This window comes from Sminthopsis crassicaudata, chromosome 6, assembly GCF_048593235.1.
Source record: "Sminthopsis crassicaudata isolate SCR6 chromosome 6, ASM4859323v1, whole genome shotgun sequence".
Taxonomy (NCBI): Eukaryota; Metazoa; Chordata; class Mammalia; order Dasyuromorphia; family Dasyuridae; genus Sminthopsis; species Sminthopsis crassicaudata.
In genome coordinates this window covers 257281367-257350138 of record NC_133622.1, presented here as the reverse complement: position 1 = coordinate 257350138, position 68772 = coordinate 257281367, and the positions used below count along the sequence as shown (strand labels likewise).

The 68772-nt window shown below is 52.4% G+C and overlaps 3 protein-coding genes and 1 pseudogene across 3 annotated transcripts; 2 read left to right on the top strand and 2 right to left on the bottom strand.

Annotated features, from left to right (window-relative positions):
- Positions 1 to 5460: 5460 nt before the first annotated feature.
- LOC141545743 (interferon-induced transmembrane protein 1-like) lies at positions 5461 to 6511 on the bottom strand. The gene is made up of 2 exons (XM_074272987.1): positions 6213 to 6511; positions 5461 to 6091 (listed from the first exon to the last, which is right to left on the bottom strand). Exons 1-2 carry the CDS (start codon positions 6435 to 6437, stop codon positions 5945 to 5947), a joined length of 372 nt encoding a protein of 123 aa, XP_074129088.1. The 5' UTR covers positions 6438 to 6511; the 3' UTR covers positions 5461 to 5944.
- Positions 6512 to 25067: 18556 nt separating this feature from the next.
- Positions 25068 to 26324, bottom strand: LOC141545835 (interferon-induced transmembrane protein 1-like). The gene is made up of 2 exons (XM_074273126.1): positions 25820 to 26324; positions 25068 to 25698 (listed from the first exon to the last, which is right to left on the bottom strand). The coding sequence occupies exons 1-2, from the start codon at positions 26057 to 26059 to the stop codon at positions 25552 to 25554; spliced, it is 387 nt and encodes a 128-aa protein (XP_074129227.1). The 5' UTR covers positions 26060 to 26324; the 3' UTR covers positions 25068 to 25551.
- A 16393-nt stretch (positions 26325 to 42717) lies between these two features.
- Positions 42718 to 43286, top strand: LOC141547613 (dnaJ homolog subfamily A member 1 pseudogene; annotated as a pseudogene).
- A 9866-nt stretch (positions 43287 to 53152) lies between these two features.
- Positions 53153 to 67655, top strand: B4GALNT4 (beta-1,4-N-acetyl-galactosaminyltransferase 4). Its single transcript, XM_074275032.1, has 20 exons — positions 53153 to 53721; positions 57015 to 57130; positions 57210 to 57302; positions 57392 to 57487; positions 57781 to 57871; positions 57979 to 58079; positions 58793 to 58860; positions 59548 to 59626; positions 59721 to 59787; positions 59867 to 60004; positions 60087 to 60196; positions 60286 to 60386; positions 60799 to 60893; positions 60971 to 61946; positions 64639 to 64973; positions 65078 to 65231; positions 65821 to 65893; positions 65994 to 66147; positions 66322 to 66448; positions 66848 to 67655. The coding sequence occupies exons 1-20, from the start codon at positions 53565 to 53567 to the stop codon at positions 66960 to 66962; spliced, it is 3246 nt and encodes a 1081-aa protein (XP_074131133.1). The 5' UTR covers positions 53153 to 53564; the 3' UTR covers positions 66963 to 67655.
- The last annotated feature ends 1117 nt before the right edge of the window (positions 67656 to 68772 follow it).

The following is a 68772-nucleotide window of genomic DNA, read 5'->3' as shown; positions in this document are numbered from 1 at the left end:
ACGGATCCCTGAGTGGGGAAAACAAGAGACAGAAACACGCAGAAAGAAATAGTCACAAGGAGATGGAGACAGAGAGAGGGTGGAAAAAATGCAGGGAGGGAAGGGGAGAGGGAGAGAGAAAGGAAGGAGATAAACAGAAAAAAGACATACGGAGGAAGAGAGACACAGATGGAAAGGGACAGAGAAGGTGAAAGGGGGGAGAGAAAGACAGGGGAGAGTGCCAGAGAGAAAGGAAGAGAGACAGGGAGAGATTCAGAAACAGACAGATCCAAAGGGACACGGGGAGGCAGAAGGGGACAGAGAAGAGACAGGGAGACATAGAGGTGTAATACCAGAGAAACTGATGCAAGAAGGGGTTGTCTTTAATCTTTAATGGCGAGAGGTTAAGCCAGCTGACCGAAAAAGCATCAGCTCAGAGCAACTGAGGTACACTGTTTATATAAGGGTTTTCAGTTAGCAAAATAGAGAAGTGAGAGTGCAGTTAGTCTTGCAGCTGTTAGCTTTACTTCAAAGAGAGGGCAGGGACAGAGGAGAGAACTTGGCATTGACAGCTTGGAGACGGTGGCTCAGGCCGTCAGCCAGGGGAGGAGGCCGGTCTTGGCTGGGCAGGGGCTATAACGAGGGCACGACTGCAGGACGGGAGACGTCCTTGGCAACAATTCTATTCCCAGGGTAGTTTTCGGACAGGGATGAAGTCAGAGAGAGGAGCCCTGGGAGACTTTCTTTTCTATCCTTTATTGTACTGCAATGGTATACGAAGGGGAGTCAAAGCCGCAAAATGTATAGTTTCCTTTAAAAATTCAATTTCCAAGTCTAACTGCACAAATGAAAAAGGGGAGGGGAATGTGCCTGCTCTCCAGGGCCTAACAGATGGAGAGAGAGGAGAGAGCGGGGAAGGAAGAAGGAAAAAATGAGAGCCTGAAAGGAAGAGCAGGGAAGTGCTGAGGTTGGGAAGGGGACCCAAAGGGCTGGGGTCACAGACCGGGGTCATGAGGTGTCTCAAAAGAATCTGTAGCCTTGTTCTAGAGAGCAGTTTGGAACGATGCCCAAAGGACGATCAAACTGTCCATACCCTTTGACCCAGCAGTGTTCACAGTGGGAAGGAGAGCACAGAGCACTAGGAATGGGGAATGGTCAGAGACGATGCTCCAGGCCAAGAGACGGAGGGTCTTGTTTAAGGAGCAGCCAAGAGGCTGGTGGTGTGGGATTCAAGCGGCCACGCTGGGCAGGAAGGTGTAACAAGACTGGGAAGGTGGGGGAGCAGGGGATGAAGGCTTGGAGACCAACCAGAGCTCCTTGGATTCTCTGCTCTGGAAGACAGGGAGCCAGAGGAGTTTCCTGAGTAAGCAGTGACAGGGTCAAACCTAGGCTTTAGGGAAATCACCTTGCTGACTAACTGGACTGACTGGGGTGGGGAAGCTGAGGCAGACAGAGCCCCTGGCAGCTGCTGCAGTCATCCAGGAGTGAGGGGTGGGGGCCTGCAACAGAGTGGGGGACATGCGTGAGAGGGCCAGCAAAGTCAACTCAACAAGCTTGGGCCCCAGATTGGATGCGAGGGGCGGGAGAGTGAAGCGTGCAGGACGACTCCTAGGCGGGGAGCCTGGAACACTGACAGCAGGGGAGCCCTGGGGGGGTTGAAAGGGCAGGGGAGTTGTAGGGAGGTCATGAGTTCAGTTCGGGGTTTGCTGAGCTAACACACGATGTATGAGACACCCCATCTCTATTGGAGATGTGAGAATGGAGCTCAACAGAGAGGGGAGAGCAGAGCACGTGAAACGGAGAATTTTCAGCTGAGATGATAAGTCAGGGGGAGCTGATGGCTTCATGGCATCAGGGAGAATAGAAAGAGAAAAGAGGAAGGAGTTATCCTAGTGGGACACCTACAGTTAGTGTGACCAGGATGAGGAGCCAGGAGGCAAAAAAGACTGAGCAATAAACAGAAAGGGAGGAGGAGAACCAGGACTGAAACCCTAGAGAGAAGAGTGTGCAGGAGGAGAGAGAGACTCCAGCCACAAAGACTACAGAGAGGCAGAAGGAGGCCGGAGATGGGCCACGGACTTGGTAACTGTGGAGACAGCACTGTGGAATGATGAGGATCTGAAGCTGGCTTGGGGAGACGGACAGATGGACACAGAGTCAGAGAAAAAGAGAGACAGAGACAAAGGCAGCTGCAGAAAAGAGATTGGGAAAACAATACTCAATACTCCAAAAAACCAGCAAAATGGCCCCAAATCACAAAAGTTCACCTTGGGGGGGGGGGCATGTGAGGTTCTTACTGAGTGCTAATGAGATAACGAGATATTAGGTTCTTACTGAGTGCTAAGTCGGTACTTGACAATTCTCTAGTTCCGGCCTTTCCTGGGAGTTTGACTTGTGAACTCCTGGGGAGGAGCAAGGAGGGTTAGGCTCAGGAAACCGGGGCTCAGGGAGCCTGGAACAGACGGGGAACCGGGGCTCAGGGAGCCTGGAACAGACGGGGAACCGGGGCTCAGGGAGCCTGGAACAGATGGGGAACCGGGGCTCAGGGAACCGGGGCTCAGGGAGCCTGGAACAGACGGGGAACTGGGGCTCAGGGAGCCTGGAACAGACGGGGAACCGGGGCTCAGGGAGCCTGGAACAGATGGGGAACCGGGGCTCAGGGAACCGGGGCTCAGGGAGCCTGGAACAGACGGGGAACCGGGGCTCAGGGAGCCTGGAACAGACGGGGAATTGGGGCTCAGGGAACCGGGGCTCAGGGAGCCTGGAACAGACGGGGAATTGGGGCTCAGGGAACCGGGGCTCAGGGAACCGGGGCTCAGGGAGCCTGGAACAGACGGGGAATTGGGGCTCAGGGAACCGGGGCTCAGGGAACCGGGGCTCAGGGAACCGGGGCTCAGGGAGCTGAGTTTACTCAGCCTGAAGCTGCAGTCGGACGAGAGAACTGGTAGGAGGAGCCCCAAGTGGGCTGCCCCTCCTCTCCTCCGCTCACCCCTCTCCCGTTATTCTGAGCCAACTTTCTATTTCCCGAGATTCAAACTCTGTAGAAAAACAGAAACCTTCCAGGCCGGGCGGGCAGCCTCCCCGCGGTCTAAGCCGGAGTCCGGACCTCCCTCCCTCCCTCCCCTTCTGACCCAGGAGGAGGGAGGCGGAGACTCCGCTCTGTCGGAACTGGCTGGGAAGGGAGCTTGGCCCATTGCCTCCTGGTCCTCCCTCAGCCAGCCGTGGGCAGGGGTCCTCAGGGCTCCCCCCATTTCCTCGGTCACACGTGCCTTCTACCCCCCACAAGAGTCTGAATTGCACTTGCGAATTCCTTCATCCAGTCAGGCTTTTCATTGTCTCAGGCCAGCCTTAGGCCTCCCGCCTTCACGCCGACCTCCAGTCCCTCGATCCTCTGCTGCTTCCCGGCCTGTCTACACTCGTCCCCCCTTCCCCTTGTCCCCTCGATAGCCCCCCTGGTTCTCTTTCTCCGCCTCCCTTGGATTCCATCCCGTTTCCATCCACGTGAGTCCCGCCTTGAAATACCCCCTGCCAAATTCTCTCCTGGCCTCCAGTCCCGCCCCCAGCTCTTCCTTACAAGGGTGGACCTAGATGTCCGGTCAACGTTTCAAGCCCAACTGGTCCAACACAGAACTCGAGTCCCCCTCAAATTCTCCCCCTCCCAGGATCCGGAAGCCCAGTCCCCCAAGCGCCCAACCTGTAGCTGCCCTCAAATTCTAGCTCATGCTCCATCTGTTGCCAAACCACAGCAACCTTCCCCCAGGCCCTTTCTCTCCACTCCCGTTGGCCACTCCCCTGGTGCCAACCCAACCCTCACCAGCTGGTGCCTGGGGGAAGTAGGGTCTGCCTGCTGCCAGTCTAAGCTCCACCCAGCCTCCAAAGTCATTTTCCCACGTCACCCCTTCAGGGAACACCAATGGCTCCCCGTTGCCCCCAAGATCCATCAAACGTAAAAGCTTCTGTAGAGCATAAAAAGGTCAAACCCGGCCCCTTCCTACGGCCCCTTTCCTCCATGGTCTGGGGGCGGCCCACGCTCCCACTCCTGGAGCCCCGAGGCTCTCCATCCTCAGCTTGTTAAGAGCTTCTGCCAGAGGCTCGCCCTCTCAGTTACTCTGACGTTTGTCTCTCCCACTAGGTGAGATTCTGCAAGCCTGGCACTGCCCTCGCCTTTCTTGATCTCCCCAGGGCTTAGCCCGGCGTCTGGCACCCAGGGAGAGTTCCCACAGCTGACTGACTAACGGGTGAGCCTGTTTTGGCAGAGGCTACGGTTGGGATCGTACAGATGTGATGTCCGAGGGAAACGGCCCAGTCCGCGTCCCACGAATGGCTGCATGGTCAAGTGGTTTGGAGCAGCTGCCTCCTGGCCGCGAGAACTTGGCTATTCAAAGTGTGTTTTGCTCTTGGGAGGGTCTTTTGTGTGCACGAGGAAACAAATAGCTATCAGTCCCATCCCTTTTCATGGTGTAGTCTGTAGGAAAGTTTCCTATCTGTTCTTTCTTTGGGGAAAGCCTTAGATAGCAACCACAGCCTTGGTCCTCATCAGGGGTGCAGGTGAGCTGCAGGGCAGAAGCCGTAGTGCAGACCACAGCCTGAATCCAGAGCAGAGGGGCCCCTGAGCCAGCACAGCCCTCCCAACAAAGAGACAGGGAGAGGCAGAGACAGGAAGAAACAGAGAGCCGGATGCAGAAAAGAGAAAACAATTCTCGGATTTCTTCCCGAGTCGGGCAGCCCCTGTCCTTCCCTGGCCGCCACTACAACCCCTCGGACACCTCCGGATTACTTCCGTTAGATACTCGGTCGCCCCCCCCAGGAAAGTGTCCATGTCTTCATGAGAATCACGTCTCTCTCTTCCTTCCCTGTCCCTGCTTCTATCCCCTTTTCCCTGTTGCCCCTTGTCGTGCACTGGCAGCAGTGCCGCCATCGGAGGGGAGTGCTTCCCCATGTTTGGCAGGTACTGACTACACGACACTGCGTGTTTCTGGACCACCTTATGCTTTGGTGGTTGTCTTTGACAGCAGAATTCATGCCCAGGGCGGCTCTGGGAGCCTCCGGTACGCACTGTTTCCAGGCAACGCTCAAAGGCCAGGTTGGGGTTTTGCGAAGGACAGAAAGATAATCTGCCCTACCCTTATATGTTTATAGTAACCAGAGCATAGTTAAGTGTAACCAACGAACAGTAACCAAAAACTCGGGCAGAAGGACCCCAAATCACAAAGCTCCTCTCAGATCCTCTCCCAGGAGCGCACAGAGCCCAGACCCAACAAAAAGCCCAAGCAGAAAGGGGGAAAGAGCAAACAGAAAAAGAATCTCACGTTGTGGAATTTTGTGGTGAATTTACACACACACACACACACACACACACATACACACACACACACACGCCAATAGGGTGACAAAGAACACAAAACCAGAGCAAGAGAAGGATTCCAAAGTACCTGTGGACTACAACTGTCCAACCTGCAATAAAAGAGACAGAGGCAGAGCCCTGAGTCAATGGCTCTTTATTAAAGGAGCCACGGTGCCCTCACTCCAGACCTTCTTCCAGGACCTCTTATGGAAAGGATTTGATCCCCACCGAGGCGGGGCCCAGCTGCCGGCCGGGGAACGACCACCTTGTGCCATGGGTGGGGGCTCTGTGGAGCTCGAGCATGCTGGGACCATTTCCGGGACAAAGTGGAGCCACATAAGATAAAAGGGACACTTTTGATCACATGGAATGAAAGTGATTTTTGTCAAACCCCTCTGATTACCATGGGCGGAAATAGATAAGGGGGGCGGCTTTGCAGCCAGGGTCTCTGACAGAGATCTCACTCCCCGAGGCCCCTCTTCTCTTTCCAGATGCTCCAAACTGATAGTTAAGTGTAACCAACGAACAGTAACCAAGAACTCCTGCAGAAGGACCCCAAATCGCATCCCTCAGTCACCCAGAGCTCTAAGAGCCGAGCCAGGAGTTCGGGAAAGATGCCTTTCAGGCTGCCAAGATGATGCTAGTGGTCACCACGGTGACGACCACCAGCAGAAGCGAGAAGGTCAGAGCGCAGATGTTGAGACACTTGGCTGTGGCCCCGTAGCTCTGGGCTGCGTGCAGGTCACCCACCAACTTCCGGTCCCTGGCCTGGGGGGAGAAGAGGGAGCCGGGGTTAGTGCTGGGGGGGGGCGGAAGGCGCAGCTCACACCAGCACCCGCTGGCGACCCCCGAGCTGGCCGCGCCCAGAGGCCCCAGCGCCCCTACCCACCTTTACGGAGAACACCAGGGCCATGAAGCCCAGGCAGCAGAAGTTCATGTACAACGTGTTGAACACAGACCAGACAAAGAAGTCTTTCGGGGGAGGCTCGTAGGAGTGGACGCTGATGGTGGTGGAGGCCGGGTCCTGCCCCGGAGGCCGCAGTCCTGGCTCACAGTTAGGGGGAGCAAAAGCTTGGTTGAGCTGCCCCAGGGGGACTGCCTGGTTCGTGTTCATGGTGCCTGCAGAAAGTCTAGAGCTCAGCGAGCTTAATACACTGAGCCTGAAGCTGAGGTCCGGACTAAAGAATTTGGTGGGAGGGGCCCCAAGGCGGCTGCTCCTCCTTTCCTCCCCTCACTCCTTTCTGGTTACTGTGCATCAACTTTCTATTTCCTGTAATTGTAGAGTCTAAAGAATAACAGAAACCTTCTAGGCTGGGCCCCACAGGTGTCTTGGGAAGCCCCCTGCTGAGCTGTAAGCTGGAGTCCAAGACCTACCTCTGCCCTTTCTGGCCCAGGAGGAAGGGAGTCTGCCGTGAGTCCAGCTGTCCGAACCCGAGCTGGGAGGGAGATTGACCCAGCATCCATTAGCCTCAGCCTCCCAGGGAACCCGGGTCAGGCGGAGCTGACCAGCTGCGCCTCGATCCGACATCTTCCCACATCTGATCACTTTTCTGGGTGCAAAGGGGAGATGAGAATTATTTGCAGTTTGTTCCAAGGGCCATCAAAGACACCAAAGCCCCTTGCTGCATCCCGGGCTACGACCAGCCCTCCTGACTTTTGTCTGGCCCCTGCGCTTGGATGAGTCTGGAATAGAGAATGAAGCCCTCGTAAGTCAAGTCATCAGCTAATGATGTTCATGGAATATACCTTCTAGGGGAGAAAGCAGCAGGGAGGTCCCCCTGACCTCGGGGTGCTTCTGTTCTCACAATCCGTCAAAGACTCTATAATCTCCTGGCCTTAGGAGAGTCCTAGGCCTTCGGGCAGTGATGACCAGATTCCTGAGACCACTCTTCAGTTCTCCCTCTAGGCCATAGCATTAGCTCATCAATGACATGAAGAACTGGATAATGGGGCTCCTGGCTCCTGGCTCTTTGCTAAACTCTTTTGGAACTTAGCCCGCTTCAATTGGCCTCACAATGACAACAATCCTTGTCCCTTGACTTGAATTGCAAGCCGCCAAATTCTTTTGCGACACCTTGTGGCACCAGTCTTCAATGCTAACCTTTTGGTCCCTTTCCAACCTCAATATTTGGTGGCCCATACGGGGGGAGTCTGGCCTCCCCGGCTCCATTCCCTCCTTGTCAAGGTAAGCCCCCCATGTTTTTCTCCCTCAATCCTAGAGCTGGGACATCCCAAGCCACTGGGAGAAGGCTTTGCCATCTTTCCACCTTCTCCGAGACATCAGAGGAAATGAAGTGCCATAGGGTGGCTTCCAGCGAGACATTTTATGGCTTTGATGGGACACGTCCTTTTTGTCTGTGTCTCTGTCACAATGTCTGCGTCGTTTTTGTTCTGTGAGGTAGACTTTGTTACACGGAAAGATTTAAAATGCAACCAGAAAAAAAAAAAAAGTCTCTGCTGTAGTTAGAATGCTTGGCTTCCACCTTAAAAAGGGGGAAAACCTGACTTTTTCCTGGCCAAGCTGGGCTCTACAGAAATAAAGTTATCTAATTAAAATTAAAATAACATCTTAGCAGATTCTCAAAGTTTTGAGAGCAATGATTAAGAAGTTTGACAAGTAGTCATTTTTAAATCACAAGAAAAATTCCTGAAACATTGGGGATAATTCCAAGAATTTACCACATTCTGAAAGAAAAGAGAAAAAAAACCTCCATTGCTCCTCCATGATTCCTATCTTGTCCATAGTTCCCTTCTGCTCCTTTGGGAAAACACCCCAGAAGGTATTAAGGGACCCTCTCTACTCCACTCTCCAGAGTCTTGCGTGTGTCTCAGTTGTGGAGACTGCTAAGAAGATTCAGCATAGCCCAAGTCCCTCTGTTTGCTCACCCCTCTCATCTCAGACCACATTAAGAAAAGAGAATGCTAAAGAATTTAAGGGAACTCAAATTCTGCTCCACCTATGGAAATGGGAAGCAGCCACAGCCATGCGGCTGCCACTCAGACTTACCCAACATCTCCCCAACCCAGCTTGGGGGAATGGAGATGGAGTGGGGTAAGGGCAATGGTCAGCATTCCCTGAGCCCTGGCACCTGAAACTACCATCAAAGGGAGATTCTGATGCGAGTCACCCCCAGTCTTCAGCAGGTTCTGTCCAGCAAGTGCCTGGGAAGAATCTGGGTGTCCCTGGCACCCCCAGCATGGCAGTGTGAGGTGAGCAAGCCAGTCAGCCTCTGCCCTTGGTAAGCCCACCGTTCTCTGTTTCAGCTGTGGATGTGTGTTAGCTATGTAATTTATGGCAAATTATTTTATCTCTGCTCAGTTTTCTGATATGTAAAGAGAAATAATGACGATTGTTGTGAAGATCGCATGATTGCAAAGGTGCTTAGCACAAACATGCTACATGAATGTTAACTGCTTTATTGGATATAATGGCTTCATACTTGATAACTTTATGGGTTTTTAGATGTGCCCAACATACCATGTCAATGTTGAAATAAATGATTTCTACATGTGTCTAAAGTGATTTGGAAATTTGTTGTTTGAGATATGGCAGTAAAAGAATTTTAAAGGAGTTCTCATTAAAACCCATTAAAGGGATATGTGAATTGTAATCTATTTGCACTGATAACTTTAACAGAAGATTTAAGAGTTGGAAACTTTAGTAAAACAGAAAAGCAATTTGCTGCACTTCCAAGCCTACTTTTGAGTTATCTAGAATCCGATTTCTGAGGGCCCTATCAGTAAAAATTGACACCTTAACCCTTTTCCTGGCTCACAAAAGAGAAATGCTTTGTGTGAACTGGAAAATAACCAAATGGCAATTCAATTTGTCTGGAGCATTTAATTAGGATTTAGGCCATCACATTAACTAAAGTTAAATCAATTTTTAAATCTGTTCTATTTCAATTTTAAGAATTATCTTGTTTTCTCCCCAAATCAAAAGGGAGACTTATTTAAGGGAAGACGATTTGGCTACTAGGAAAGTTGTTATTTGGAGTTAATTGGAGTTATAATAGTTATGTTAATCCTAGAATTGGTCATTACTGTGTGTGGAACAAGAGGGATGAGATGAAAGCCTTCTCAGTTCACCTCCAAGTATGCGGTATGGGACACTTTTCCCCCTTCATAGAGTGAGGAGACGTGTCAAACAGCACAGCCAATGAAAATACTAAGAATAGTTGGGGTGGGCAACAGCAAGCTCAGGTTTTTCTCTGGGGTCTCTGTCAACTCTCCTTAATTTATAAGCTTGCCGGTTTTCTTGAAACCATCAGGGTAAGACAGGTCATCAGCCCTGGATCTGAACCTGTTTAAGATATACAGTTCCTAAAAAAGGAATGTATTTACTAAGAATCTATCAGCTGGTTCAATGACTGATCCTTCACACCAGGCTAAGTTTAAGCATATAAAACATGTTAAGCAACATCTCCTATGGGTGTAAGTCCTGGCAAACTTTTAAAAATAATGGATCTGCCCTAAGCTGCGGTTAGTAGAATTAGAGGTATCATCTCCTGGGACTGTAACTGATATTCTTTTGAGTTTTGAATTTGATCACCTGATCATTAAGTCAGTAACCCACCATTTATAGTAATGCCCAAAGTTACTCAGCCTGTCTGGGCAAGAATTGGGAGGACAACCTTAGCCTCTGCTTAAGGTGGGATTCTTCTGACTCAGTTTCCCAGTTCTGTTTCTTTGTTTCCCGAGTCTGGCTATGAGATGGACTTATTACCGTATGATCACTTGTCAAACAGAGCTAAAGATGCTTTATCCTGTCGTGTAGTGCTCTCGGGCTGAAGCCTGAAGCACCTGTTGTGATGCTATTAAAATCATGTCCTGTTATGGGCCAGAACTTGAAACAAGGTACTAATGCTTATGTACTTAGTTCACACCTTTAGAGCAGTTTACATCTTTAGAGAGCGTGTATAACAAGGAGATTCACAAGTCGGGCAGAAATAGAAGCAAGAAGCTCTCAGGGCCAAGCCCACAGAAGCCCACAATCCCCCTCTCGGAGGTGGAGAAGAGTCATTCCAACTTCCAGCTCTGTGCTGACTGGAGCCATTAGGAGAGAGCTCTCGGAACCAAGGGGAGAAATCGCCCTCTATTAAAGCTAACCAGGCCCAGGAAAAGATTCAAGACTTTGAAGGAGAAAGTAAAGGATCTGGACTTTACCTCCTGGCTGCATTTGGGATTATTGAACTGAACTGAGACTCAGGCTGCCTCCAGAAGCTCCCCAAGAAACCTGCTCCCAGAGAACGTTACACTTTAGAGAAGAGAACATTACAATGTCCCTGCTTTTTCATCTTATAACAAATCTCTATAGATCAGAGCCAATGGTCAGTAGCAGCCATGAGCAAAGTACAAGTACCCCAGATCTACCTTAGATCTTAAAGATGCTTTCTTCTGCATACGATTGCTTAAAGACTCACAATTTCTTTTGTGAATTTGCATGCACCCCCATGAATTAACATGGGCAGTCAGGTCCATAGCATGGAGGTAACTCAAGGCTTCCATGACAGCCCCCACATATTTGGACAGGCCCCGGCTATCCCATGGGTAGATGATATGTTGATCTTCAGCCCTACCCAAGACACTTCTCTGGCTGCAGCACACAACCCCCTAACTTCCTGCCCCCGACCCAGGGCTCTGAAGTTGCTCTGTCTAAAGGCCCACATTGCCAATCAATCTGCTAAGTTTTTGAGCCATGAATTGACTCCCACCCCCCTTTTACTCAGATCAGAGAGGAAGCAATCTTATCACTCCCTGAACCTTCTTCAAAGAAACAGCTTTGTACTTTCCTGGGCACGGCGGGATTTTATACCAACTTTGGTATTGCCAAACCCCTCTGTGATTCCACTCAAGGCCCGGACACAATTCCTCTCCATTGGGGCCATGCTCAGGCCAGGGCTTTTAAGATCCTGAAAGCTAAACTAATCTCTGCCCCAGCATTAGCCCTACCTAAAGTCTTTTATGCTGTACATTGATGAAGCGGGGGGTCAAATCCTAGGGGTCTTGATTCAGTCTCTGGAACCTGACCCCAGACCCCTTGATTACGGCTCTCTTTTTTTTTTTTTTTCCCTGAGGCTGGGGTTAAGTGACTTGCCCAGGGTCACCCAGCTAGGAAGTGTTAAGTGTCTGAGACCAGGTTTGAACTAGGATCCTCCTGAATTCAGGGCTGGTGCTCCATCCACTGCACCCCCTAGCTGCCCCTGCCCTTGCTTACTTCTCAAAGAGACTTGGTGACTTGGGGGTGACTCTCCTGCCTTGGAACTAGCTTCTAATTGAGAAAGCCTCTAAACTCACCCTAAGCCAACCACCGGAGGTTCTAATCCCCCATTGTGTAGAGAGTATTTTTGCCCTCCTAGAGTTCTAGAATTGGGAAAGGAGTGAGAGTGAATATTTATACTGACTCCAAATATCTTCCAAGTTTTGTACACTCATAGGGCCATATGGGGAAAAAAGGGACTTTTGACAGCATAAATAAGTAAATAAATGAACAAACAAACAAATAAATAAGTGAATGAATGAAAAAATAAATAAAGCAATTAAATGAAGGAATGAATGAAAAATAGATAAATAAATAAATAAACAAATGGAATCCCTATTACGTATGGAGGGGAAATTCTACAATTATTGCAAACTGTGCCTGGACCCAGAGAGCTTTCTGTTCTGTTCCGCAGACACCAGAAAGGGGATTCACTTCAGGCCAAGGGAACAGGCTTGCAGATTCAGCTGCCTGGGCTGCTGCCACTTGGCCTCTGACCATGGCACTTTTAAGTCCCCAAGTCCTACACTCTCATATAGCTCCCAGGAACAGGTCCTTTGCTAAAGAAAGGGGATATACCCTTTCTCCTTCTGGTTTCAAATACCCTCAGACCAACTTCTAATCCCAGAGACCAGCAGATGGAACCTCTGTTTGACCTAAACCAAGCTACTCACTTGGGGAAAAAATGCTCTCCAATCCCTTGCGAAACCTATTGTTATTGCTCACAAGGTAGAAGAAACAATTAAGCAGATCTGTCAGGTCTGCTGTGCCCAAGTAAATTCTGAAAGGACTGGTAAACCCTCTCCCCCCTGCCCCCCCATCTTGCAGCCTATTGGGAGGAGGTGCATATTTAGGGAAGGACTGGCAGATGGATTTTCCACTTGTGCCCCTCTGGTTTTAGTGTTTGTTGACTGTACTAATCGGGTAAAGGACTTCCCTTTTAAGACTGAAAAGGCTCAGAGGTTTTTGCTAAAGGAAATCAAAGCCATTTAAGATTATCATCTGCACTCTGCTTGTCACCCTCTCCACCCAAAGCTTCATACCTTTTAAACTTTAGGTGCTTGCACTCTAGGCCACCTGTGCATTCCTTTCACTGTGTATGATGCTACAAGTCTACCCATAATCCCCTATTCCTTTGAAGAGAAAAAAGCAGAAATTTGGGGGAAATGTTCTTTGGTATTTACCCTAGGAAAAGCTGTCTGGATGGGAGACATTCATGATAGCCTCATTTGCATCCCCTCTCAGGCTTCCTCTTGGTGGGGTTCTGGGGGTTACTGTCTTTTCTACCCCCATACTAACTCCCCTTTTAATTTTTCTTTTTTTGCTCATATTTAACCTACTTGTGAGATCTGTTCCCCCACCTTCTGCAACCCCCTTTTTATAGTTCCCAGGTCACATGAGTGAGAGTGCACGAGTTTGAGCTGTGATCAGTAAGAGGAGGAGGCTTTTCCTCGTTAATGAAGCTTACTCCAAACCTCAACGTCCCGTTATCAGGCTCAGGCAGAATAAGCTTCCCAGTGCCTCTTATACTCTGCCCTTGAGAGCTGCCCCTGACCTAACACTAAACTATTGTGGAACTTAGCCTGCTTCAATTGGCCTTACAACGGCACTAAACTTTGCCCCTTGGCTTAGAGGTGGGTTCAAGCAAATTCTTTTCAGACACCTCAGAACACCAGTGACAGAAAGGGAGTGACAGAGAAAAGGAGGCAGGGAGAGACAAAGAGAGACCGGAAGAGATAGATGCAAAACAAGAGAAAACGCTCAATAACCCCCAAAACCTGCAGAAGGACCCCAAATCACAAAGCTCCTCTCAGATCCTCTGCCAGGAACGCACAGAGCCCAGACCCAACAAAAAGCCCAAGCAGAAAGGGGGAAAGAGCAAACAAAAAAAGAATCTCACGTTGTGGAATTTTGTGGTGAGTTCATACACACACACACACACACACACACACACACACACACGCCAATAGGGTGACAAAGAACACAAAACCAGAGCAAGAGAAGGATTCCAAAGTACCTGTGGACTAGAACTGTCCAACCTGCAATAAAAGAGACAGAGGCAGAGCCCTGAGTCAATGGCTCTTTATTAAAGGAGCCACGGTGCCCTCACTCCAGACCTTCTTCCAGGACCTCTTATGGAAAGGATTTGATCCCCAAACACACAAAGGGGGCTTGGGGAAATACAGCATCTCTTGGTCTTGGTGACCCAAAGTGACATATCCCACCCCGATTCCGGAGGCCAGGGGGAAGCCCTCGTGGGAGGCCACAGGCTTTGGGAGCTGCTCTGCCTGCCGGCCAGATGGAGGGCCCCTCTCTCAGCTCCAGATGGTGGCCCCATGGATGGCCCGAGGGAGCAGCTGAGTGACCACCGAGGCGGGGCCCAGCTGCCGGCCGGGGAACGACCACCTTGTGCCATGGATGGGGGCTCTGTGGAGCTCGAGCATGCTGGGACCATTTCCGGGACAAAGTGGAGCCACATAAGATAAAAGGGACACTTTTGATCACATGGAATGAAAGTGATTTTTGACAAACCCCTCTGATTACCATGGGCGGAAATAGATAAGGGGGGCGGCTTTGCAGCCAGGGTCTCTGACAGAGATCTCACTCCCCGAGGCCCCTCTTCTCTTTCCAGATGCTCCAAACTGATGAAATCAGAAGCGCATCCCTCAGTCACCCAGAGCTCTAAGAGCCGAGCCAGGAGTTCGGGAAAGATGCCTTTCAGGCTGCCAAGAAGAAGATGCTAGTGGTCACCACGGTGACGACCACCAGCAGAAGCGAGAAGGTCAGAGCGCAGATGTTGAGACACTTCACCAAGGGTCCTCAAACTACAGCCTGGGGGCCAGATGTGGCCCGCTGAGGACGTTTATGCAGCCCCCCGGGTCATGGCAAAACTCGACCTAAACCCGCATTAGCAACGCACACTTCCGGCACTGAGCTGAGGCGGCGGAGAGTGTGGGGCGACCCCGAGGTGAGGAGAGTTCCCAGGCCGGGGTGTGTGGTGTGGGGAAGGCAGAGAGATGCAGAACACGGAGAACTGACAGACCGCGGCCTTGGAAAGTAACGGAAGCCACCAGAACAGAGGGATGTACGGTCCATGCTTGACTCTCATTGTCATGATGCTGTAATGACAGTGTAACGGCTTCCTCTCTAGCGCACGTTGCGGTACTGACGGCTGTTGTCGCCCAGAGTGAGGCTCCTGGTACCAGGCCCTGTAACCATAGTGACCTCATGTCTGCCTGTTGTGGTCACCAGTTTTATCATTGTGCGTACGTTCTGTCATTTCCTAAAGAGATGGAATATTGCTAACACATGTCATCACCTCATAATCACAGGGGTCTGACCTTAGTGCCCCCCACTTATCCCGAGTATGAGGGGCGCAGAGCTGGCGTGCTGCTTCATCCCCCTCCAGATTCTTAAGGTCCCCATACACTTGTGCAGCTTCAAGTCACATGATCACCTCCCCCGGAAGCCCCAGTGTACGATGTGCCACTGAAGCTCATTAGCACATACAATGTACCGCGCAGTTACATGCACATGTGCACAGTCTTGCCTGCGATTATGATAAATTACGAGTGCAGCACGTGCAATCATGCAGCGCGGGATCATGAGAATTGATCCCAGGACTCAGAGGAAGCCAGGGCGTCTGGGAGGGCCGCCTGAGCGGTGACTTGTGGGCAGTGAGGGTCTGAAGCGGGAGAGAAAGTACGGGAAACGGAGGCATCCCAGCGCAGAGGCAGCTTGGAGGGAGTTGGGCCTTGCAGTCTGTATGTCTCTGTGTGGGCAAAGCTATTGCTGGTATATTGTATTTGTAGCGCTGTGTGTGTATACATATATATATATTGGTCTTTTACTAATAGCAATTTGGAATCCCTTAGAAATAATGATGTCAAGAAAAAGAAAAATTGACTTGGAGTGTAGGATATTCAGAGAACAGTGGACTTCTGATCACTTTTTCCTGCAGTACAAGGAAAGAGCTGTATGTCCGACATGCCAGAATATAGTGTCTGTGTTCCAAGAATATAATTTGCGTCGACCCTATGAAACTCAACATAAAAATAAATATGATTGTTTGCTTGGAGAAGTGAAAAAAGATAAAATATTAAAACTGAAAAATACATCGACAACTCAGCAAAATGTTTTTGTGAAGCAGAAACAGCTAAATATTTCTTCACTGCGAGCAAGTTTTCAAGTTGCCAAGCTCATAGCACGCACTGGCAGACCATGCGTGGAGGGAGAATTTGTTAAAGAAGGCCTTCTTTCTGTTGCCAAAGAGATGTGTCCAGAGAAAGCCGATTTATTTAGTACAGTGAGTCTTTCAGGACCTACAGTTACATGGAGGACTGAAGACATGGGAGACAATCTGCATCAGCATTTGCAAAACTCCACAAAAAATTTTCATATTTTCCCTTGGCACTCGAGGAAAGCAATGACGTTGGTGATTCTGCACAACTTCTCATTTTTATTCGTGGGACGAATGATTATTTTGAAGTCATAGAAGAGCTTGCTGCACTGCGAAGCATCAAAGGAACAACCACAGGAGAGGACATCTATGAAAAGGTTTGCCAAACTATGAATGGTTTGGAGCCAGCGTGACAACTGAGGGTGCCCCTAGCATGGCGGGTCTAAGAAAGGAGTCATCGCTCGCATTAACCAAGAGATGGACAAGCATAACCATTCTCATGCAATAGCCACACACCGCCTCATCCCCCCACAAGCGCTGGCTAGGAAATCCCTGACGTGGGACTCTGGTATGAAAATTGTGGTATCTTGGGTTAACTTCATTAGAGCTAATGCAATAAATCACAGACAGTTTCAGGAATCTCTGTCTGAGCTAAATGTCGGGTATGAAGATGTTCTATATCACACAGAGGTCCGTTGGCTGAGTCGAGGAGAGTTTTGAAACGTTTCTATGACTTACTTCCACAGATGACAACTTTTCTGCTCTCAAAAAACAAAGAAGTAGCAGAGCTCATGATGCAGAATGGAAATGGCACCTCGCCTTTCTGACAGATGTAACAGAGCTACTCCACAATTTCAATATGCAACTTCCAGGAAAGGGGAGGCTCTCTGTGACATGCAATCACATGTCAAAGCATTTGAAGTAAAATTAGGCCTCCTCATCAAACAGGTGAAGGAGGAAAACTTCTGCCATCTCCCCACAACTCAAATCTGTTAGCAGAAAAACCGCTGATTGCACTCCCAAACAAAACATGTGGATTCATTGGAAAAATTGCAAAAGGAGTTCCAATTTAGATTTAAAGAGCCTGTCTACACTCGTCCCCCCTTCCCCTTGTCCCCTCGATAGCCCCCCTGGTTCTCTTTCTCCGCCTCCCTTGGATTCCATCCCGTTTCCATCCACGTGAGTCCCGCCTTGAAATACCCCCTGCCAAATTCTCTCCTGGCCTCCAGTCCCGCCCCCAGCTCTTCCTTACAAGGGTGGACCTAGATGTCCGGTCAACGTTTCAAGCCCAACTGGTCCAACACAGAACTCGAGTCCCCCTCAAATTCTCCCCCTCCCAGGATCCGGAAGCCCAGTCCCCCAAGCGCCCAACCTGTAGCTGCCCTCAAATTCTAGCTCATGCTCCATCTGTTGCCAAACCACAGCAACCTTCCCCCAGGCCCTTTCTCTCCACTCCCGTTGGCCACTCCCCTGGTGCCAACCCAACCCTCACCAGCTGGTGCCTGGGGGAAGTAGGGTCTGCCTGCTGCCAGTCTAAGCTCCACCCAGCCTCCAAAGTCATTTTCCCACGTCACCCCTTCAGGGAACACCAATGGCTCCCCGTTGCCCCCAAGATCCATCAAACGTAAAAGCTTCCGTGGACCATAAAAAGGTCAAACCCGGCCCCTTCCTACGGCCCCTTTCCTCCATGGTCTGGGGGCGGCCCACGCTCCCACTCCTGGAGCCCTGAGGCGCTCCATCCTCAGCTTGTTAAGAGCTTCTGCCAGAGGCTCGCCCTCTCAGTTACAATGACGTTTGTCTCTCTCACTGACGAGGGAAACAGGCTGGAGACCCTAAAAAGAACCACTTTCTGCGTTATGGGGTCCTAGGAGTCAGCCCAACCCCACCTGCCCATTCTTCCCACCCTGTATATATGATTTGAGACAACACGGAGCTATTGGGTTTGAACAGGCTTCAGTAAGGCTATAGAAAGTTTGATTAGTGATTGTTCAAATTGTATAGAGCTTAAGTGGAGGTACTTAAGGTGAATTCAGTTCTGTAGATAGTTAAGTAGGGGTACTTAACTACTTAGCTTCAGTTCAGCACCATAGCAAACTTGGGTGGTGTCTGCTGAACTCCATAGAAAGGTAAATTAGTGGTACTTAACGGAGGTGGGGTTGGGCTGGCTTCTTTCTAGGTCACCGTAACTCAGAAAGTGATTCTTTTTAGGGTCTCCAGCCTCAGTTTCCCTCGGCACCTTCACCTCTGTCTGCCTCAGTTTCCCTAATGGTTAAAAACTTCACCATTTGCAGTAACTGAGGGTTCTGGATGGTGAGGTGCTGGCTGAGGAAGGACCTGGGCGTTCTTGCTATGAATTGTTGGGCCCAAATGAGCACCAGCAGCAGAGGCTCTCCTTACTTTTAGCTGCGGAGGCTACACCGAGGGCCCAATCACCTGCAAACAAACAGCCCCAGGCTCCCTCTGCGTGCTGGAGGCCTTTTCCGGTTGAAGAACTGACCGTCAGCCCTGTAGCTGCCTTTGATTCCATGTTTGTTCTTTCTCAAGGTGCTTGGCCACACGGCTGAAAACCTCCGGCTAAATAAAAAGCCCTTGTTTCATGCCACTGGGGACTGGGAACGCTCGAGAGCACTGCCCGTTGTCCAGAACCCAGGCCAGCTCGACATGTTGAAAGCTGTGGATCAGTTCCCTTACCTCGGCAGGATCCCTTCCAGGGATGGCCACGCTGGTATTGAGCTTGACACACGCCTTGCCCGGGCGAGCTCCATGGTTGCGAGACTCCGGAGGAAAGTGTGGGAGAGGAGAGGGATTGGACCGAGAACCAAACTGAAGGTCTCATGGTGCTGACCTCATCATTGTATTCCTGAGAAACCTCGCCAGGAAACTGAGTCACTTCCATCTGAATTGTCTGAAGACCCCCGGCAGGCTGAGACCTCACAGCCCGAGCCCCTTCCTCGAACTCAACTGCCAAGCGTTCCAGCTCTACCACAGGGAGCCCCGTCGGACCGGGCTGTCAGCTGGCCACACTGTTCGAATGCCAGATGTACACTCGCCAAAAACAATTATTCTGTGGAGAACTCGCACAGAGCGAGCCCTTGTGACATAGAAAAAAGCGAGGCAAGGACGCGCTCAAAGTCTCTCCCAAAAACTTTAGAATTGAGCCTCTGACAGAAGAGCCGCTGGCCCGGGACCACCCAGCATGGCGCGCCCGCTTCTAGAAGGGGCTGTGCTCCAGGAGCAAAGCAGAATTGAATTAGCTCAGAAGATGCACAAAGCTAGAGAAGCCCCCAGATGTTCATAGGGACTACTTGTGGCCCACCTGGGGCAGAGGTCTTGGTCTGGTCCGCCACAGCCGGACACACCGGAGCTAACATAGTGACGTCAGATTGGTCCTCTTCCGGACGACAACAATCAGCTGATGAACCTTAATCATAAAATGGGTATAATGTCCCTCACCTGCCAGGGTGGTTGTGAGGAAGACTGGGTGGATTTTGTTGTTGTTTTACTTAGTTCTATCCAATTCTTTGTGACCCCCAGATGAAACAACATCTATAAAGAATCAACGCAGTGTTTGGCCCACCCCGTTAGGGCAGTAAGCGGATAGCATTATTTCCTCTGAAGGAGTGTAGAAGTAGCCACGGCCTCTGGGAGGGGAGACCTGAGGGATCTAGGGCAGCTGCTGAGATGCTGTTTTTCGGAGCAATTTCTTTCCCTGCTGTTCTTTGGATTTTGTGGTAAACTCGAGAAGAGGGTGAATGCTTTGTAGCAACCACTTGAAATTTGAGCCTGAGAAGATCCCTTCCCATGCACTCTTCCTGCTGTATCTTCCCGGAAACCGCCCCTTCTGAAGTTAACGGAGATGAATCGTTAAAACTATACTGGGTCACTCCGAGGCATGAAGGGGAGATCAGTGACTGATGTGGAGGAAGAACATGTCAACAAGTGAGGGAGCTCCAGCTGGGAACATTACAAGAATCAACCCACGTGCTCAGGGTCAGACCTAGAACTCCAAAGGGGAACAGCTGCCTTGCTAGAGGGAGAGCTGGGAGAAGGGCTCAGTGCTGTAAACAAGGAGGGGCAGCCAGCCGTCTGAAGCCGAGCATTGGAAGAAAAAGATAAATAATCAGTCTTTCTCCTTGACTCCTCCTTCCATGAGGAACCCACTTCCAAAGCCCAGCACTCACAGCTGCAAGTGGAGACTGGAAGCCTGCTCAGGCAGAGCGCTCAGGGCTTAGTGGGCAGCTTTTCCCGTTTCTGCCCGCCTGGCCAAGATTCATTCTCTTCGTCTCCCCTGCCAGGGTTCCTAATTCTATGTTCAAACAATCAATCGGTAAATATTTACCCCACGTCAGGCACTGTGCTAAGCACAAATGTCACTGTAGCTTCTCTAGCTATTGGGTGGTGGGTACAAGAGCTCCCCACGTCCCTGGTCTCTCTGGCAACACTTACATCCCAATGGGTGATGTTTCCCGCCCCAGCCGTGTCCAGTCTTTGCCAAGTATTTGCCAAGTATTGCTGGACCCTAACCCTTAGCCCTAGATTAGCTGAGAAAATGACTAACGGAAACATTTTCAAAAATCACTAACATGTTTAAACTTTCTGGACCCACAGAAGGAACACTGGCGTCATAAATTGTTCCTTGAATCCAGGTCACCAAGTTCGTCTTGACTAATTGCTTTGGTTTTTTGTTTTGTTTTGTTTTTTAACCGATGAATACAGAAAAAGATTTATTTTACATTCTTGCAAGAATGCTGCCTAGGTGAGTAGACACCCCTTTGAAACTCCAAAGGCAGCATTTTATTTCCTCTCTTGAAGCACAAGTTCTTCCCTTCATTCCCCATTAATTGGAAGTCCGGAAGTTACACAATATGAATCTCCATGCTACACAGCCAATCCCTGCCCCGAAGAAACTTCCACTCTAATGGAGGAGACTAGGGGCCAAGAAGAAGAGATTCTTTTCAAATCTCTGGCCCCCAGCCCTGATTACAAAAGCCAGTCCCTGTCCCCCAGGAGCTTTCATACAGCCCTCCCTGTTGATTATTCTTGATGTCCTTGTGGGTTTCTGACTCACTTTTTAACAAAGATTCTGTTTTTAGCAGCCTTAGTATTTCTAATAGGGCTTAGAGCCAAAATTATGATCTAAAAGGTTCCTTCCCCCATCCCAATTACCAATTGGTTACTCACACTGTTGGGCCCTCCTTCAAAAGAAAGCTTTGAATTAAAGAGAATCTTGAGTGAGTGTTTTCACTGAGCTAAATGCTCTCTGGCAGTAAGTAACATGCTCTCCCCTCCAGGGCTCCACTTTTTCTCCCCCTTGTTTTACAGGCCTTCAGCACCTCTTCCAGTCACCTCCTCCCACCATGGCCTCGGATCTCCACACTCCAGTCCACTCTCCACTTGGCAACCAAAGGGATGTTTCCTAAAGCAACGTTTTTCCTAAAGCAAACATCTAAACCCATTACCCTCTTGCTCAAGGATTTTCTATATTCCCTTTCTTGGGCCAGATGCAGACTGGCCACAAGGACACATTTTGTAACTGGAGAGATGGAATTGTTATGGGCACCTGGACAGTGAGGGACCTAGTCCTTAGAACACATGCAGGTGTGCCTTGCCTGATTCCAACCAATATCTGGAAACCTGAGGGGGGTTCCAGTCAAGATGACATAAAGCGAATAGAATGGGATGACGGGAAACCAACCTTTAGATTCGTTTCTATTCTGGAGGAAATGACTCAGGGGAGATCAGTCAGAACTGAGCGTGCCCCGGCAAGATTGGAGCAATCAGTATTCCTCTCTTCTTCCCAGACAGCTTTACAAGTAGAGATCTGATATGAGCCCTGCAGGAGAAAGGGAGGGGTGGCTACTTTTCTGCCACCTCTCCCATCTTCCACTCCCTGAGTCCTCCTGCTTCTGTTTCTTTTCTGTTTATGTGCTCCTGCTCTCTTGTGAATGAGCATCCTGAGATGGGAGTACACAGGGGATCTCTCATGTCAAAGGGCTCTCAAAGTCCATTAGAGAGCACACGGACAATTAGAACTGAATGGCGACTGAGTGGCAGAAGCAGACGGGGAGAGAGAGGGATGAAAAATGGAAAGAAAGCATGAAATGAAGAAAGGGAGACGGGAAGGAAGGGAGAGAGGGAGGGAAGAAAGAAGAGAGACTTGGGAGTGGAGAATGACAGTGACCACTGTGACATTATTAACCCAACTCGGACCCAGAGAAGTCCTGGGTGGGGAGTCCAAGTATAGCATGAAGAAGGAGAGCCCACTGGAATGGAACTCCATAAACATCCAGAAAACACACCAGACCAAATCCTGATTAGGAAATCCAAGAATTTCCAGTGAGTCATTTTTTCCAGCTCAGATCAGTGTAGGGACACAAGAGAGGTCTGGGAGGGCTGGGGAAGGAACCCAAGAACAAGAAGAGGTCCCAGGTCTGCAGAGGGACATACTAAGCATAAGCAGGGCTAACTGGCTTCTTTATCACTCTCCCTCCCTTCCAGCACCAGATTACAGAGACAGGAGGGTGCTGCAGGGAAAGAGAAGTCAGGAGCCCTGGGCTCTGTTCCAAATGAGAAATTAAAAACAGCAGTTTCTGGGTATGGCTCAGATTCCAGGAGCAGGGTAGGGGTCCCAGGTCTAGCCCCCAGCCCAGACTTGTTTTGTTTTGTTTTGTTTTCTGAGGCTGGGGTTAAGTGACTTGCCCAGGGTCACACAGCTAGGAAGTGTTAAGTGTCTAAGATCAAATTTGAACTCGGGTCCTCCTGAATTCAAGACTGGTGCTCTCTCCACTGCGCCCCCTAGCTGCCCCCTTAGACTTGGTTCTACTAAGGAAAAGCCAAAGCAGGAATCCCAGACCAAAGGGGAGCCTGCATTTCTTTTACTTGGAATCAACAGAGTTTGCCAGCAGGCTGAGAGTGGGATGAGGCAATAATTGTATCTCCTGCTTCCAACCAAGAACCAAGGACAGAACTGTTGCTCAAACCTAAACCCAGGTCAGGGTGAGCTCAGCAGGTGTGTCACAATCAGACTTTGCCCCAGCACTGACCAATTTGGAAGTACTGGGGGCTTGCAAGTTTCCAGACTGAGCTGTCCCTAAAGTCCAGAACTAAGTCATTTGGTTAGTCAGCAAGCATCTATTAAGCATTTATTATGTGCCAGGTCCTGCCTAAGGAGGGAAATACTGAGGAAAACAACATTCCTGCCTTCAAGCAGCTTACTTTCTTATGGGGAAAACAACAAAGATGTACAAACAAGCTATAGACGGGATAAACAGGAAATGATTAAGAGCTAAGGGGGAGCAGTGTCCACTCCTCAAGCAACTGCAGACTTTTCCGGGGGGAAAGGATAGATGAGAATTATTTGCAATTTGTTCCAAGGGCCCTGAAGGCAGCTGACATCAAAGACACCAAAGTCATTTGCTGGTGCCAGGCCTGGCCAATCCTCTTAATTTTTATCCGGCCCCTGCGCTTGGATGACTCAGAGAATGAAGTCCCTGAAAGTCAAGACATCAGCCAAAGATGTCACTGGTCCTCTCCAAAAATGAAGAACAAACAACATCTGTGGACAGTGGACAGAGCAACAGAACTAGAGTCAGACTCATTTACCTGAGCTCCAATCTGGCTGTTGACCCTAAACAAATCACTTCACCCTGTTTGCCTCAGTTTCCTCATCTATAAAAAGAACTGGACCAGGAAATGGAAAACCCCTTCAGTATCTTTGTCAAGAAAATCTCAAGTGGGGCCAGAGTGAACAACAAAACAGAATTAAGAGACACTGGAGAAGGCTTCTTGGGGAAGGAAGCAATTTAGCCGAGACTTGAAGAAATCAGGGTGGCTTACTGGATCAGAGTGGAAGAGGAAGAGCCCTCTAGGAATGGGGAATGGTCAGAGACGATGCTCCAGGCCAAGAGACCGAGGGTCTTGTTTAAGGAGCAGCCAAGAGGCTGGTGGTGTGGGATTCAAGCGGCCACGCTGGGCAGGAAGGTGTAACAAGACTGGGAAGGTGGGGGAGCAGGGGATGAAGGCTTGGAGACCAACCAGAGCTCCTTGGATTCTCAGCTCTGGAAGACAGGGAGCCAGAGGAGTTTCCTGAGTAAGCAGTGACAGGGTCAAACCTAGGCTTTAGGGAAATCACCTTGCTGACTAACTGGACTGACTGGGGTGGGGAAGCTGAGGCAGACAGAGCCCCTGGCAGCTGCTGCAGTCATCCGGGAGTGAGGGGTGGGGGCCTGCAACAGAGTGGGGGACATGCGTGAGAGGGCCAGCAAAGTCAACTCAACAAGCTTGGGCCCCAGATTGGATGCGAGGGGCGGGAGAGTGAAGCGTGCAGGACGACTCCTAGGCGGGGAGCCTGGAACACTGACAGCAGGGGAGCCCTGGGGGGGGTTGAAAGGGCAGGGGAGTTGTAGGGAGGTCATGAGTTCAGTTCGGGGTTTGCTGAGTTAACACACGATGTATGAGACACCCCATCTCTATTGGAGATGTGAGAATGGAGCTCAACAGAGAGGGGAGAGCAGAGCACGTGAAACGGAGAATTTTCAGCTGAGATGATAAGTCAGGGGGAGGCTGATGGCTTCATGGCATCAGGGAGAATAGAAAGAGAAAAGAGGAAGGAGTTATCCTAGTGGGGACACCTACAGTTAGTGTGACCAGGATGAGGAGGCCAGGAGGCAAAAAAGACTGAGCAATAAACAGAAAGGGAGGAGGAGAACCAGGACTGAAACCCTAGAGAGAAGAGTGTGCAGGAGGAGAGAGAGACCTCCAGCCACAAAGACTACAGAGAGGCAGAAGGAGGCCTGAGATGGGCCACGGACTTGGTAACGGTGGAGACAACACTGTGGAATGATGAGGATCTGAAGCTGGCTTGGGGAAACGGACAGATGGACACAGAGACAGAAAAAGAGGAAGAAAAAGGGAGAGACAGAGAGAGGGAGAGAGACAAAGAGAGGCAAGAAGAGACAGGAAGAGACAAAGAGAGACAGATGCAAAAAAAGAGAAAACGCTCAATAACCCCCAAAACCTGCAGAAGGACCCCAAATCACAAAGCTCCTCTCAGATCCTCTCCCAGGAGCGCACAGAGCCCAGACCCAACAAAAAGCCCAAGCAGAAAGGGGGAAAGAGCAAACAAAAAAAGAATCTCACGTTGTGGAATTTTGTGGTGAGTTCATACACAACACACACACACACACACACACACACACACACGCCAATAGGGTGACAAAGAACACAAAACCAGAGCAAGAGAAGGATTCCAAAGTACCTGTGGACTACAACTGTCCAACCTGCAATAAAAGAGACAGAGGCAGAGCCCTGAGTCAATGGCTCTTTATTAAAGGAGCCACGGTGCCCTCACTCCAGACCTTCTTCCAGGACCTCTTATGGAAAGGATTTGATCCCCACCGAGGCGGGGCCCAGCTGCTGGCCGGGGAACGACCACCTTGTGCCATGGATGGGGGCTCTGGGGAGCTCGAGCATGCTGGGACCATTTCCGGGACAAAGTGGAGCCACATAAGATAAAAGGGACACTTTTGATCACATGGAATGAAAGTGATTTTTGTCAAACCCCTCTGATTACCATGGGCGGAAATAGATAAGGGGGACGGCTTTGCAGCCAGGGTCTCTGACAGAGATCTCACTCCCCGAGGCCCCTCTTCTCTTTCCAGATGCTCCAAACTGATAGTTAAGTGTAACCAACGAACAGTAACCAAGAACTCCTGCAGAAGGACCCCAAATCGCATCCCTCAGTCACCCAGAGCTCTAAGAGCCGAGCCAGGAGTTCGGGAAAGATGCCTTTCAGGCTGCCAAGATGATGCTAGTGGTCACCACGGTGACGACCACCAGCAGAAGCGAGAAGGTCAGAGCGCAGATGTTGAGACACTTGGCTGTGGCCCCGTAGCTCTGGGCTGCGTGCAGGTCACCCACCAACTTCCGGTCCCTGGCCTGGGGGGAGAAGAGGGAGCCGGGGTTAGTGCTGGGGGGGGGCGGAAGGCGCAGCTCACACCAGCACCCGCTGGCGACCCCCGAGCTGGCCGCGCCCAGAGGCCCCAGCGCCCCTACCCACCTTTACGGAGAACACCAGGGCCATGAAGCCCAGGCAGCAGAAGTTCATGTACAACGTGTTGAACACGGACCAGACAAAGAAGTCTTTCGGGGGAGGCTCGTAGGAGTGGACGCTGATGGTGGTGGAGGCCGGGTCCTGCCCCGGAGGCCGCAGATCTGGCTCCTCCGAGAGAAGCTCATAGTTAGGGGGAGAAAAGGCTCGGTTGAGCTGCCCCAAGGGGACTGCCTGGTTCATGTTCATGGCTCCGGACCTGAAGTACACAAAGCCTGGAACAGGCTCAGGGAGCCGGCGCTCAGGGAACCGGGGCTCAGGGAGTCTGGAACAGACGGGGAGCCTGGAACTCAGGGAGCCGGCGCTCAGGGAGCCTGGAACTCAGGGAGCCTGGAACAGAGGGGGAGTGTGGAACAGATGGGGAGCCTGGAACTCAGGGAGCCTGGAACAGACGGGGAGCCGGGGCTCAGGGAGCCTGGAACAGAGGGGGAGTGTGGAGTGCAGGGACCGTAATAAAGTGAGCCTGAAGCTGAGGTCGGGACTAGAGAATCTGGTAGGAGGAGCCCAGGCGGGCTGCCCCTCCTCCCCTCCCCTCTCTCCTTTCTGGTTACTGTGTCAGTTTCTATTTCCTGTGATTCAAACTCAGTAGAAAAACGGAAACCTTCCAGGCCGGGCCGGGCAGCCTCCCCGCGGTCTAAGCCGGGTCCGGGACCTCCCTCCCTCCCTCCCCTTCTGACCCAGGAGGAGGGAGGCGGAGACTCCGCTCTGTCGGAACCGGCTGGGAAGGGAGCTTGGCCCAGCATCCATCAGCCCACTGATCCTTGCTCAGCCTCCCACGGAACAGCTCTCCTAGACTAAACGGGGTCGGGCGGAGCTGGCAGGTGTGCCGCCTTCAGTCCCGCGTCCCTGGGCGGGGGAGCCCTGGGGCTTGCAGGTTTCCAGGCTGAGCGGAAGTCCTGAAGGAAGGCCATTGATTCCGCCTGTCCGGCCTCAGGGTGGGGAAAGACCTGCCTTAAACAGCTCTCCTCCTTATGGGGGACAAACAAGCTCTAGGCAGGGAAGCTAGGAAATGATGAACAGCTAGGGGGAGCCCGTGCACTCCTCAAGCAAGTGCAGACTTTTCTGGGCATAGATGAGAATGCAATCTGTTCCAAGGGCTCTGACGTCCGCTTTCAGACATCAAAGACACAAAGCCACTTGCTGCATCCCGGGCCACGACCGGTGCCCTTGACTTTTGTCTGGCCCCCGCCCCGGATGACTCTGGAAGAGAGAATGAAGTCCCTGCAAGGGAAGATATCAGCCAAGGATGTCACTGGTTCTCTTCAAAAATGAAGGACAGGGGCAGCTAGGTGGCGCAGTGGACAGAGCACCAGCCCTGAAGTCAGGAGGGCCTGAGTTCGAATCTGCTCTCAGACACTTAACACTTCCTGGCTGTGTGACCCTGGGCAAGTCACTTAACTTCAATTACCCCAGCCAAAAAATAATAAAGGATAAACAACAGGTGGAGCGGTGGACAGAGCATAAGGACTACAGTCAGACTCATTTACCTGAGTTCCAATCTGGCTGTGTGACCTTGGAGAAGTCACTCCACCCTGCTTGCCTCATTTTCCTCATCTGCAAAATGAGCTAGATATTGAAATAGAAAACCCCTCCAGTATCTTTGTCAAGAAAACCTCAAGTGGGGCAGACTAAACAATAAAACAGAATTAAGAGAAGACTTCCTGGGAAAGGTAGCAGTTTAGCTGGGACATGAAAAAAGCAGGGTAGCTTACTGGGTCAAAGTGGAAGAGGAAGAGCCCTCTAGGAATGGGGAATGGTCAGAGACGATGCTCCAGGCCAAGAGACGGAGGGTCTTGTTTAAGGAGCAGCCAAGAGGCTGGTGGTGTGGGATTCAAGCGGCCACGCTGGGCAGGAAGGTGTAACAAGACTGGGAAGGTGGGGGAGCAGGGGATGAAGGCTTGGAGACCAACCAGAGCTCCTTGGATTCTCAGCTCTGGAAGACAGGGAGCCAGAGGAGTTTCCTGAGTAAGCAGTGACAGGGTCAAACCTAGGCTTTAGGGAAATCACCTTGCTGACTAACTGGACTGACTGGGGTGGGGAAGCTGAGGCAGACAGAGCCCCTGGCAGCTGCTGCAGTCATCCAGGAGTGAGGGGTGGGGGCCTGCAACAGAGTGGGGGACATGCGTGAGAGGGCCAGCAAAGTCAACTCAACAAGCTTGGGCCCCAGATTGGATGCGAGGGGCGGGAGAGTGAAGCGTGCAGGACGACTCCTAGGCGGGGAGCCTGGAACACTGACAGCAGGGGAGCCCTGGGGGGGGTTGAAAGGGCAGGGGAGTTGTAGGGAGGTCATGAGTTCAGTTCGGGGTTTGCTGAGCTAACACACGATGTATGAGACACCCCATCTCTATTGGAGATGTGAGAATGGAGCTCAACAGAGAGGGGAGAGCAGAGCACGTGAAACGGAGAATTTTCAGCTGAGATGATAAGTCAGGGGGAGCTGATGGCTTCATGGCATCAGGGAGAATAGAAAGAGAAAAGAGGAAGGAGTTATCCTAGTGGGACACCTACAGTTAGTGTGACCAGGATGAGGAGCCAGGAGGCAAAAAAGACTGAGCAATAAACAGAAAGGGAGGAGGAGAACCAGGACTGAAACCCTAGAGAGAAGAGTGTGCAGGAGGAGAGAGAGACTCCAGCCACAAAGACTACAGAGAGGCAGAAGGAGGCCGGAGATGGGCCACGGACTTGGTAACGGTGGAGACAACACTGTGGAATGATGAGGATCTGAAGCTGGCTTGGGGAGACGGACAGATGGACACAGAGACAGAGAAAAAGAGAGACAGAGACAAACAAAGGCAGCTGCAGAAAAGAGATTGGGAAAACAATACTCAATACTCCAAAAAACCAGCAAAATGGCCCCAAATCACAAAAGTTCACCTTAGCGCCCCCCCCCCCCCATGTGAGGTTCTTACTGAGTGCTAATGAGATAACGAGATATTAGGTTCTTACTGAGTGCTAAGTCAGTACTTGACAATTCTCTAGTTCCGGCCTTTCCTGGGAGTTTGACTTGTGAACTCCTGGGGAGGAGCAAGGAGGGTTAGGGTTAGAGTTAGGGTTAAGAGGAGCAAGTTCATTGGTTGAAGTAATTTTCCCCAGAAGCCCTTGCGTTATCCCACGCCCATTCTCTGGGAGGATAAAAGAGGGCGGCACTGGAGAGATAGAGTCTCTGGTCTGGGCCAGACTTGAGGGGGCTCTCTGGAGGAGGAAGTCTCTCCTCTGGACCAGAGAGCGATCGGCAGCTTCTGGAGACAACAGCACGTTACACCCGAAGCACAGAGGGGGAAATGAACAAACAAAAATTCGAATCTCATGTTGTAGCTTAGTACATTCCAAGATTACATATCTTGCCCAACTTTTGAGCTTAACGTTATCATTAAACAGTAACTAACAGTAACAATCTGCTTATTGTAACAGTCATAAATGACAGTAACTAACAGTAACAATCTGCTTATTGTAACAGTCATAAATGACAGTAACTAACAGTAACAATCTGCTTATTGTAACAGTCATAAATGACAGTAACTAACAGTAACAATCTGCTTAAAGCAACCGTCACAAATTGCATAGTTCATGATGCCTTGTTCCTATTACATGCATTGCTCGCCGAGATAGCTTAAATTTATCTTGAGTATATCTTTAATCACTGTCAGGGAAGATGGTGAGCCAATGCTTTGAACTCTGGGTAGCCTTTACAGAGAAAAGGTCTCAAGTAAGATCTGGACCTAATTCTTGTACATGGACTTATTCAATACTGGCCCTCTGCATTGTAGGATTTTGTGATGCCTTTTTTAAATAAAAGAACTAGTAGGGTGACAAAGGACACAAAACCACAAGAAGAGATGAATTCCACAATATCCATAAGCAAAAACTCAAGGGAAAACACATTTGTGAAAGTGGTGAGGAAAGAGTTTCTTTTTTTCTGTTTTATTATTCTTAAATTTTTCATTTTCAAAACATATGCATAGATAATTTTCAACATTCACCCTTGCAAACCTTGTGTTCCAAATTTTTTCCTTCCCTTTCCCACCCATCCCTTCCCCTAAATGGCAGGTAATCCAATATATGTTAAACATGTGCAATTCTTCTACACATATTTTCACAATTATCATGCTAGACAAGAAAAATCAGATCAGAAAGGGGGGGAAATGAGAAAGAAAACAAAATGCCAGCAAACAAAAACAAAAATATTGGGAGAAAAAAAAACTATGTAATTATTCACATCAGTCCCCACAGTCCTCTCTCCAGGTGCAGATGGCTCTCTTCAGCACAAGATCATTGGAAATGGCCTGAATCATCTCATTGTTGAAAAAAGCATCGGAATTGATCATCATATAATCTTGTTGTTGCTATGTACAATGTTCTTCTGATTCTACTCACTTCCCCTTAGCATCAGTTTATGTAAGTCTCTCCAAACCTCTCTGAAATTATCCTGCTAGTCATTTCTTATAGAATAATAATATTCCATCACATTCATGTACTATAACTTATTCAGCATTGTCCAATTGATGGGCATCCATTCAGTTTCCAGTTTCTGAGGCAAGAGTTTCAAAAAAGGCCTTAAAATTATTTTCCCCTCTTGCACTTTCATTTGATTTTTTAAATAATTTTAGCCCTTTTTTGAAATTTTTGCCTCAGAAACTTACAAGAAATATGAAATCTTACTCAAAAAATTTCTTGAAAATCAGAATTAAACAGATTAGCTTCTTACTGACCTTGTGAGACAGTCAGTCAATCAGTCGATCAAAAACATTTGTTAACTACCTACTAAGTGCCAAGCACTATACTAAGCCCTGGGGATACAAAGAAAATGATAGTGTCACTACTCTTGAGAAACTCACAATCTAAGGGGCCAAGAAAATCCAGAGAGAAATATTGGTTTAAGTCCTTCAACCAGGGGATATCTGTGACTCTCTCTTAGGTGGAGTTAATGTCTACTGTACACACTCTATCACCTTCAATCAGAAGGAAGAAAGGGAGCAAACTGAGGAGGTACAAGAAATTGAATAATGGAGACAATGTTGAAGTCCAGGAGCATGATCAGCTGAGAAATGTTTAATAAATGAATAAATAAAATGGAGGGGAAAACCCCACAATGTCCAGAAACTGAAAACACCATGTATCTCATATCAAGAATAATCAACTTGTTATCACTCTTTGCAGATGATATGATGGTATACTTAGAGAACCCCAGAGATTCTAATAAAAAGTTATTAGAAATAATTCACAAATTTAGCAAAGTTGCTGGATACAAAATAAATGAACATAAATCCTCAGCATTTTTATACATCACCAACAAAATGCAACAGGAAGAGATACAAAGAGAAATTCCATTTAATACAACTGTGGAGAGTATAAAATATTTGGGAATCCATCTACCAAAGAAAAGTCAGGAATTATATGAGCAAAATTACAAAACACTTGCCACAAAAATAAAGTCAGATTTAAATAATTGGAAAGACATGAATTGCTCTTGGATAGGCCAAGTGAATATAATAAAGATGACAATACTCCCCAAACTAATCTATTTATTTAGTGCTATACCAATCAGACTCCCAAGAAACTATTTTAATGACCTAGGAAAAAATAACAAAATTCATATGGAAGAATAAAAGGTTGAAAATTTCAAGGGAATTAATGAAAAAAAAAGTCAGATGAAGGTGGTCTAGCTGATCTAAAGCTATATTATAAAGCAGCAGTCATCAAAACCATTTGGGTATCGGTTAAGAAATAGACTAGTCGATCAGTGGAACAGATTAGGTACACAGGACAAAATAGGGTACAACTATAACAATCTAGTGTTTGACAAACCCAAAGATACCAACATTTGGGATAAGAATTCATTATTTGAAAAAAACTGTTGGGAAAACTGGAAATTAGTATGGCAGAAATTAGATATGGATCCACACTTAACACCATATACCAAGATAAGATCAAGATGGGTCCATGATTTAGGCATAAAGAATGAGATCATAAGTAGTTTAAAGGAACATAGGATAGTTTACCTCTCAGACCTGTGGAGGAGGCAGGAATTTATGACCAAAGGGGAACTAGAGACCATTATTGATCACAAAATAGAAGATTTTGATTACATCAAATTAAAAAGTTTCTGCACAAACAAAACTAATGCAAACAAGATTAGAAGAGAAGTAACAAATTGGGAAAATATTTTTACAGTTAAAGGTTCTGATAAAGGCCTCATTTCCAAAATATATAAAGAACTGACTCTAATTTATAAGAAATCAAACCATTCTCCAATTGATAAATGGTCAAAGGATATGAACAGACAATTCTCAGATGATGAAATTGAAACTATTTCCACTCATATAAAAGAGTGTTCCAAATCACTATTGATCAGAGAAATACAAGTTAAGACAATTCTGAGATACCACTACACACCTGTCAGATTGGCTGAGATGACAGGAACAAATAATGATGACTGTTGGAGGGGATGTGGGAAAACTGGGATACTGATGCATTGTTGGTGAAGTTGTGAAAGAATTCAGACATTTTGGAGAGCAATCTGGAATTATGCCCAAAAAGTTATTAAACTGTGCATACCCTTTGATCCAGCAGTGCTACTACTGGGCTTATATCCCAAAGAAATACTAAAGAAGGGAAAGGGACCTGTATGTGCCAAAATGTTTGTGGCAGCTCTTTTTGTAGTGGCTAGAAACTGGAAAATGAATGGATGTCCATCCATTGGAGAATGGTTGGGTAAATTATGTACATGAATGTTATGAAATATTATTGCTCTGTAAGAAATGACCAACAGGATGAATACAGAGAGGTTTGGAGAGACTTGCATGAACTGATGCTGAGTGAAATGAGCAGAACCAGGAGATCGTTATACACTTCAACAACAATACTGTATGAAGATGTATTCTGATGGAAGTGGATATCTTCAACATAAAGAAGATCCAATTCACTTCCAGTTGATCAATGATGGACAGAAACAGCTACACCCAGAGAAGGAACACTGGGAAGTGAATGTAAACTGTTTGCACTACTGTCTTTCTACCCAAGTTACTTATACCTTCGGAATCCAATTCTTACCATGCAACAAGAAAAATGGATTTACAAACATATATTGTATCTAGGTTATACTGTAACACATTTAATATGTATAGGATTGCCTGTCATCTAGGGGAGGGAGGGGAAAATTTGGAAAAATGAATACAAGGGATAATGTAAAAAAAATTACTCATGCATATGTACTGTCAAAAAATTATAATTATAAAATTAATTTAAAAAAAGAATAATCGACTTGAAAAACAGATCAAGAAGAAAATCATTTGAAAGTCATGATAGAGATGCTAAATATTATGTTTCAAGAAATCACAAAATAAAACTATTCAGAGATATTAGAACAATAGGACAAAGTAGAACTGAAACATCATAGAAGTATCAGTCATTTCCTGAGAAATAAAAGAAAGAAAAAGAGAGAGAGAGAGAAGAAAAAGGAAACTCCCAGAAATGTTGTAGCCAAAACTCAGAGCTTCCAGATCAAAGAAAAACAAAATATGGGAAGCATTCAAAAAGAAAGAATTCAAATGCTAAGGAGTCACAATCAGCTCTCACAAGACTGTAGCAACAACTACCATAATGAAATGAAAAATCTGGAGTATAATATCCTGGAAAGCAAAGGATAACTTACTCAGAAACACAGGGTAATCCTACATGGTGGAAAATTAAGGACTTGCCAGCATAAATGATGAAAACAATGATTGAAATGCAAACAGTCAAGAGAAGCACAAAAAGATAAACATAAGTAAGCATATGGGACTGAAAAAGTACAAAGCTCTTTGTGTGTGTTTGTGTATGAGTGTGTGTGTGTATGTGAATGTCTGTGTGTGTGTGTTACATGGTTGATTGAGACAGCTGGATGGATAGTATGGTGGAGAGAAGGCTAGATCTGGAGTCAGAAAGATTGGATTGCACATCAGACACTTCCTAGCCATATGATTCTGGGCGAGTCACTTAACCACTGTTTGCCTCAGTTTCCTCAACTATATAAATTGGGATGATAAAAGTGCCTCCCAGATTGCTGTGAAGATCAGATGAGTTAATATCTGTAAATCACTTAGCACAGTTCCTGGTATGTCGTAAGTACTGTATAAATGGTTGTTCCTTTCTCACATCTCGGTGTCCTTCTTAACAAAGAAGAATGTAGGAGAGGAGGAAACAGCTCAGCAAATAGAACTGAGACAGACCTAGCACCCCTCTCTCTTCCCTCTCTGAGTGAGGAAAAGAAAAGATTTCCTTCGGCCAAGTGCTGGCCAGAATGATTGATCAACCCCTGGGAAAACAATTCTTGCCAATCCGAGCCAATCTTCATGCTGAGGGGAGACTGACTGGATGTACAGGAAGGCTTGGGGCCCCAGCAGGGATCCGAGGTGAAAGAAGCCGAGACCCCCAAGAGCAAAGCAAATGATGTTGTAGCATCTGGAAACATCTTTTGCTGGCAGGGAAGCCTGGTGGCTGATAAAAAATCAAGAATTTTAAATAAATACCTTAAAGCTAACTTAGTCCCAGAGTCAAGCACCACTGATTGGGGCTGTCTTCTTCCTTTCAGCTCCCTGCAATTGCCTCCCTTCTGACTAGCAGGGTGGAGGCTCAGCTTAGTCCCTGGGGAAGGCACCTGCCAGTTCTGGGTATTGTGGAGGACACAGACCTTGGGAGGCTAGAAAGAGAAAGAGTGTCTCTGCATTGAGAGTGTCAGTAGCCCTCAGAAGATGGTGAAAGCCAACTGCTGGTGTCAGAATTTTCACTGTTTCCTTTTAGTATGTTTCTCCAACTGCCCTACAAACCAAATTGTGGTTTCACATCTCTTCCTCTTGTGCCTTTACAAAATAACATCGACTCTTTTGCAGAAAGGTCTGAGTCAATAGTTTTTGTCATGTGAGAACTATCATCTTATCCAGTGCCCTAAATTGTGGGCAATGGAACAGTTCGAGTATACACATGAGCGACATTCACTTGGGAAAAGGGAAGTAACACACACTTACACGTGCGTGGGAGGAGTGGAGAGGGTGGGAGGAGATTCTGCAGAGCAGAATCCCTCAATAGGCAATCTTTGGAGGCTCCATGTAGGCAGGATTGTATGGAGACAGGCAGGGAGGGCATCCCTGGCTGGATAGGCCTGAATGGGGAGCCCTGGCCCATGGCTCCCCTTGTTGCAATGACCGCAGTCATTGAAGTGACCTTCATGACAAGATTGGGTCTTTAGCTCATCTTGCATAAATGGTCCTAGAAGGAAGATAGAACACAAGGGTGGGTGTTCCACTACTCACAAATGTCCCCAAATGTGGTCAGCCACAAACATGACCATTTCCCCACATTTTTCTCTCCAGGTTTTTGAACTACCATCAGATATGGAACACACATGGTCCCCATAACTATAGGTGCCACAGCAGGACTTTGGACAGAAAGAAAAAGAAAAAAAGACTGCTTCATTCTTCACTCAGAGTCCATTAATTTTCTGTCTTTAAGTGGGAGGCAGTTTTCAACATGAAACCTTTGGAATTTTCTTGAATCATCTGATAAAAGGTAAATCTTTCCCAGAACATCATCGTATAAGATTGTTTTTACCATGGCCATCATTCTGGTTCTGCTCACTTCACTTTGCATCAGTTCATGTAACATGCCCTCCTGGCAGTTACAATTACTAGTCAATCCTATGTCCAACAGAGTACCTTTGACCACTGACCTTTGCAGTGCCAACTCTACCCGGCTCGCCTCCTCTTGAGGCCTTCAAAGGTCTCTGGCCATGATTTCTTGAATCTAAAGTTTAAAAACTGGTAGCGCGCTCAAGAACAGCCACATGTAATCTTAAAAGCCTTTATTATACCTACTCACATAATGCCCTGACTTGATGCCCTGACTTGTTAACTTCTTACCTCTCACGGCTCTATCAGCTTGGCTCAGCTACCCCAGGGAGCCAGGTTAAAGAGAGCAACTGCTGTCTGCAATAGGCTTATAAAGGGCTTGTGAGGTCACACACACAGCCAATCAGCGAGAGAGTCACCCATTATGAAACTATCTCATTGTGGCCAAGATCCCACCCACAGGGCAGTCCTATATCCACAGAGAATACTTCTGTGCCACTCAAATCTCCTGTTGCGCTGTTCCCGCCCATTTAAAGGGCCCTTACAATTCCCTTCTCTTGTTTTGCAGGAACCGCACATCTCATCAAGCTAAACTTTTAGCACCAGCTATAGTTCACTTGATCCATGAGATGACAGAGTGTTATGCCCAAGAAGGTACAAAGCAGCAGATTAGTAAACAGAAGTATGACAACAATAGCCAAGTGTTCAACCCATTTATTAAAGTCATACTCAAGGAGATAATAAGCCAAAGAGGTTGGATGCCAATGAGGTAGGATGTCAACACTGAGGTGGGAAGTCAACAAGGTAAAACATCACAATTCTAGTTAACAATTAAATATCAGTGAGGTAGGTTGTCACAACAAAGAATTGCCACAGCCCAAGTAAAATTTGTATCCTCCAATATATATCAGCTCTTTAAGGAACTTCAAGAGCCGGTGAAAAAGCATCCAGGTAAGATTTATATTTTGCATGTCCACTCCCATAGTAGACTTCCAGGTCCTATTTTTGATGGTAATTCAAAGGCAGATAGCCTTCTAACCATATTGGCCAGTACTCCTCTCTTTCAAGAAGCACAAGAATCTCATTCTAAATATCATCAGGCTACCCAAACTTTACGTTTACAATTTGGAATAACAAGAGAAGAAGGAGCATAGTAAAAGCCTGTATAGCTTGCCTTTCTTTCCATGCTCCTACACTCCCTCTAGGGAAGAACCCTCATGGTTTGAGACCTAATGAAATTTGGCAAATGGATGTGACCCATTATAAATCTTTTGGTTGTCTATCTTTTATCCATGTCGTGGTAGACACCTTTTCAGGATTCACATTTGCAATGCCAGCAGCAAAAGAGACAGCCCGAGTCGTCACTGGATTCCTTATACAAGCATTTGCAATTATGGGTGTGCCACAAGCAATAAAAATAGACAATGGACCTGCATATACGTCTAAACATTTTGCACACTTTTGTGCACAGTATAAGATTTTACATACCACGGGCATACCCTTTAATCCTCAAGGGGAGGCAATAGTAGAGAGAAGAAACAGAGATATTAAGACACTCCTCCAAAAACAAAAGAAAGGGGGAGCCACGGGTAACCTTAGAGAAGTTCTAAATTTAGTTCTCTATACCATTAATTTTTAAATTTTTGACAAAGATGCACTGGCTCTGGCAGACAGGTTTTATAACCCACCAAAGGGCAGTGTCCAGTGCGAGCAGCTCCACTGTCTTTAGATAATTGCCAGATGATGTGGAGAGACCCAGAAAGTGGTGAATGGAAGGGACCAGACAGGTTAACTGCTTGGGGGAGAGGGTTTGCTTGTATCTCCACAGATGGAGAAGGAATCAGATCGGTGCCAACGAGCCGTATTCACTTTGTCCATTGGAGAGAGACAGAGCAGATCCTTGAAACGAAGGAGAAGACCCAAGAAACATCAGGTGGTTCCGTTGCTGACTGTGCCCACCACTGAAAGAACCTGGCAGTTATGGCGTTTGACTCATGGACATCAGAAACTGTTGGACTTGAAAATCCTCAGAAATCATTGGATTCTCTGAGATGTGATAAGACCGTTATAGGACTTGAAAATCCTCAGGAATCATTGGATTCTCTGAGGCATCATAAGACTGTTGCAGGACTTCAAAACCTGTAGGGATAATTGGATTCCCTAACATATAAAAAGACTGATGTGGGACTTCAAAAACTTGTGGGGATCATTGGATTCCCTAACATGTGAAGCAATGGACAATAGATTGGTTTTGGACTATCTCTTGGTTGCTGAAGAAGGCGTATGTGTGACTGATGTTTGCATACCCTCCTTCTCTAGGACTTCTGGAAATCTTTTACAAAATCGTGTTGATTTATATTGTTTGTTATATCACTACTTGCATGTGTAATTCCTGTTTGTTATACCACATTGAGTCTGCATTGACTGTGAGGAGAGTCATCACTAATAGCCACTAATATTGCTATGTGCTTGTGTAATATCTCCCATGTTGATGGGTTTGTGCATACTTGTCTCTAATAAGGCCCTTCAATCCAGAAACCCGCTAGCAAATCCCCACTTCTCTTTGGTACTTTTCATCTCCCTTCCTGAGATGTAATGGAGGACATGATTATCTCCTTTTTAGTGCTTTCATCTCCCCTCCTGAGAAGTCAGGGGGAGCGTGATCACCTCCTTTTTGGGGTTCTCACCTCCCTGAAAAGTCAGGGATGGCGCGACCTCCTGTGGTCTAAAACAAAAGAAAGCGGGAGATGTAAAGGGCTAGAACTGAGCAATGCACTTGGATAATGAAGCAAGTGAGACTAATTGCCAATTGGACAGTTCCCTATTAACTTGTTTGAAGGTTGACCCTCCCCAGCTGTTGCTGACTTGATTGGTGGGACAAAGAGGGGAATGACATGTGTGAGAAGAGTAGGAGGAGGAAGAGGAAATTGAGACGGGGACGCTGAGTCAGTCTCTCCTGGCGTTTGAGGGAGGAAGGTGTGTGTGAGATTGCTAGATTTAATCCCCAGACCTTGACCGTAAAAGATCAAGAATAAAGTGATCCTGACTCCGGCTGATTTCTGGGAAGACAGAGTTCTAGCAAGTTCATGCAAGTCTTCCCACATCTTTCTGAAAGCATCCTGCTCGTTGTTACTTACACATGCTCTTCTGCCTGTACATATCCTTTGATCATTTATCAACTGGAAAATGAGTTCTGTTGTAAATTTGGCTCAGTTCTCTATATATTAGAGCAATGAGAAAGAAGGAAGACCTAAGGAGCAAACAGGTGTCAGAAGTCTGGAATCAGCCTCAGAGACTCACTAGGTCAAGTTCCTTCACCTTTGTCTGCCTGAGTTTCCTCATCTGTGGACCTGCCGCCCCGGGTCCTGGTAAGGGTCATATGAGACATTCAATTATTTCAGACTCTTAGTGACCCTATTTGGCAAAGACACCAGAAAGGTTTGCAATTTCCTTCTCTGGCTTATTTTATAGACACAGAAACGGAGGCACACAGGGTGAAGTGCTCTGTCCAGGGTGTTACAGCTAGGAAGTGTCTGAGGTCAGATGTGAATGTCATTTAAGCAATGTATTTTTAAAGAGATAATTGAGTCCAGGGACTGATTGTTAAGGGCAGAACCCTGAGACCCTGAGAATTCCTGTGCAGGTTGTCGGGGGTTGAACCCGAATGCTGTGACATCTAAAAAGGGAAGATCCTGAAATCTGGAAGCTATCAGACCAGCGAACTCGCCTTGGATCCCAGGCCCGGGTCTGGACTGGCATCAGTGAATGGAAGGCTAGTGAAAAAGGATGCCGTCATCTTAAATGAATGGCCCAGGATCACCCAGGGGGCCTAAGGTCAATACTCTATCACCAAGCCAGGGCAGCAGTCTCCACACCCAGCACTTCCCCAGGGAGTCAGGATCACAAAACCAGCACCAACGCATGAAGTCGGAGCCTTCTCTGAGCCTCTCCTATCTCATGTGCAGTGAAGGTTTAGGTACAATGTCACATTTACATTTGTCCTGACTTCATGTCATCTCATTAGGTCCAGCCAAAAATCACCCAGTCCTCAAGGGCATCCACAGTGTGAGGTACCTTGGTGAGGTAAAAGAACTAAGTTCTTCATCCCAGGGTCCAAGATTTCTCTCCTTACAGCCCCCCCCCCCCCCCACCATACAGGGTCAAGACATCTGATCATTCGGGTCCTCCACGAGGTAATCTAAGTTTATACTGGCCAACCAACAAAGAGGTCTCCTAATCACACCCCCTCTGATGCTTCACTCCTGTGTAATTAATTTGCATTTCAGAAAATGCTGCAATGTTGAAAGGCAAATGACAAAACTAAGAACTCATCTACTTAGTTGTCTAAGATAATGCACGGCTGTTACTTCAGATTGTATATTTGTATCTTATTATACTTAGATGTGCTTCAACTTCAGCTTATTAGATAATAGAGCGAGTATTATATTCAGATCTTTTACTGACCACCGGCCATGATTATAAAAACTTAGTCACAAGGAAAGGAAGGACATAGCTGTAGTGATGGGGGGGAGGGGAAATGTTCCTCTAATTGGGTGTTTAGGGTTAGGGTTAGTCATCCCATGTGCTGTTACTATAATATAAATTTAGTAAAGAGTATTGTAATACAAGAGGGGATCTTGTTTCCTCAAAAAATATATTCTGCAATTCCAAAGATCTGGAGAAATGCCTGCAGCCTGGCAGAAATAAGTGCCTGAGGTCACCCTTCTCAGTTCTTCAAAGGAAAGGCTTTCTAAAACTAGTATAGCTGAGGGTTGATGCCACAGGGTGCTTTTTAATTCATGTGGTGATTACACCCCAAATCTACAGCAGATGAAAGTTTTTGCCACCAAGTTAAGATGTGGCTTTAAAACAGCTAAGTAAACTCAAGTTGAATTTACTTTCCTAAAATACGCTGACTTTCCCATTCCAGCACTACAGAACCGAAACAAACGTACAGCTGTGTCCAAATTTCAAAAGTCTCCAACATCTTATCAGATAAAATAATAAATAAATGTCCTGAAACCATCAATATAACCCTAATGAAATCAAATATAATTAACAAAATGGGAGCTTTTAGACAACTCTTTAACAACTGAGTTTCTAACAGTATTAATTGTAACAGTCATTAGTAACAGTATCTAGATTGCAAGTCTTTTTCCCCCCTAAGAGTAGTGGTGTTTCACAGTAGAAGCCTGCACTTACAGCAGCGGTGTACGGGGTGCTCAGGAGGACCAGCGCTCCAGCTGAGGACTTGTTGAGTTCTTTTCAAGGCTGCTCCTCCAGCTCGGTCTACCTGCCACATAACTCTTGCCGGTGAGTCCCAGAAGCCATAGTACCTGCATCGGCCAAAGGCCAGTAAATCAGCTCTGAAGAGAGGCTAACTAAACCAAAGGAAGGCTAACTGAAGGGCCTCGGGCCTGGGGGGGGGGGGGTCTATCCCAAGCACACGAAGATTCCCCCCCATTGGCATAGGCACGTGAGAACAAACCATGAAGCCAGCCGAGGATCTTAGATGGAATCCGCCACGGCCAGCCACGGAATCCACCACGGCCAGCCACGGAATCCGCCACGGCCAGCCACGGAATCCGCCACGGCCAGCCACAGAATCCGCCACGGCCAGCCACTTGCATCCCAGCCATGACCTGTCGGGCACCTTGACTTTTAACGGGACTTTGAAGACTCCGGAAGAGGCTGGCAACTTCACTTCCACATCCCCCCGGGATGCCGTCGTCCTCTTCAAAATAAAAGGCGAGAAACAACCATGAGCAGTGTCAGGGATACATACGAAGCTTTGCCAGTTAGGTGCCGACTGTAATGATTAGGGGAACAGGCGGGGCTGACGTGAAGAGCCGTGGTGGATCAGACTCTAGGCCGAGGGCCGGGTGGGGGCTCAGACTGCGAGCTCCGCGCCCTCGGCTCCGGGGCCGGCAGGGCCACGAGACGATGAATGCGCTGGGAGTCCCAGCCGGCTGAGATCCTGGCCGCCGCAGGGCCCTCCTGCGCAGGCTTACTCACTTCCAGCCGTGGCCGGCCCGGGCAGCGCGTGCATTCCCCGATGAGCCTGCAAGAGCTCAGCTGCACCGAAAACGGGCGCTCTTCTTGTAGATTTCCAAATGCCTTTTACAAATATCTTCCTCAGTCTTTTACCATTGACTGACACTTTGTAACCCAAAGAATTCAGATTAAAAAGGAAGTTACTGGGGGCGGCTAGGGGGCGCAGTGGACAGAGCACCAGCCTTGAATTCAGGAGGACCCGAGTTCAAATCCAGCCTCAGACACGTAACCCTTCCTGGCTGTGTGACCCTGGGCAAGTCCCCAGCCTCGGGGGAAAAAAAAAAAGGAAGTTACTTTGGCTGACCACGTTTCTAACTGAATTAAGTTATACGTATTACAGATAAACTAAGATCGTCCAATTACAGAATTCCTGTTGCAGCTCCCCCCTCCCCCCCTCCAGGAGTCAATTTCTCTTCCACAGTTAGAGAGTCCTAGCATTCGATCTCTTGGCGCCCTCTGGTGGCCATCTTGGGAAAAGCCATGGAAGTGACCCACTACCAGCCCCAGTCTCGGTGCTGCTGCCCGGCCTTCCTTGGGCATGCAAGCATGTGTTTCTGCATGCAGTCAGCGCCTCAGTCAACAAGCATTTATTAAGCGCCTAGAGTGTTAAGAGCCGGAGGGTACAAAGAAAGCCAATCCTTGATGCTTTTCTAATGGGAGAGGATCATAAACAACTCTGTACAGATGAGCTTGGACAGATAGAAAGGAAATGATCTCCGAGGGAGGGAATCAAGGCTCCTATAGGAAGTGAGCTTTTAGCTGGGAGCTGAAGGGGGAGGTGAGTGTTCCAAGCAAAGGAGGGAGCGCGCCCGGTGGAGGGGAAGGGCGCCGTGGCCAAGAGAGAAGGGCCTTGTGGTGGAGCAGCCGGGCCAGCATCACTGGGGGGGGGGGGGGGGGGGGGCGCACGGCTTTGAATGACAGGGGAGCTTCCTGTATCTGATCCCCCAGACGGTGTGCGGGGAAATCGGCCAGCCCAGCACAAAAGCCCGAAAACCCAGGCCCTGGAACGTTGCTGTTAGAACGGCCTGTGCTCTGTGGGAGCCTCTCCCAAGGAGTCAGGACAGAGTGGGGGTGGGGGGCGGAATCATGCTTTCCATGTGTTGGAGGAAGAAGTTTGTATATTTGTGATCATGTTTTCCGACTGTTTCACTTAATCCCAGTTGCTTCAGCAAAAATTATAATAATAATAAAATGAAAAATAAAAACCATAACGGAAAGAAAATTGTGGGAGAGAAAAAGATTCTGGAGGCTTATATTGACAAGGGCATGAACAATCAGACGATTAAAGCCCATGGTGAAAGGGACCAGGAGCCAGGAGATAGCATCCTTATGTTTTATCAGAAGCACAACGCTGTCCTTCAAGGGCGAGGTGTGTGCGTGGGCACCGACTTGGTTGAAATATTGTGTAGCTTGCAGAAGCCCTACCAGTTCCTGACGGTAGAGGCAGCCTCATCCCTTGTCCTCAAGGATGGAGATATCAATTGTGGCTAAATGAAGGCAAGCCAGTTTATGGCCAAACTTAGGAGAAAGGGATTCTAATCATCGAATAAACTTCCAAGAGAATGGCTTTCTTTCATCAGATAAGCTATTTTTGTTGGAAAAGTTGCTGCCCGGAAGACTGGAAGTAGAGAAGACTGAAAACTAGATCAGGTTGAACTGGTAGATTTTGACCCATCCCAAGAAGAAGCTTCTGTTACAATGGAGAAGTTTGGGAAGAGGACGACAGCAATAGTGATATAAAAGCAATGATAAATGAGTGAAAAAACAACCATCTTAACACACTCTGCCAGCTATTGTGTTGTATTCAATTACACCTGTGTTTTTAAAATTAATTAATAAAATAATTTAATATATAAAATGCTGACTTTCCAGTTTATAATATTCAGTGCAAGAGAGTTGCACATCATTAATTGTGTCCTTGTGGTAAAGAAGCTCCCAGATACTGTGGTTTAATTCTTGATTGACTAAATGTGGACAAGCATTTATAATTGTTAAGCATTGAAATAAATTTTTATACTGAATTCATCATTTAAAAAAAAAAAGAAAAGAAAAGAAATGCCAGCTAGAGCAACTCTGACACTCTATGTCACACCCATCAACTTGACAAAGATGATGAAAGAGGACGATTCTCCTTACTGAAGAAACTGGGGGCATACAGAATCATTCTCAGTGAAGCTGTGACTTGGTACAGCCATCCTGGCAAAACAACTTGGGACTCCCAAGGAGAGTCTATTTCCTCCCGTAAGTTGTCCCACTCTTCCTCTCACAAAACAAACCATCTCCCAATTCCCGGCATCTGCACGGAACTCCTTCATGGAAGGCTCTCTCTACTCCGCACCACTTCTTGGGACCCTTCAAATCCCAGCTAAAATCTCATCTTTGATAGGAAGCTGCTCGTAAGCCCCGTTAATTCTAGCCCCTTCTCTCTGCTATTTCTTATTTCTTTTGTGAATGGTGGGTTTTTACATAGTTGTCTATGCATAGATTGTGAGCTTCCTCTTCCCACACAGTCTGGCAGCTTAATGTTTACTGACTGACCAATGATCAGCCACAAGTCTGGAGAACAGGTGAGGAATCACACTACAAATGTCTCCCGATGCAGAAGAAAACATGATTTTCACAGTCAAAGAAGGTTTTGTTGTGCTTGAACATGGACATGAGAAGATGGTCGTTGTGGCATTTTTAAATGCACTGGAGAGAAGAGACTTTCAGAAAGCATCACAGACACCTGGGGCAGCTTTGGAAGTTACCTGTGCACTTTATTACATCTCTAAGGAAAAAAGCATGAATAATCCTCTTTCCCTGTTCCACTACATGAATGGAAAAGCCCATTTTTAGTTGATGTTAGTGGAGTTCAAGATTTTTTTTTAAATTAAAATGTTATGAAAAGGCATTATTCCACCCTCCTCATAGAGCTGAAGAACTCTAGGAATGGACCATTGCATGTGTCAGACTGAATCACTGTGAGGGATAGTTTGGTTGAACTAGATTTTTTCCCTCTTTTTTATTCTTATAAGAGATGGCACTTTGGGAAGGAGGGGGAGAGATTGGAAACTCAAGTGATATAAAAATAAATAGTATCCAACAAATTGCTTTAAAACCATCCCCAGATCCCCCATAGACTCTCAGGCCATTGTCCTTGATCTCTCCTCCATCTAATGTATGTGTTATTGTTGAGTAGCTTCAGAGCTTGGTTGTCTGGCTCTTTGTGACCCCATTTGAGGATTTCTTGGCAGAGACGCTGGAGAGGTTTTCATCTCCTTCTCAGCTCATTTTACAGATAAGGAAACTGAGGCACAGGAGGTTAAGTAACTTGTCAGGCCAGGATCACACAATAAGTCAGGTCTTCCTGACTCCATAGCCAACACTTTGTGTACTGTGAGGCCACCAAGCTTTCCCTTTTATAAACTCCTAAAAAAAAAAAAAAGTTTTCCATCCATCCTTCCTTTCTTCTCTCTCACTTCCCTAATCCTTTCCACTCTGGCTTCCAGCCAAACCTGACTGAAACTCCTCTTTCCAGGATCACGAGTGATTTGTTAATTGTTAAATCCAACAGCTTCTTCTCAGTTCCTATACAGTCAACAAGCACGGATTAAGCACCTACTATGTGCCGGGCACCATGCCAAGTCCTTGGTCTAAAGGGGAAGACTATATGCAAGCAACTGCACAAACTGTGACCAGGAAAAAGCAGAGGTGAGGCTGCTTGCAGAAGGGCAGATTCAGAGAGGCAGAGGCAGAAGGAGGAAGGAGATCATTCCAAGTTTGGGTGGCTGTGACTGGCAGTCCGGACTTGGGAGGTGGAGGGCTCAGTGCTAGGAATGGGGGTGGATGGGAGAGGGGTAAAAGGAGAGACTAGAAAAGAGGGAAAGTCTTTAAAAGTTGGGGGATTTTATATCTGATCTCAAAAGCAGCAGGAAACTACTGACCTTTATTGAGATAGGAAGTCACATGCCCAAACCTGTACTTTGGGGAGGATGGACTGGAATGGGAAGAGACTGGAGGCAAGCAGGATGCTACAACAGTCTGGGGGTGAGAGGAGGAAGGCCTGCACACAGTAGGTGCTTTTCCTCTCTTCCCTGAGCTTCAGAAAGACCCCTTTGTTGACTGAGGGAGGATAACTGCTCCTCAGTGCCTCTGGCTGGATTCTCACCCAGCTCATGCCCACTAGCTGTGAGGATCCCATAGGCCTGGATGATCTAGTGATCTCTCTACACTGGTGATCTCATCATCAGCTCAAGTAAAATCTCTCTGCTGATGACTCGCAGACTGACATAGCTCCATTCTCTCCGGAACGCCAGCCTTACACCACCAGCTTACTATTGGGCATCTGGACATTCCATCTTCTTCCCTGACTCCAAGTTCTAACTGCATTTCTGAGGAGGGAGGGGGAGGGAAGGAAACCAGCATTCACACAGCTCCTACTATGAGCCAGGCCTGATCCTCATAACAATCCTTGGAATGAGTGAATTATCCCCATTTTGCAGTTGAGGAAACAGGCAGAGTGATGTACCCAGGATCACATAGGAAGATGTGAAAAGTGTCTGGCGCTGCATTTGAACTCGGGCCCAGAGCTCCACTCTCTGGATTACCCTTTACTGGTCCCTCCCGCTCCTGTGTATTTGTCCAATCACGCTTCTGAATATTGCTGTCTCACTATCCGTATCTCTGTCCTTCTGTCTCCATGCGTTCCCCAGCAGCTGCTGTAGTCAATCCTTCCTCACCTTTAGCTGTGACCACTGCAATAGACTGTCATCTCACTTCTTCAAGCCACCCTCTACACAGCTGTCAAAACACTTTTCTACAGCACAGCTATGTTGCTTCAAGGATCAAACACAAATTCATTTGCTTTAGGAGAGCCTTTTGCTCTCAATGCCTCTAACATACACTTCTGAATTCTCCCTCTAGATATCTCAGTTCAAAGCTGAACTAGCCTAAAAGAGGCTGAAAGAAGAGGAATTACTACCTCCATGCCTTTACCCAGGCTGGTATCTTCCCTGTTTTACCTCCAATACAAGGTCTTTCCTGCTCCCCCACTCGTTAGGGTGTATTCTGCTCCACTGCCCATACACACAATTTCCATTTACTTGGTATAAACTGTGTATCGATGGGTTGTTGTCTTTCGTTCTCCAACAGGACTGACATGATGTTGGGGTGTCCAACTGTGGCTGATCACACCATTCAGAGCTTGGAAGGCTTAACCACTGCTTGGGCACAAAGCGTTCATGTAAACCTTTGGGAGGGAGACGTCTCTTAATTTTTGCATCTCATGTAACTTTTGAGCTATTGCAATTCTGCTTTGTTCATAGAATACGAGGCTTCTTTAAAAAAAATACTTTAATTTCCCCTTACTTAACTGCAAGAACAAATTTAACATTCATATAAGAGGGTTTCATATTGTTTTGAGTTCAAGTCTATCCCTTCCTCCCTCCCTTCCCCCCTTTTCTGAGGCAGTGAGCAATCTGATATGTCAACACACGGGCAATCATGTAAAACCTTTCTGAATCAGTCGTTTCCGCTCAGCTCCTTCTCTGCTGTGGGCACACCATGCCCGGCAGTCCTGTGCCAGCATCTCCTGTGGGGCACAATCGATCCCAGAATTCTCAGTGTCTTGGTATCTCCTCTCCTGAGCTCTGTGTGAACCCTTGCCTTGCCAGTTCTCAATAAACCAGTCTTTGAGGCAAACAGCATGATCAGCCATAGGGAGTCACAGTCTCTGCAGCAGAGCTGGAATGCTTGGCAGTGACAGCCAAGAGCCTGGTCCTTCTCCTGCCAGGCGATCTTCAGCGTCTTCCTGAGACAACTCAAATAGCAGCAATTCGGTTTCCTGACATGGCGCTGGCAGACTGTTTGAATTTCCCTTGCATCCAACAAATTCACCGGCATCCGGGTCAGCACAATAGCTCTATGGACCTTCAGTTTAGTGGTCAGTCTGATACTTCTTCTCTCCCACACTTTCCTTTGGAGCTTCCCGAACACTGAGGTAGCTCTGGCAACGTGCGTCAACCTCATTATCAGCAAACTGACAAGATAGGTGAACTTGTCTCCAGCATTCAAAATTTCTCCATTTGTTGTAGCGACAAAAATGGTTTTAAAAAATGTTTGGCTGGGACACTGATGCATTGTTGGTGGAGTTGTGAAAGAATCCGGCCATTCTGGAGAGCAATCTGGAATTATGCCCAAAAAGTTATCAAACTGTGCGTACCCTTTGATCCAGCATTGCTACTACTGGGCTTATGCCCCAAGGAAATACTAAAGAGGGAAAGGGACCTGTATGTGCCAAAATGTTTGTGGCAGCCCTTTTTGTTGTGGCTAGAAACTGGAAGATGAGTGGATGTCCATCTGTTGGAGAATGGTTGGGTAAATTGTGGTATATGAAGGTTATGGAATATTATTGCTCTGTAAGAAATGACCAGCAGGAGGAATACAGAGAGGCCTGGAGAGACTTAAATCAACTGATGCTGAGTGAAACGAGCAGAACTAGGAGATCGCTGTACACTTCAACAACAATACTGTATGAGGATGTATGCTGATGGAAGTGGAAATCTTCAACATAGAGAAGAGCTAATCCAGTTCCAATTGATGGACAGAATCAGCTACACCCAGAGAAGGAACACTGGGAAATGAGTGTAAACTGTTTGCATTTTTGTTTTTCTTCCCAGGTTATTTTTACCTTCTGAATCCAGTTCTTCCTATGCAACAAGAAATTTGGTTCTGCTCCCATAGATTGTATCTAGGATATACTGTAACACATTTAACATGTATGTGACTACCTGCCATCTAAGGGACGGGGTGAAGGGAGGGAGGGAAAATTTGGAATAGAAGTGAGTGCAAGGGATGATGTTGTAAAAAATTACCCATGTATATGTTCTGTCAATAAAAAAGTTATAATTATAAAATTAATTTTAAAAATGTAAAAAAAAGGAGGGATTAGTGTTAAAACCAGAACTTGAACATAAATCCTTGCTTTGTGTTCAACAAATTGTATCATGAGCCAAATAAACCAATTCTTATAAATTAAAAAAAAAATGTTTGGGGACAGATTGGATTTAAGCAGAGTTGCTGCACAAATCTGTCAGCCTCACTTTATCTTTCAGAATCATCACTGTCCAGTGGCAGGTCAAGTCAAAACTGGTGATGACCCGAGCTGCAGTGGATGGGCAGGGCGTCTCCCGTGTCCGACTAAGCTCTAAAGCGCTCCTCCGTGGCCACTGGAACAAACCATTCTCATCACTCATTTTGATGGGGGGAAATCTTCCCACATTTGCGTTAGTAACCTTCTAACTCACCAATGGATTTAAGACCTCTAGTTACTCAACCTAGTTTAGCTCATCTGCTGAATCGGTTTTACCAGGTATGGATGCGGGGCCTCTTGGAGCCACGGGTGAGAGTTGGGTGGCAGGTGGATCCCAAAGCTGAGGAGGGCAGCTTTCACACCTGAAGCACCAGTCTTCCCTGACTCCCACATATATATATATATATTTTTTTTTTTTTCCATTTATTTGTTTTGGAGCCTTGTGTCTACATTCTCCCTCCTCCTGCCCCTCCCACACCCAGAGAGAAAACAAGCATCATATTAATACATGTGAAGTCATGTAAAACATTCAACATACATATTAGTAGTCCTTCCAATATTCTAACTTCAGCTCTTCAACTTATCCACTTTCTATGACCTGCTTCTCCACTCACCGCAGACACACAGAGATGATTGGACCCAAGCACAGGCCTCAGTGTTGCCCAGTAATCCCAGTCCAGCCTGGGTCCTCCAGCAGCTCGTCAGCTCTGTCACCCCCAACGCTTTCACTTACCTTCAGTCTTTCCCTGCTCCCTGGCTGCTTTCCCGCTGTCTGAAAACATATCCAAGTCTTCCTCAACCTAAAACAAAATCCCCCAAACCTTCGAGTGATCCAACCATCTTCACTTTCATTCCATAAATGTCCTCGTCTTTAGCCAAACTCCTTGAGAAGGCTGTCTACACACAATGCCTTCACTGGTCTACACTTGGTGCCTCTGCTTTCTCTCCTCTGTCTCCACAGTCTGGCGTCTGACTTCCTCTTTCAGCAGAAACTGCCCTCCCCAGAGAAGGCCCCCAAGACCCCCAGTACAGCCTTTTCTCCATTCTCATCCTTGATCTCCAGCAGCACTTGACGATGTCCTTCACCCTCTTCTTTAGAAAGTTTCATCTCTCCTGGTTTTCCTTCTCCGTTTGACCTCTCCCATCTCCTTTGCCGAATCTTTGCCCAATTAATGCCCACTAACTGTGGGTGTCCCTCGGGTTCTGTTCAGTACCCTCTTCCTTTCTCCCTGAAGACTAATTCTCTGGGTGATCTCATCAGCTCGTGGAGATTTAACTACCATCTCTCTCTCTATGCTGATGCTCTGATCTAAACTTCCTACCCTAATTAATCTGCTGGTTTAGTTTTGCATCTTCCACAGCCAGCTCTTCAGCTGAGGAAGGAGCCTGTCCGGCCTGGTGCACAGCCATTGAAAATGCCTGTAGTCTGCAGCTGTGCACAGGCCAGACAGGCTCCTTCCGCAGCTCTCACTTTCCCTGGTTTCCTTCAAGTGCCACCTGAAATTCTGCCATCTGCCATCTACAGAAACCTCTGTTGGTTATCTCCAACATATTGGTCTATAGCCTGTGTATCCATCTCTTTGATGGTTTGGAGGGCCTTGCTTTTGCCTTTCTTTGTATCCACAAACAGTACAGTGTCTGGCACAGGCGCACCTGGTGTAGGTGGTGTATTACAGGTACACCCATCTTTCTCTGTGTCTCTCCCTGTCTTTCTCTTTCTGTATCTTTTTCTCAGTGTCTCTTACAGCAAGCAAACACACACACACACACAACCACACACACACACACACACACACACACACACCACTGACAGCAGGGACTGCTTCATTTTTCTTTGTATTCTGAGTGCTAAATAGAGTGCCTGGGACAGATTAGGTGCTTAACAAGTACTGAATTCACGGGGGACATCTTTGGCCCAATGGAAGAGCATCTCTCTCTCCACCTCTTGAAACTCTTCTCTTCCTTCAAGATCCAGGCCTTCGAGGTCCCACTTGCAGGCCACATCCTGGCCTTGCCTCCTGTCTGCTTACCCATGGACTTGTCTTATGGACAGGAGGAATCTCCTCCAGGGCAGGGCCTCTTTCTCTTTCACTTTTGTATGCTGTGCTCAGCAGAGTGCCCAGAACATATGCTAGAGACAGGTAGAAACTCCAGACCTAGTACACAGTAAGGACTGAGACTTGTTGGCTGAATTGTATGAAGTCATCTTCCTGCCAGGTGCAGTAAAGGGAATTGTGGATTCAGAGTCCTCTGGTCCCAACCTAACAGACTCACCCCACTGCTGGTGGTGCTGGGACACGGACACAGCTCCATACATCCACACACCCACTCACAGACTTGCACAGATCTGCACCCCCATACATGGACCTGCACCCCCATATCCACACAGACTGGCATAGCTGCACCCCCATTCATAGACCAGCACCCCCATACATGGACCCGCACATCCACATACAGACTCGCATAGATCTGTACCCCCATACACGGACCAGCACCCTCATACACAGACCCACACAGGTCTGCACCCCCATTCATAGACCTGCACCCCCCTACACGGACCTGCACATCCACCCACAGACTCGCATAGCTCTGCACCCCCATTCAAAGATGAGCACCCCCCTACACGGACCTGCACATCCACACACAGACTCGCATAGCTCTGCACCCCCATTCAAAGATGAGCACCCCCATACACGGACCCGCACATCCACACATAGACTCCCATAGCTCTGCACCCCCATTCATAGATCTGCACCCCCATACACGGACCTGCACATCCACACACAGACTCCCATAGATCTGCACCCCCATTCATAGATCTGCACCCCCATACACGGACCTGCACATCCATACACAGACTCCCATAGATATGCACCCCCATACACGGACCAGCACCCTCATACACAGACCCACACAGATCTGCACCCCCATTCACAGACGAGCACCCCCATACACGGACCCGCACATCCACACACAGACTGGCATAGATCTGCACCCCCATTCACAGACGAGCACCCCCATACACGGACCCGCACATCCACACACAGACTGGCATAGACCGGCACCCCCATTCACAGACGAGCACCCCCATACACGGACCCGCACATCCACACACAGACTCCCATAGATCTGCACCCCATTCATAGTCCTGCACCCCCATACACGGACCCGCACATCCACACACAGACTGGCATAGATCTGCACCCCATTCATAGTCCTGCACCCCCATACACGGACCCGCACATCCACACACAGACTCCCATAGATCTGCACCCCATTCATAGTCCTGCACCCCCATACACGGACCCGCACATCCACACACAGACTGGCATAGATCTGCACCCCATTCATAGTCCTGCACCCCCATACACGGACCCGCACATCCACACACAGACTCCCATAGATCTGCACCCCATTCATAGTCCTGCACCCCCATACACGGACCCGCACATCCACACACAGACTGGCATAGATCTGCACCCCATTCATAGTCCTGCACCCCCATACACGGACCCGCACATCCACACACAGACTCCCATAGATCTGCACCCCATTCATAGTCCTGCACCCCCATACACGGACCAGCACCCCCACACATCCAGCCCCGCGCACCAGCGCACAAACCCGCACTGGCGCTGGATGGAGCTCAGGGATCCTCCCGCGATTTCCCCGCCAGCACACGCATAAATGGAAATCCCGATCACCAGATCCCGGGCTTGCCGGGCGGGAGCGGTCTAGACTCGGGGAGAGGCTTCCCGGCCTGGTTGAGTTTAGAAAGGCCTGCCCGTACCTCAGAGCATCCTCCATCCTTCATCCTTCTCCCTCCTCCCTGGTCCATCCTCAGCATCCCTCCCGCCTCCTGCCCGCAGCCACCGCCCCTCAGTCCCGCTAGGGAGGGACCATCCCAGGCAAGGGGCGGAAGCTGAGCTCTCGCTTCCATTCCTGGCCGGCCGGCTCATAGACTCGCCACCACATAGGGCGCAGCCACATAGATTAGGGGAATAATCCATCCGCCGGCCAGGTCCGAGTTCTGGGAGCATGAGGTCCGAGCGATAGGAGGCCGCGCTGCCAAACCTCCCCCCCAGCCCGGCCGTTGATAGTTCCGTCCGCCAGGTGGATGTTTGCGCGTTGGCGTGGAGATGAACGCTAGGTGCAGCCTAACCCCAGCAGGCTCCGCCTCCGCCGGTCGTCTATTGGTCAGCCTGGAGAAAGAGACCGATGATTGGCCGGTTGCCGGCGGCCGGTCCGCGTCCCGTTTCACGGTGGGTAGCATCGCAGCGCGGCCGCCGCTGCTGCTGCCGCTGCTGCAGCTGCTCTCGGTCCAGCTCCCGCCGCGGCTCCCGCAGCGAGAAAGCATCTGGGGCCGCCGGGACTAAGGGTGCGGAGCCGGGCCCGCCTGGGAAGCCCCATCCCAGGCCGCTGCGAAGAACAAAGGCGGACAGAGAGGAGGAGGAGGAGGAAGAGGAGGGGGAAGGGAGGAAAGGAGGGGGACAAGGAGGAGGAGAAAGAGGGGGAGAAGGAGCGGGAGGAAAGAGAAAGAAGGGGAGAAGGAGGAAGAGGTGGGAGGGGGAGGAAGAGGAAGAAGAGGCGGGAGAAAGAGGAGGGGGTCATGCGCTGGCCCGGAGCTCCGGCCCCCTGGCCAATGCACGAAGCCCGGAACCCGGGCGGTGGGCGCTGAAGTGGGTCCGGGCCTGGCTGTCCCTGGAGTGAAAGAGAGGACGGAGGGAGTGCCGGCCCTGCCCAATCCATCCCTGCCCGGCCGGCCCATCCGGGCCCTGCCCAGCCTGGTCCATTCCAGCCCTGCCCGCCCCTTCCCTGCCCAGGGCTCGGGGAGCATGAGGCTGGTGGTGCCCGGGGACCGAGGCAGCTAGGGACAGCGGGAGCAGGAGGAAAGAAAGGCGGCGGGGAGGGCGGCCAGGCAGGCCCGGGGAGCCCCGGCCGGGCCAGCCGGGACCCACCCCTGACCATGCTGCGCTTCCCAGTGAAGAAGCTTCGCAAGCAGTTCCGCCTGCTGCTGCTGCTGGTGCTGCTCACCTGCGCCGCGTGGCTCACCTACCTGCACCTGAGCCTCGTGCGCCAGGGCAGAGCGCTCCGGCTGCGCCTCAGCGGAGGCTCCGGCCCAGGTAGGCTCCGGCCCAGGGGGGCTCCCCGGCTGCCTCCCTTCCTCTTCCACACAGCCCTGGGGCCAATGGGGGGAACAGCTCGGTCGGCCCGCTGAGAGCATCACCTCTGGGGGTCCCTGGACGGGAAAGAACCCCTCAGTGGGGTCCTGGGGGGGAGGATCTCACACCCCATTAGAATTAGGCAAGAAACAGGTTATTGAGAGGCAGGCCAGTGTGAGGCCAGGGAAGGACCCCTGGAACCTGTGGCAGAGCGGTCTGGCCACCATCCCGACCGGGCAGGCAGGGGCCTCTTCAGTCTGGCCTTTTCCGTGGGAGGGCCGGGCCAAAATTGCCCTATCCCCGAACGCTTCCATCCTCCATCCTCCGCTCAGCAAAGGCACGGTCCTGGCCATTGGCCCTGCCTTGCTCCAAGATCAGCCGTGGCTCCCCGCTTCCCACTCTCCAGCCGTGGCCAGCTCGGAGCTCCCGGCCTTGCTCTCACTTCCCCTCCTCCCACGTGTCAGCCCTGGCTTTCGGTGGCTTGTCCCTTGGTCCGGGGGAAAGGGGCCTGGCCCTTTCATCAGAAAGTGCTCCAAGCCACCGGCACCTCCTTCTAGGCCTGCGCCCCCGGGTCTGATAAGGCTGCTGGGGAGGGGCAGCAAAGACCCAGACTCCGTCCCGCATCCCGGATCCTCTGGGTTGGGTGTCAGGGGTCCCAGCGCACCTGGGAGTCGGCATCCTCCAGCGGCACCTTGTCTCCTCAGGGCTGTGTATTGGAAACTGAGGCTCCAGAGGGCAGGGCCGGGGGCGGGAGGGGGGGGTTAGCGGAGGGATTCCAGGACGGAAAGGGCTTCCGCAGAAGGACCTTGTCCACTCGGGGTTCCAGGGCCATTCCTCTTCCCCCGCCCCCTGCTCAGATTTCCTGCCCGAGGCACCCACCCCGCCCCAAGAGTTCCCAATTAGGACCAATCCCTGCCCAAGGGCTTCCAGGCTCGCCGAAGTAAATGGGATCCAAGGGGCGGAGAGGGAGTCTAGCCAAGCTGGAACAGGAGCTGCGCCCTTAGGGCAGGGGCGGGGGCGCAGGCCTGGGGAAAGTAAACAGTTGAGACCTGGGGGCAGCATTAAGGAGTGTGAGGCTGCGGTTGGGGGAGAGGACTGAGCTCTGGGAAGAGGATGTCGTGGGGTGGACTGAGACAGGGCGGGTGAGAAGGGGGGGGGCGAGAGCCGCCTCCGGCCAGGGAGAAGGGTTTTTCTCCTTCCCCAAAGGGAAAGCCATTTCCTTTCTCTAGCTGGGAACCTGGCTCCATGGGGGGTCGGAGCCCCCGATAAAGGGAGGAGGTATTAGAGCAAGAGTCTCTCCAATATGGGGAAGTGGAAACCCCAGCATCCGCTCCTGATTCTCTGGGAAACCCACCGGGGTGTGCGGAGTCAGAGGCCAGAGCCCGGCAGCTCCTTCCATCCCAGCGGCCTCTCCCTCCCATCGGGCCTGGAAGAGACGCCCTGGCCGCTGGCCCTGGAGCTGGGGTCGGGCGGGTGGAGGAGGGAGAGGCAGCTGGCGTGGGGGTCAGGAGTGTGCATTCTGTCCCAGGGGGCCCAGGGAAGGCACAGTGCGCCTTAGCTGTGTGGAGATGGAGGGGAGGGGGTCTGGAAGCTCCGAGCCCGGTTCGGAGCAGGAGAGAGGCGGGTCCTGGGCCATCCCCCAGAAGCAGGAGGAGGCAGAGCCCCCGTTGGGCGAGTTTGGAGGCAATTTCCCCGAAGGGCCCGACAGCCTCACTTGCTGGGCTGGCACTCCTGTTGGCCAGCTCATGGCGGGTGGGGGGGCGCCCAGTTGGAGATGCGGAGGGGGCGTGAGGAGCAGTTGGCCCAATGGGGCCCGGCCGGCAGCTCCCCGTCTCTGGGGCTAGCCCCTGTCTCTGTCTGGCACCCCACTCAGAGCACCGGCCGGTAGGATGTCCGCCCCCAGCCCAGGGCGCCCTGGAAGGCGGGAATCCCTCCAGCCAACCCCGACACCTTTTGACTGCCGCCGGATGTTCCCTGGGAGCCGGGCGGCCGTGGAGCAGAGGGTCAGGCGGGCGCCCTCTCCCCGTCACCTCCCAGTGGAGCTCTCGGAGCCCGTGCCTTGGAGCTGCAAGCGCATTTAGGCTAATGCCCACGTGGCAGAGGCTGCGCTGGAGGCAGCCCGTCCCTGCTCCAAGGGGCTTGTGGGAGGACAGAAGGGGCAGCTCTGAGGGGCAGGGTCCCGAGGCCATCATTCGGGGAGTCCAGTCTAGAGCCTGAGGGAACTTCGGCCCAGGAGATTACCCCCAGCGTCAGCCAGCAGCGGGCATTGGAGGGGAGATCTGGACCGGGACTTCATTCCCCCAGACCCTTCTGGGCAGACTCAGCCCTCGGGCCCGGGCCGGCCTCCCGGCATCTCGCTTCGGCCGTCCTCGGCCTCGTCATCAGGCTCAGCTGCCTCGGTGCCGCTCCTGGGGCCCCCCTCCCGGTGGGTGGCGGGCCTTGGTAGGTGCCACTTGCCCTGCCCCTCCTCAGTGCAGCGCCCTCTTGGTTCCTTCCGGACCTCACTCCTGACTCGCGCCTGTCCCGGACGGGCTTCCTGTCACAATTTGCTCCTTTCTCTGGCCCTTTGCCCATCTGGGGCTTGGCGTGCCCGACCGTATCCAGCCCTGCACTCCCCGCTCCCGCTGAGCGTCCCGTCGTTCCCCCCTCTCCAAGGGCGAGACAAGCTGCCGCGCTCCGAGAGGCCCGGGCCTCCAGCGGCGCTCCTCTCGCCTCCCAGGAGGTGATGGCCGGCCTTGCCGTCTCGGTCCCCAAGCCCCGCTCTCTTTCCCATCCCCGTCTGAACGGTCTCGGGAGTCTGATCGATAACCTCTCCATTTTGTCTGACCCGGCCCCCAGTTCTCGGGTCTCCTCCCTTGTGTGACACCCTGGCGTGCCCACCTGCAGCCTTCCCGTGCCACCCCATCTCCCAGTACCCAGCGGCCCCATCGGCGGCCCATCCCATCTCCCAGGAGATGCCCTCCCGCCGGCCCATCCACACGAGCTAACCCTGGGACGCAGGAAGCTTCCTTCTTCCACTGCGAGCCCTAAGCCCACGCAGGTCCCCCGGGGGCCTGCCTGGGTGAGCCTGCATCAGCACGGGCACCTCTCCCCTCCTTCCCCACCAAGCTGCTCCCTGAAAGGGCAGTTCCATGCTGGGGAGATTGGAAGCGGGGCCTGGCCTAGGTGGGAGGCCGCTGGGGCAGGGGAGGCCCAAGGAGCCTCCTTTTGGAGGAAGGGCCCTGCGACTTTTCCCCCACGTTCTGCCCATGCAGATGGAGAAAAGCTGAGTGAGGTCACGGATGCCGGAAAGGGGGCAGGAGGATCCCAGGTCGTGTCCCCCCCCAGGAGGGTGGAAGACTCCAGTGAGAGCCGTGAGGAGGAGCAGCTGGTAAGGGGCTCCACGAGGCGGGCACCCCGCGCCTCTCACCCCTGTGCTCTCCACACCTGAGCCACACTCTCTCCCGCAGGCCGACGGGCGGGAGCTGAGCACCTTCCCTGGCCAGGGGGGGCGGCCATCCCCTCCGAACCTCACCCGCCAGGCCCCCCCGTGGCAGGAGGAGGTGAGTGCCGGGGGCGGTGAGGGCTCTCGGGGGCTCCCGGCCCGGCTCCCGCCAGAGGGTGACGGGGCAACGGGCGCTTACACACACAGTACAGGGGGAAGGTCAACCTGCACGTGTTTGAGGACTGGTGTGGAGGCACCGTGGGGAGCCTGAGGAGGAATCTTCATTTCCCACTGTTTCCCCATGTAAGTGTGCCCCTGGTGGGCCAGAGAAGGGGCAGCAGGCGGGGAGGCCTGGGGACCTTGGGGAGCCCGAGAGCCATGGTCGAAGGGGAACGGAGAATTGGAGGGGGAGACTGGGAGCCAAGGAGATATCGGGGGAGGAGGCTGCGGATGGAGATTGGAGGGGTCGGGGGACGCTGGGAGGCCCAGGGGACATTGGGAAGGGAGGGTTAGCTCTGGGACATCAGAAGGGGCTGCATGGCCAGAGAGGGTCCTGGGGTCAGGAGGTCACCGGCCGCCCCGTCGTCCCCGCCCAGAGCCGCACGACGGTGAAGAAACTGGCCGTGTCGCCCAAGTGGAAGAATTACGGCCTGCGGATCTTTGGCTACATCCACCCCATCAGAGACGGTATGGGGGCAGGGCCCAGGAGGGGGGAGTGGGGGGGAGACCACAGGATCCCCCGGTGGGGGAGCACCGCCGTGGTGCTGGAGCGCGGGCCCCTGCCTGGTCCCCAGGTGACGTCCAGTTCTCCGTGGCCTCCGACGATAACTCTGAGTTCTGGCTGAGCCCCGATGAAAGCCCGGCAGGTGCCCAGCTGGTGGCCTACGTAGGCAAGGTAGGCCCAGGACCTCCCTCCAGGGCCGGGGGTCTCCAGTGATGGGCCCCAGGGCCCGCTTCTCTGTGGCTTGGTCAGAAGCAGAGCTGGCTGGGCCAGGGCGCTGACCCCAAGGCAGAGATCATCCCCGAGGAGGAGAAGGTGGGCTGGATCAGTAAGGGGGCTGGGGTGAGGAAGACCAGGCCCAGGAAAGCCAGCTCCGGCCCTGTGCCCGCAGCCCCCGTGCGCAGCCAACATCTGGATCCCCGGGGCCTTTGGAGACCCTCCCGTGGGAGAGTCCCAGGCACTGGAGGAGAAGGGAACGACCAGTCAGGCCAGCATGGGAAGGGTCCAAGGCCCAAGAACCGAGTTCTGGAGGGAAGGGCTCCTTCAGCCCAGAGAACCAAGCCATGGCTAGGGACTGCAGAGAGGACCCTCAGGGAGGGAGGCTCGTGCCCGCAGGGGAGAAGGCAGACTCGGAAGCCAGGCCGGGGAGGGCAAGAGGGCCGGGCAGGGCCCCGCCGACTCCAGTTGTGAGGAGGGAGGGAGCTCCTGCAGCCAGAGGGTCCCAAGCAGTGGCCAGTGACTTCCTGTCAAAGCCACGGCAAGCCACGAGCTGGTGGGGAAGGGCCCTCTCGGAGCCGTCTCAGGGTCTCCCTCCGCCTCCAGGCTGCTTGTGGGCCCCCACGTAACGGGGCCCGCGTCACTCGCTCCCCTCATATTCCTCACTCTAGACCGGCTCCGAGTGGACAGCGCCCGGGGAATTCACCAAGTTCAGCTCCCAGGTGTCCAAGCCCAAGCGGTGAGAGTTCGGTGGGCTCCCGGCCATGGCCCTCCCATCTGAGGGTTCAAGCCCCAGTGATTCTTCCTAAATGAATACACCACAGGCCCCCTTTGGGAGACAGGACCCTCAGCATTCCCCTCCCCAGTCTCCCCCCTCAGTGGCAGGCCCCTCAGCGCCCCTCTGGTTCTCTCCCCCTCAGTGGCAGGCCCCTCAGTGTCCCCCTCCCCAGTCTCCCCCCTCAGTGGCAGGCCCCGCAGTGTCCCCCTCCCCAGTCTCCCCCCCTCAGTGGCAGGCCCCTCAGCGCCCCTCTGGTTCTCTCCCCCCCAGTGGCAGGCCCCTCAGGTTCTCCCCCCCCTCAGTGGCAGGCCCCTCAGTGTCCCCCTCCCCAGTCTCCCCCCCTCAGTGGCAGGCCCCTCAGTGTCCCCCTCCCCAGTCTCCCCCCCTCAGTGGCAGGCCCCGCAGTGTCCCCCTCCCCAGTCTCCCCCCCTCAGTGGCAGGCCCCGCAGTGTCCCCCTCCCCAGTCTCCCCCCCTCAGTGGCAGGCCCCGCAGTGTCCCCCTCCCCAGTCTCCCCCCTCAGTGGCAGGCCCCGCAGTGTCCCCCTCCCCAGTCTCCCCCCTCAGTGGCAGGCCCCTCAGTGTCCCCTCCCCAGTCTCCCCCCCCTTGGTGGCAGGCCCCTCAGCGCCCCTCTGGTTCTCCCCCCCCAGGCTATCCTCTTCCCGGCGCTATTACTTTGAGTTGCTGCACAAGCAGGATGACCGGGGATCTGACCATGTGGAAGTGGGGGTGAGTCCTGAGCCCCCAGATTGGGGCCAGAGCGGGGCAGCCCCAGAAGCCTCCGGAGCTCCCCGCCTCTAACGTGTCCTCCCTCCCTCCCTAGTGGCGAGTTTTCCTTCCCGGCCTGAAGTTCGAGGTCATCGGCTCCTCCCACATCTCCCTCTACACAGGTGGGAGAGGTCAGGGGGCAGCGGGCGGCCCCTGGGCGCACTGGAAGGAGGCGACTTCAGGGGTCCTCTCTCCCCCCAGATGAATCGTCCCTAAAGATGGATCACGTGAGCCATATCCCCCAGTCCCTGGCCAGCCACGTGACCAAGCTGGGGCCACAGCCCAAGGAGCTCGGGGCGGACATGCTGAGGCCCGATGCCCGGGACACCTTTTTCCTCAGTGAGGAGGGGCAGGGACGGGCCGGAGGGGCGACGGCGGCTGGGGCAGGGTCACCGACCTTCCCCCTCCGTCCCGCCCCCAGCACCCAGGCTGGAGCCGTCCCGTCTGGAGAACGTGCTGGTGCCCTGCGCTTACGCCCCCACCTACGTGGTCAAGGACTTCCCCATCGCCCGCTACCAGGGCCTGCAGTTTGTAAGTGACTTCTGCCCCGCCCTGAGATTCCGGGAAGGAGGTCCTGCCTCTAACCTATGACCTCTAACCTTTGGGACCCTCGCCTCCAGGTCTACCTCTCCTTTGTGTATCCCAACGACTTCACGCGACTCACACATATGGAAACTAGTAACAAGTGCTTCTACCGGGAGTCCCCACTGTACCTGGAGAGGTGGTGCCCACAGGGCCTGAGTGGGCTGAGGGACAGAGGGGGCAGTGCCCACAGGGCCTGAGTGGGCTGGGGGGAGGGGGCAGTGCCCACAGGGGCCGAGCAGGGCTGGGGGATGGAGGGGGCAGTGCCCACAGGGGCCAAGCAGGGCTGGGGGACGGAGGGGGCAGTGCCCACAGGGCCTGAGTGGGCTGGGGGACGGAGGGGGCAGTGCCCACAGGGGCTGAGTGGGCTGGGGGAGGGGCAGTGCCCACCGGGGCGGAGCAGGGCTGGGGGACGGAGGGGGCAGTGCCCACAGGAGCCAAGCAGGGCTGGGGGGGGGAGGGACCGTGTCCAGGTCCAGCCAGAATTGCTTACCTAAGGTGACCAGGGAGGAGAGGAGACTTTTCTTAGTCCAGCCTCCCTGCCTCCCCAGGTTTGGGTTTTACAAATACATGAAGATGGACGACGAAGACGAAGGGGACGAGGAGGGGGTCGGGCGTGGAGCCTTCCTGTTCCTCGACCCAGACAGTGAGTGCCCCCGGCCAGAGCCCCCCCAACTCTCCCCACCCGCAGGCAGTTCCTTAAGCGGCCTCCCTTCTCTCCAGGTTTCTTGGAGGAGGAAGAAGAGGAGGAAGAGGAAGCGGACAGCCCAGAGCCCACAGGAGCCCAGCCCTCCGCCAGCAGGACCAACTCTCCCTCCTGGGGCACTCGGGACCCCCAAGGGACCAAGGACAGCAGCCCCGACCCCCATCCAGGGCGGGAGGCCCGGCTAACCCGCGCCCTCAGCTGGGCCCCCCCGGCTTCAGCCACACCCCAGGGTCCCGAGGGAGCCCTGGCTACCGCCCTCTTCCTGGGCCGGGCACTGCCCCCCAGGCCTCCCATGCGGGGAGACGCCCCACGATCCCCAAAGAAGCCAGAGAAAGTATACGTGACGAGGGTCCACCGTGGGCAGCACCGGCCCCCTCGGACGCGGCCCCCGCGGCCCCGGCCCTGGCTAGCCCGGGGCCCCTGGCAGCCCCCACTGCCTGGCATTTTTCTCTACCCCCGGCCTCTTCAGAGGGTGCATCTGCGGGCACCTCGCCGGCCTCCGGGTCATCGAGTTCCAACAGTCGGCGCCTCCCCGGCTCGGCCTCCGAGGCCCCGAAATTCTCTCAGGAGGACCTCTAGAGTCAGCCTCCCTCCGGAGGCCCTGGACCTGAGCACCGGGCTCCCCGGCCCGGCCTCCAACGCCTCCTCCGAGCGGGGCGAGCCCGTCACGTCCTTCCTTCGGGTGTCAGAGGTGGCGCAGGCCAGGCCTCCGGGGGGGAGGGTTGGGGCGGAGGAAGCAGAGGCCGGCCCCGAGGAGACCGCCACGTCCCAGGACAGTGAGGAGGAGGAGGCGGCCCCGCCCAGGGGCTCCTGGCCGGAGGACGCCATCAACTGGCAGCGCACGTTCAGTGTGGGGGCCATGGATTTTGAGCTGCTGCGCTCAGACTGGAATGACCTTCGGTGCAATGTGTCTGGGAACCTCCAGCTGCCCGAGTCTGAGGCTGTGGACATTGTGGCCCAGTACATGGAGCGGCTGAACACCCTGCACGAGGGGTACCCGGGGGCTGCCTGGGGGCGGGGGCAAGGGGTGGCTAACTAGCGGGCAGGGGGAGAGGATGGGCTGGCCCAGCTGGAGCCCCTCACCCGCCCCTGCAGTCCTGGCTGCCCATCCCTGGCTCTGGGGGTCCTGCCTGGGGCAGGGACTTCAAAGGGAGACCGAGGCTGCATGCAACAGGAGGGGAGGGGACGTGGGCCAGAGCCCAGGGCCCCTGGCCAGTCCTCACAGCAGACCCCGAAGCCAGGGGAGGCGCAGCTGGCAACGCTGGGTCAGGCCCTGGGCTGAGTTCAGGGCCCGCATCACAGACCGGGTGCACCAGAGACGGAGGAAGGGAAGAGAAGGGGAAAGGTCACGGGGGGGGGGGGGGGGGGGTCTGCGAGGGGGACCCAGGAGAGGGAACAGGGAACTAGGAAGCAGGCGGGAGGAGCGAGGGCGTTCCAGGGATGAGGGACGACCAGAGATAAAGATGGAGCATGCTCTTCGAGATCAGTCGGTCAGCATTGATTGAGCACCTACTGTATGCCAGGCCCTCAGCTAGAGTGGAAAGCCAGGGCAGCTGGATGGCAGAGTTGGGGGGGGGGGGGAATCAAGTACAAGAAGGCCGGAAATGTTAAGAGCACTTTGTTGGGAGATAAGTGGGAGGCACTGGAGTCCAGGGAGGAAGAGAGGTAGAGTGTCTCCAGTGGAGAAAAGCCAGCTCACAGTCAGGGCTGGATGGGAGGGGGGCTGGGCGTGGGGGAGAGGCCGGGGGCACGATGGGTGAGCCCCGGGCAGAGCTGGGGAGGGAACCCGGGAGAGGAAGCAGGGGAGAGGGGAGAGGGCGTTCAGCGCTGCATCTCTTGGGGAGCTGTTCCAGCTGATGGGCAGCACTGGCCGGGGCGGGAAAGGAGGGGCGTCTGGCAGCTGGGGTTTCTGTGACTTGTCGAAGAGTGGATGGCACTGGGGGGGAGCCGGGCCCTGTGGGCCACCCGTAACTGGTGGGCATGACCTGGCACGGTGGTGCCAGGGGAAGTCTCGGAAGCAGGAAAGGGGAGTCTCCCGCTGCCAGGAGGAGGCAGCCAGTCTCTCCCAGGAGGCTCCCAGCCGCCCCTGCAAATGCAACTGCTCTTGCTCCCGCTCCCTTGGGTTCCCGGACGAGGAAGGCTTTGGGGAGGGGGTGCTCGAAGTAAGAGGCCCTCAGAGGTTAAGGGGTGAGGTCAGGGGCTGTCCCAGGGCTGCCCTTGCTCCATCCGGGCTCTGGGCTAGGTCGGACCCCTCCGCTTCCATCCTCTCCAGCCATCCCTCCCTTGCCCTTCGGCCTCTCCCCGACTGTTCCCGGCTGCCCACCGTTTGCCTAAGTCTCAGCCTCTAGCCGCCCCCCACCCCCCCTGTTGTCGTCCAGCCTCCCTCCAAGCGGCGCCTCCATTTTCTTTCTTCTCTCGTCGGCCTCTGCCTCATCTCCCCCTGAAGTCCTGCGCCCACTCTCTAGGCCTCTTCTCCGTCCCCGGGCTTTCTTGGCCGCAGCCCTGGGCCGGGAGTTCAGTTTCTTCCAGGGCAAAATGGAAATAACGGCATCTCCCGGGGCGCGAGGCTTAGCACAGCCCTCCGGCCCTCTCCCCTCACTCTCCCTGGGTCCTCCGCCGCCTCCTGTGCCGGATCTGCCTCCAGGCGGCGCCCCGGGCTTTCTCCTCCTTCCCCTCCCCACCCTCCCCTAGGAATCCTCCTCAGTTCCCGTGGTCTCGGGTCCCATCCTTATGCTGAACCTTCTCAGGCTTCCTGTTCCAGCCCTAACCTCTCTGGGGTCCGGTGCCCCACGCCCATCACCAGCTGGACGGCGCACAGATGCCCTCGGCTCAGCACATCCCCGCCCGAGCTCACCCTCCCCCCCACCCCGGCCCTTCCCCTCCTCCGGACTCGAGCTGCACCCCTCCTCCCTCCCCTCTGGGGTCCCACCGGCCACGGCCTCGGGGTCTCACTCCGGTCTCCTTCCCCGCACCTCTGGCAGTGGCCGCCAAAGATGGGTTCTGCTCTCCCCTCCCCCTCCTCGCTGCCCCTCCACGGAGCTGAAAGGGGCCTCCCTCCCGCGGCGCGCACTCACCCCATTAATAAGCTGCTGGGGTTCTCCATAAATGCAATAGAAAGTCCCGGGCACAGGGAGAGCCCCTCCCCCACTGTCCCTGCTCCCCCTTTTACTGCTCTCGGATCCTCTCGGCCTCGGCCTCTTCTCTGGCTGCCCCCCCACTATCCCGCCTTCCTCCCAGCTGAAACCCCCTTCTACACAGAGGGGGCTCTTGCGCCCCCTCCGCCAGTTTTCCTTCCGCTAAGTACTTCCCCCCCCCCCCCCCCCCGGCCGCCGGGCTGGAGTTTGGCTCGAAGGAGCGCTCTGCTTGCCCGTCTCCCGTTCCAAGGCGGGCAGAAAGAGACCCGGGGCTCCGGCGCGGGGGGGGGGGGGGGGGGGGTCCGGGGCTCCATGGAGGGGGGGTCCCGGGGCTCCATGGAGGGGGGGTCCCGGAGCTCCGGCGCGGGGGGGGAGGTCCCGGGGCTCCATGGAGGGGGGGTTCCGGGGCTCCATGGAGGGGGTTCCCGGAGCTCCGGCGCGGGGGGAGGGAGGTCCCAGGGCTCCATGGAGGGGGGGTCCCGGGGCTCCGGCGAGAGAAGGTCCCGGGGAATTGCCCCGAGCCCCCGTGACCGCGCCCCCTTCACCTTCAGGCGCTTCTCGCTGCTGCGCATCGTAAACGTGGAGAAGCGCCGGGACTCGGCCCGAGGCAGCCGCTACCTGCTCGAGCTGGAGCTGCAGGAGCGCGGCGGGCACGGCCGGCTGCGGCTGTCCGAGTACGTCTTCCTGCGGCTGCCGCGGACGCGGGCCGGGGCCGACGGGGAAGACGAGACCGAGCTGGACGGCGACGGCGACAACGGGGCGGCCCCCGAGGCGGCCCCGGCCCGGCCCCCGTCCGAGCCGCCGAGTCGTGCCCCCGAACCCCTGCTCTGCCGGCCAGTGCGCCTGGCCTGGCGCCAGGACGTCATGGTTCACTTCGTGGTGCCAGGTAGGCGGCGCTGGAGAGCCGGGGCCCAGACGGGCGGGCTGTGGCGGGCGAAGGGCCGGGGCCCCGCGGGGCCCCGCTGAGCCCCGGCCGCCCGTTGTCCCCAGTGAAGAACCAGGCGCGCTGGGTGACCCGCTTCCTCTGGGACATGGCTTCGCTGCACGCGCTCACGGGCGACACGCGCTTCAGTGTGGTCCTGGTGGACTTCGACAGCGACGACATGGACGTGGAGCGGGCGCTGCGGGCGGCGCGACTGCCCAGGTAAGGCGCACCTGGGGCCCCTCCTAGCGTCCTCTCCCAGCTGGGGCCCGAGCCCCTCCCTCAGGCTCCGCCCCGGCCCGTGCCCCTCCCCCAGGCTCCGCCCCGTGCTCCTCCCTCAAGCTCCGCCCCGGCCCGTGCCCCTCCCCCAGACTCCGCCCCGTGCTCCTCCCTCAAGCTCCGCCCCGGCCCGTGCCCCTCCCTCAGGCTCCGCCCCGGCCCGTGCCCCTCTCCCAGCCTCCGCCCCGGCCCTTGCCCCTCCCTCAGGCTCCGCCCCGGCCCGTGCCCCCCCAGGCTCCGCCCCGTGCTCCTCCCTCAAGCTCCGCCCCGGCCCGTGCCCCTCCCCAGGCTCCGCCCCGGCCCGTGCCCCTCCCCCAGGCTCCGCCCCCGCCCCTCTCCCGGACTCCTGCCCAGGCTCCGCCCCTGCCCCTCCCTCAGGCTCCGCCCCGCGCTCCTCCCTCAAGCTCCGCCCCGTCCCGTGCCCCTCTCCCAGCCTCCGCCCCGGCCCCTGCCCCTGCCCCGGGCTCCGCCCCGGCCCCTCCCTCAGGCTCCTAAGCCCCGCTCTCCACCGCCGTAACCCCCCTCCCCCCAGGTACCAGTACTTGAAGCGCACCGGGAACTTCGAGCGGGCCTCGGGGCTCCAGGCGGGCGTGGACGCCATCGAGGTGACCCGCGGCAGGGCGCGCGGACGGGGGCGGGGCGGGCCGGGCGGGGCCGGCGGGCGGGGCGCGCGAGGCGGGCGGGCCGACCCTCGCTGTGTGGCAGGACGGCAGCAGCATCGTGTTCCTGTGTGACCTGCACATTCACTTTCCCCTCAACATCCTGGACGGGATCCGCAAGCACTGTGTGGAGGGAAAGCTCGCCTTCGCCCCCGTGGTCATGCGGCTCGGCTGCGGGAGCTCTCCTGTGGACCCCCATGGTAGTCCCCGATCGTCGGGCAGGGAAACGACCCCGGGAGGGACCCCCCCCCCCCCCGCCTTCCTGAAGCGCGGTCGCTTCGTTCCCACCAGAACAGAGCCCGGGGGGAGGGGCGGGCGGCGGGAGGGGCAGCTCCTGGGGGCCCAGACTCCCCCTTTCCTCCCTCTGCTCTCAGGCTACTGGGAGGTGAATGGTTTCGGGCTTTTCGGGATCTACAAGTCGGACTTCGACCGAGTCGGGGGAATGAACACGGAGGAGTTCCGGGACCGCTGGGGCGGCGAGGACTGGGAGCTGCTGGACAGGTGTCCGACCCCCGCCCAGCCCCCATGTGCCCCGTGCCGAGGACTCGCTGGGGAGACAAGGGCAGAAGCCAGTCCCTGCCCTCGGACCTTACGCTTGCGTTCCCACTGTAAAGCAGATAGATTGTGGGCTTGGGGAGGCGGACCCCCACAACCAAGCGGGTTTGGGGGCAGCTGGGTGGCGGAGCGGAGAGAGCAGCTGAGCTCCTAGGGGCCTCCGACACTGCTTGTGTGATCCCGGGCAGATCGCCAAAAAAGGGGGGCGGGAAGAGATTGACCTGGGCCTTCCAGGAAGCGGAGATGAAAGAATTGGGGGGGCTTTGTCCCCCTGGAAGAGCACACGCAGCCCCCTCCCGCTCGGCTCGGGTTTCCTGAGTCCGCTTTTCCCGGCCTTCCCCGCAGGGTCTTGCAGGCCGGCCTGGAGGTGGAGCGGCTCCGGCTCCGGAACTTCTACCACCACTACCACTCCAAACGGGGGATGTGGGATGCCAGGAGCAAGAGGGGCCCCCGGGACTGAGCTCAGCTTCTGCCGACGCCTTGGAGCCCCTTGGAGGGGGCCCCGCCACGGTGGCTGCAGGTCTTCCGCCAGGCCCCTGGGAGCTTCCTTTCTCTCCGAGGGAGGGGACTCTGGGAGAGCTCCCTCAGTTTCAAAGGAGAAACAAGCCCCGTGCCCCCTCCCCGCCACTGCCCCAGAGGAGTCGCCTCTGGCTCTGAGAGGTAGCAGAACTTGTTTCCCTTCCGAAAGAAGGTGAACCCCCTGGCCTGGAGAAGTGCATTCAACCTTGTCTTAGAGGCCCCAGCGGGAGAGGGACCAGGGACAGAGGAGGGTGGGTCAGCCACCCGACCACAGTCTGAAAGGGGGGAGAGCCCCAGGGATCCCCCTTCCTGGGGCTGGGCAGGCTCTGCAGAGACATGCCAGTCTGACTGAGAAGGAGGCAGAAGGGGGAAGGGAGGAAAGGACAAGTCCCCCTCCCCCTTCCCTCGGACACCCAGCCTATTGCTATGGTTGGGTCAGGGTCCCCCCCAGAGCACTTGGGGAGCAGGCAGCCGTTCCCAAGAACCCGATCCTGGGGCAAGTGGCCAGGGCCCACACTGTGCAAGATGATTTCTGTGAAATTGTGTCCTAGAGAAAGTTTTTCACAATTCCTAACTGTTCCGTCTCTTTGAGTTTTTATTCAAAATAAAATGAAACGTTTCATTTTTTTCCTGACTTGTCTACTGTGCCTGAGTCATTGACAGAGGGCCTTGCTAAGGCAGAGCCAGATCCCCCACCCTGTGTCGGGGGCAGGGGGGGCCCTGGTTCAATTGAAGGGCCAGCCTCTTTCTGGTCTTGATTCTGACTTCCAGGAACACTCTTTCTCCCTGTTCCAAAAGATGCCCTTCCTCCCCCCTCCCACATTCTGATTCACCTGAGATGGAGACTTTCAGAATAGACACAATCAGCCTGAAGAGAAACTTGTAGCAGAGGACAGGCCCAGGACAGGCCTGATGGGCCTCAGCCTACAGGTGCCCAGCCCCCGTTTCTATGTCTGGCTATGCCCTAGCCCAGAAGTCCGGGTCCAAGAGGGCTCTGCTGCCCAGCATTCCTCCCTTGGACTTCAGGACAGCCTGAGCTGATCCACTGAGAGCTGTCTTCAGCTCCTCCCCCAGCCTGTTTCTCTCTGTCCAGGCGGCAGCCAGAGCCTTTCACTGCCTACTTGTCAAGATTGTTGTACCCCCTCGCCTGGTTCCAAGTCCATAATCTGGGTTTTGCTTTTTCATAGCAAGGGCCCAGCAGATCTTTCCATAATGTCGATTGTTTCTTCGGTTCCCTCCATGGCCAGCCCCACCATGTGCCGTGGTGAGCTGGGTTGCTAGGGGATAGTTCATGGTATTTTACAGATCCACACTCCTAAAACCATAACTCAGGAGCCACCCCTCCCCAACCCCCACTGCGTCTGATTTTCATTAGTCAGTCAGAAGATGCAATTGGTTCAAAGAAGAGGCATTTCCTGAAGTGATGTATTTGTGTTCATAAGGATGTCAATAATAACTGCAAAAGGAACCATAACAGATTTGTAAAGTATCCTAGCAAAACACTATCAGTGATACACAGGAGAGATTTCAAACATGTAGCCCTCAGCCACAATCTCCAGAATCAGATTAAAATATAATTCAGGAAAAATCCTTAAGTGAAATTTGAAAATATTTAACAATATAAAAATTCAACCAAGCAAATACTATTACATTTAAAAACTCAATCAATAAGCAGCCTGAAGGGGTCCTGCTGTATGGATTAGTGGGCCAGTGAGTTTGACATCACTGATGTAAAGATCCCCTCACCCTGA

Bases quoted from the DNA above. Each gene is read 5' to 3' on its own strand.
- LOC141545743 (XM_074272987.1), bottom strand. From the start codon at position 6,437: ATGAACACGAACCAGGCAGTCCCCCTGGGGCAGCTCAACCAAGCTTTT. The intron at 6,092-6,212 runs GTGGGTAGGGGC...TTCTCCCCCCAG, and splicing joins CCCTGGTGTTCTCCGTAAAG to GCCAGGGACCGGAAGTTGGT.
- LOC141545835 (XM_074273126.1), bottom strand. From the start codon at position 26,059: ATGAACATGAACCAGGCAGTCCCCTTGGGGCAGCTCAACCGAGCCTTT. The intron at 25,699-25,819 runs GTGGGTAGGGGC...TTCTCCCCCCAG, and splicing joins CCCTGGTGTTCTCCGTAAAG to GCCAGGGACCGGAAGTTGGT.
- B4GALNT4 (XM_074275032.1), top strand. From the start codon at position 53,565: ATGCTGCGCTTCCCAGTGAAGAAGCTTCGCAAGCAGTTCCGCCTGCTG. The intron at 57,303-57,391 runs GTGAGTGCCGGG...TTACACACACAG, and splicing joins CCCCCCCGTGGCAGGAGGAG to TACAGGGGGAAGGTCAACCT. The intron at 65,232-65,820 runs GTAAGGCGCACC...CCCTCCCCCCAG, and splicing joins CGGGCGGCGCGACTGCCCAG to GTACCAGTACTTGAAGCGCA.